Source organism: Vicia villosa, unplaced genomic scaffold (genome assembly GCF_029867415.1).
Source record: "Vicia villosa cultivar HV-30 ecotype Madison, WI unplaced genomic scaffold, Vvil1.0 ctg.000823F_1_1, whole genome shotgun sequence".
In the NCBI taxonomy this organism is placed as follows: domain Eukaryota; kingdom Viridiplantae; phylum Streptophyta; class Magnoliopsida; order Fabales; family Fabaceae; genus Vicia; species Vicia villosa.
This window is the reverse complement of record NW_026705362.1, coordinates 596,529-668,617: the sequence shown is the minus strand read 5'-3', so window position 1 is coordinate 668,617 and position 72,089 is coordinate 596,529. Positions and strand designations below refer to the sequence as shown.

Below are 72,089 nucleotides of genomic sequence, written 5' to 3'. Positions count from 1 at the left end.
CAATAGGAATAATCTTTTCCTTAGGTACCCACATCCTCTTGGGTCCTTTCTTGTTAGTTCTCCTCAAGTTTTGATTGAACTTGGGTTTAGCAAAATATTTAGCAGGAGGAACAGTATGATACTTCTTATTCTGAGTTCCATGATATTTCTTAGTTTGTGTCACATGCTTCTTGGTGTGTGTTATGTGAAAACTTTGTGTATGTGATGTGTGCTTAATATCATGGGAGTGGCCAAATTTAAATTGGTTATACAGAGGCTTGTATGATATTTTCATATCATCCACAGATTCAAGCTTGTATGGGATTTCACCCTCATAACCAATGCCAACTCTCTTGTTCCCAGACACAGCATATATCATAGAAGCTAGCTGACTTCTGCCAATACTTCTAGATAAGAACTTCCGGAAACTTAAATCATATTCTTTCAGAATATGATTCAGACTGGGAGTGGATTTTTCTGAATCAGAAGGAGATCCAGCATTATTGGATAATTTTAAAACTTTTTCTTTTAATTCAGAATTTTCCAACTCAAGCTTCTTAGTTTCAAATTCAAATTGCTTTTTCAGCTTTTTGTATTTGATACTAAGATGAGCTTTTAATTCAAGAAGCTTTGTTAGACTGGAAACTAACTCTTCTCTAGATAGTTCAGAAAATACCTCTTCAGAATCTGATTCTGATGTAGATTCTGATCCATCATCTTCTGTCACCATCAGCGCAAAGTTTGCCTGCTCTCCTTCAGAGTCTGATCCTGATTCTGATTCAGAATCATCCCATGTTGCCATAAGACCTTTCTTCTTATGAAACTTCTTCTTGGGATTCTCCTTCTGATGTTTCGGACACTCATTCTTGTAATGTCCAGGCTCATTGCACTCATAGCAGACAGCCTTCTTCTTGTCAGATCTTCTGTCACCAGAAGATTCTCCTCGTTCAAATTTCTTTGAACTTCTGAAGCCTCTGAACTTCCTTTGCTTGCTTTTCCAGAGTTGGTTTACCCTTCTGGAGATCATGGACAGTTCATCTTCTTCTTCAGATTCTGATTCTTCAGGATCTTCTTCTCTAGCCTGAAAAGCGTTAGTGCATTTTTTAACATTATATTTTAAAGCAATAGACTTACCTTTCTTCTGAGGTTCATTAGCGTCAAGTTCAATCTCATGACTCCTCAGGGCACTGATCAGTTCTTCCAAAGAAACTTCATTCAGATTCTTCGCAATCTTGAATGCAGTCACCATTGGGCCCCATCTTCTGGGCAAACTTCTGATGATCTTCTTTACATGATCAGCCTTGGTGTAGCCTTTGTCGAGAACTCTCAATCCAGCAGTCAGAGTTTGAAATCTTGAAAACATCTTTTCAATGTCTTCATCATCCTCCATCTTGAAGGCTTCATACTTTTGGATTAGTGCAAGAGCTTTGGTCTCCTTGACTTGAGCATTTCCTTCATGAGTCATTTTCAAGGACTCATATATGTCATGGGCCGTTTCCCTGTTAGATATCTTCTCATACTCAGCATGAGAGATAGCATTCAGCAAAACAGTCCTGCATTTGTGATGATTCTTGAAATCTTTCTTTTGATCATCATTCATTTCGCTTCTCGTGAGCCTTACACCAGTAGCTTTAACAGGATGTTTGTAACCATCCAACAGAAGATCCCATAGATCAGCATCCAGACCAAGAAAGTAACTTTCTAATTTATCTTTCCAATACTCAAAGTTTTCACCATCGAATATTGGTGGTCTGGTGTAACCATTGTTACCATTACCATTGTAGTATTGCTCAGCTGAGCCAGATGTAGATGCAGCTGGATTTGTTGGAACTTCACCAGCCATCTTTTACTGAAGCGTTTTTCTCTTCCTGAATCTTTTCTAAACACGGTTAAGTGCTTGCACCTTAGAACCGGCGCTCTGATACCAATTGAAGGATAGAAAAATACTTAGAAAGGGGGGGTTTGAATAAGTGTATTCTTAAAAACTTGAACGATAAAAATAAATTGCACAGTTATTTTTATCCTGGTTCGTTGTTAACTAAACTACTCCAGTCCACCCCCGCGGAGTGATTTACCTCACCTGAGGATTTAATCCACTAATCGCAACAGATTACAATGGTTTTCCACTTAGCCCACGACTAAGTCTTCTAGAGTATCCTGATCACAACCTGATCACTCTAGGAACAAATGCTTAGACACAAGCTAAGACTTTCTTAGAGTATCCTGACCACCACGTGATCACTCTAATTACAACTGCTTAGACACAAGCTAAGACTTCCTAGAGTATCCTGATCAACACTTGATCACTCTAGTTACTTACAAATTAATGTAATCAAATAAGAGTTTTACAATGCTTCTAAAAAGCTATAATCACAACAGTGATATTTCTCTTAACGTTTAAGCTTAATCTCACTAATATATTACAACAGCAATGTAGTGAGCTTTGATGAAGATGAAGTTTCTGAGCTTTGAATTTGAACAGCGTTTCAGCAAGTTTATTGTTTTGCAAATCGTCTTTTTGCTTCTCATCAGAACTTCATATTTATAGGCGTTTGAGAAGATGACCGTTGGGCGCATTTAATGCTTTGCGTATTCCGTACAGCATTGCATTTAATGTTTCACGCTTTTGTCAACTACCTCGAGCCTTGTTCACGCTGTGTCTACTGACGTTGCCTTTAATAGCTTCCAACGTTCCTTTTGTCAGTCAGCGTAGCCTGCCACCTGTACTTTCTTCTGATCTGATGTTTGTGAATATAATATTTGAATATCATCAGAGTCAAACAGCTTGGTGCATAGCATCTTCTTGTCTTCTGACCTTGAAGTGCTTCTGAGCGTGATACCATGAGAACTTCAGTGCTTCTGATCTCAAGTTCTTCTGATGCTTCCATAGACCCATGTTCTGATTCTGCCTTGACCATCTTCTGATGTCTTGCCAGACCATGTTCTGATATTGCATGCTGAACCTTCTGAGACAAAGCTTCTGAGCGCTGATTTGCGCATACTCTTTATATATTTCCTGAAAGGGAAATTGCAATGTATTAGAGTACCACATTATCTCACACAAAATTCATATCCTTGTTATCATCAAAACTAAGAATATTGATCAGAACAAATCTTGTTCTAACACCAGGATATATCATTGTGTCATTTATTTTACTGCACTTTACATCTTTTAGTAACATCACCATAAACCAGAAAAATAATCACCTTTACACCATAAAACCGGAAAAATTATAAAGTACCTAATTCACCCCCCCCCCCCCCTCTTAGGCGCACTTCGTACTTACACCATTGCCTTGTGTTAGCTTTATTTATAGCTAGCGGGGTATAGCAATAGAACAACCTCTAATCTAACGTGCATGGTTCCTCAAATCTACCATTGCCTTTATTACAGGTTGGGATCACGTTGCACATTTGCACATTTTGCACATTTTGCACATGTATCTAGTACTTTACTTCAACTCTCCAATTTTAACATTTTTTTTGTGTCTTTGTGTAAAAAATATTTTACATTAGTTAGGGCATAAATCTTACAACAATCTAAATTTTACAACACCAAATACCGACACAAGTAGAGTTACTTGACAAGGGAGTACCATTATAGAAGAACAACAATCTAAAATGTGTATTTTGCTGTTGCCCGAATCAGTTGAAGAAACTAAAGATTCCAAATCAGTTGTAGAAAGTAAAGGCCTCATTGAAGAACCAAATGCTGCTTTGGAAAATTCTACAACGCCAAATACCGACACAGAAGATTCATCACCTGGCCACTTATCAATACCCAAACTTCCATCAATTGAAGGAGATTTATCTCAAACAAATCAAGTTATGAGATAAATCTCAGATTATATGATATGATATTATTTGATAAATCTCAGATCATTCTCTATCATATGCTTCAAATGTTCAAGCTGGCAATTCATGATTGGAGCCAGAAGCAGCGTATGTATCATGTAACATAACTGACATTATGAACATAATTGAAAATACTCCTCGAACAACAACGAAATCAAATGCGAAATCGAAAAATATTCTCTTCCCTAATCAAATTTCAACTCCAACTTCACAGATACATCATCAATCTCAATTAAATCTGACCAAAGATTCTAAAGCCCTAGAGCTACCAAATGGAATTAAGCAGCATACAATAGCATTTTCAAACAGTTGATAGAGGAATTTGAATCAATAACGTACAAAGAATATGATAGTGTCAAGAAATCAAAGAGATGGTAAGAAAAAAACTCACGCAATCGAAGTGATTCCGGCCCGGTTCAATTTCAGAAAAAGGCACACACGTTTTGGTACAATCTTCTTATCTTTCCGCCCGCTCTTCACCTTAACTTCTTCTTCTTCTGAATGTGTATTTGTTCGAGAGAGGAGGTTTGGTGAAGTTCCGGTTGGAAGGGGTTTCACGTGGTGATAGGGTTTCACCGATGAAAGCATGAAGCTCCGGGTTAACGAAGATGGAGGTTTTGAAGAAAGAGATGACAGTGATGAATATATGATTGACGAGGGAGAATAGATGAAATGAAGGAAGGGGTTACAACGTAAGAGAATCGGTTGGGAGAATCAATGAAACATGGGTTTTAGTTTTTGGCGATGACTAGCGAAAATATGAGCGCGAATGTGAAATTTATATGCCAAAAAGTGTTTTGGTTTTATTTTATTTTATTAATTATATATTATATAAAACAATAGCCCTTTAGGGTCTGTTTGGTTGGGGGGTTTCCTAGGGGAGGGAAGGGGAGGGAATATTTTAAGTTAAGTATGTTTGGTTCAATTTTTTATGAAGGGAGGGGATTGGAGGTAATCAGATTCCCTCCTGAAGCAACTTTTCGTTCCCCCCAAATCGGAGGAATTTGGAGGGGAGGGGAGGGAGATCGAGTTATGATAAAATCTATTTTTTTCTATATTGACAAAATTCCCTTCACTTTTTAATTAAAATCTTAAATTGTTTTTAATACATATTATACGTTAATTTTTATCGTCTTATTAGAATTCCTCTATTTTTTATGGTAACTCCATTATTTTATATTAATATAGTGACTCAACTTTCTTCATTTTTTTCATGTATTTTATTATATTTATTTTTATTTATTATTTTGTAAGAACTTAATTGTTTTATAAGTTATTGTGTTGTATTATATATTTATATATAATATAATTGTAGTATATGAGCTATATATATATATATATATATATATATATATATATATATATATATATATATATATATATATATATTTATTATCTAAAATTTAATTTAAAAATATTTTATGGAATTAGATGGATCATCAAGATGATAAAATAATTCATCTGATCATGGATCATATGATTATTGCATGGAATTTATCAATATTTTATTTACGCTTTAATATATTTTAAAGTATTTGAAATAGTAAATATTTTGTGTTTGGTTATCTATATTGTTTATGAATTGACAAAAAAAATTAAGAATATCACATTGTTTTTATTTGATTTAGCATGGGTGTTATACTATTTCAAGGGTTAAAAGATAAATTAGTTTTAAAATTCCTCCCCTCCAGAACCAAACATATTTTTAATTAAAAATTCTTCCTCCCCTTCCCTCCCCCTCGTTTGAACCAAACATACTTTTAATTAAAATATCTCTCCTCCCCTCCCTTCCCCTCCCCTTTATTAAATTACATCCCCTCGCCTCCCTTCCCCTCCGTTGAACCAAACAGACCCTTAGGTAAATGATAACATAATAACTTTTAAAAAAATAATAGCCTTTTATTTTATTAATTATATGTGGTAGTAAAATAATAGCGTTTTATTATAAAACGCTACGTTAAAGAAGAATATTAATAGCATTTCAAAGAAAGTGCTATTTTAGTGAAGCTTAGTAACAGCGTTTTGTCACAAAGTGTTATCAAAATCAAATTGTCTGTATCCTATAATAGCGCCCGATTATAAAGTGGTATTATAGATATGTTTTTTCCTTTTTAATATCATTTTTTTTAAAAGTGCTATTAAATTAGGCGATAAAAAAATCAATTTTAGCGTAGTGCATATGTAAATTGAGTTTATGAGTTCTTAAATGTTGAATTATGATGAAAATATGCAGGGCCGACCATCTTCAGGCGCAACATGCCCTATAGCGCCGGGCCCCAATATTCCAAAGGCCCCCTTTTTTTAACTACATTATAAAAGTATTAAAAATTGAAACGGTGCTTAAGTTTCCAGTATACAAACATTTAATGGGAAATTCAAACCAAAACATGTTGCTAGTTTCCAATATCCAAACAATTAATGGAAAATATTTATATAGTAGTATTACTTCATATTTAATAATCATTCAATTAGAAGGCAATTTGATTAGAATGGAAGAGAAAATTATAAAGCATTATAATATTATATAAAAAGAATCGAGCAAACTATTAAAAACAAAAACATAATTATTACAATACATATATTTTCATTGGATGTGGAAACGACGGCAACTAATAGATGCAAGTGAAAAAAAAATTGCATTTCGTTGTTGAACAAAATAATATTGTTTGGAGGAAGACTTTTTTTAAGCAGTAAAATAAAAAATTGTATGAAATATTTTTTATATTTTTGGTATGTCACTTTTAATTATTGAATGTATTTTTTTAGGTCTATTTTTTAAATTAGAACAGGGTCTCTGGTTTGATTGGGTCGGCCCTGTCCTTTCGTTTGGATCGATTAAGATGCAATTTGACAAAGAAAGTATCAGAGATAAGAGAATTCAATGTCTTACTCACACATCTCAATCGAAGGACTGATTTGACGGGAAGGAAGGAAAGCACGTCGGCGATGAGTTCGTCGGGGATATATACCGACACGTTATGAGGATCCTCCGACTGGGGACTCATGTAGTTTATGTGAGAGATTTTGCAGTTGAAGAATTGGAGTAGAAAAGTTAAACCCACTTATTATTCTCTTTTACGAGGAGAAACTATCTTATCTTATCTTAATCTACTTAATATAAATGTAAAGTTGTCATGATGACAACTTTTGACAAAAACCCTAATATTTGCTTATGTGTCATGTTATCATAGTCTCGTGCTTATGTGTCATCATCACAAAATTCTACCATAAAAAATATATCAATTAAATATAATAATAATGAGAATTATATTTAAAATCATAAAATTTAAATTTAATATATAAGCTTGGGATATATTTATTTCTTATTTATAAATTTATAGTAGACTAATTTTAAGATTTTCACAATAAAATTAATGAACTTTTAAATTACATTATATAGTTACATAATTCATTTAGCAACATTAATAAATTATTATTCTTTAAACGTTACTTTTTTAAAATATTTTTTCTTAATTATCTATTAAATGGTCCGTTTTATAAAATCAATCATTATATAACTTTAATCCCCACCGTTTTTATTCTCCTTTCTTTAATTTTTACCGTTTTTTATTCTATAGTTACATAATTCATTTATCATTATTATAAAATTATTATTCTTTAAACGTTACTCTTTTTAAAGTTTTTTCTTAACAATCTATTAAATGGTCCGATTTATTAGATAACCCCTCATTTATAACTTTAATTCCCAACATTTTTTATTCTATTTTCATTAATTCTCACCATTTTTTATTTTACTGTCTATAATTCTCATTTTAATGGTTATTGAAATTGTAATTAATATATAGTAATAATGGACAGAAATTAAAAAATTAGTATTAAATATGTTAATAATTATTATATAAAAAAATTAAAAACAAATAGAATGAAGTAAAAGTGAAATGATTTTCTATTTTGTAGAATTTCTTAATTAATAAAATATATTTTTAGTAGAGTTTTATTTTGAGAATATATAATACTCAATTTTATTTATTCATATTTTTTATAATTATAAATTGTTCAATTTTTTAAATTTTCATTAAAAAATGATTTTTTTAATATTATTTTATAAATGGAAAATGTTAGATTATATAGCATTACATTACAATTAATTTTAAATAAAAAATAACATTTATTTAATATATATTTTATTTATATAAACAACTTTTTAAATTTCTCTCCAATTTTATATACTTTTTTTTAAATAATCTATTTTTCAATTGAATTAAAACTTTATAATACATAATAATACTCAATTTAATTTATCATATTTTATATAGAAAATGATAGGTCATAACTATAATAACGTTACACCTAAAATACCAATAAATTTTATGTTCCTTTGCATTCTCCCACACCTATAAAATTCTACATAAACTCACATTATTATTTACTCAATATCTTTGATATACATTTCACAAATTCATAATTTTCTATGATTTTCACCATGATAACTTCAATATGTTTTTAGTTTCTTTTTCTTTCTATGGTTTTTTAGATAAGTTTATTTTATTATTAAATCTCATATTCAATTATTCGATTTTCATGTATAATATATTGTATATTTTTTGTTGATCAGATATGATTGAGTTCATAGTTGAAGTAAATCTAATTGAGAATGTTACAATCAAGTATGTAAATATTGATATGATGTTTCGTTTAAGGAACGAAAGATGAATATTAAAGATCATCATTAGTCTATTTTTTTTCCAGATAACACTCTTCATCCAACAAAGTCATATTGGAGACCAAAACATGGTTAAAGGAGCTTGAGATGACCTTGAATAAAGAAATTTCTATTATAATTTTATTTATTTTTAATGTTCTACATGTTTATGCTCATTGTGAGTTTTAAATATGTGACTTTAGTTTTATATTTTCACTTTTTTAGTACTCTTCGAGATTGTAGAATAGTTTTTCTTCTATTTCTTATCTATGTCGATATAGGAAGCTCAAGTCACTATTACATCGATCAATCAAATATTTAACCTCTATTTTTTTTAATGATATTAATATGTATATTACAATTTTTAAATTGAGAAATAAGATAGAATATTTTTATTTTATTTAGTTTATTTTAATGGAAGGATTTTAAGGGATCAATGCCATGGTGTAAAAAGTGGATATTTTATGTGCAAAATATTAAAGATACATACAATATTCTTTAAAAAATATGTTATAGGTAAAGAAATCATTGATTAATGTTTTAAAATATGTTTATTGTATATATTTATCTTATTTTATTTTTCTTTTTTCTTGATTTATTTTGGGTATGGTAGTTTTTCAGTAATTAAAAAAACTTAGTTTTAAAAATACTAAATTCTAAAATTTTACACAAAAGAGGATAATTTTAATGTAAAAAATAAAAAATTATTTAAGAAGTTAAAAGATTTAAATGTTTAAGAAACACTTAAATTAATATGGTAAGATATAATATGATTTTAAAATAAAATATCTAGAAAATGTATGATTTTTTTTTTTTTAGATTTGACATTGAATAAAAAATTTATTAGATTTTGTAAATTATAGAGTAAACACTAAATGAATAATTAAAATTTAGATTGATATACTCTTATATTATGAATTTAATTTAATGATTAATCATAAATAATTTAATATAATATTTTTTTTATAATATTGCATTATTCACGTAAATATGATATATCTTTTAAATTTAAAAACATAACTGAAATTTTTTTATACATAAATTATTAAAGATTCTCATACCATTAAATAATATTTTTTATATTTAATATGAATAAAACATGTTTAATTATATGATTATAATTTTTATACATAAATTATTTAATTAAAAATTATAATCAAACCCGTGCAACGTACGGGCCATATATCTAGTATATATAAATGCAAGGTTGTCATGATGGCAACCCTAGCCACATGTCTCCTTGATAACAACTCTAAACACAAATTTTAGCCACATGTCACCTTTGTAGCAATTCTAAACACAAACCCTAATTGTATTTTTACTAATTTGTCCCTACATGGAAAATAAATAATAATAATAATAATAAATATAATAATAATAATAAATATAATAATAATTATACTTATAACTAAAATAATAATAATATAATATTCAACCACCACTATTAATAATAATAATATATATAATAAATTATAATAAAAAATAATAATAATTATACTTATAACTAAAATAATAATAATAATAATAATAATAATAATAATAATAATAATATTCAACCACCACTAATAATAATAATAATAATATAAATAATAAATTATAATATAATATTCATCTAATAAAATAATAATAATAATAATAATAATAATAATAATAATAATAATATAATATAATATAATATAATATTTAACTACCACAATTAAAAATACTATTATTTATAAAAATAATAACTATTTATCTAATATGCACCCAACTATAATATTTTACACTATATTAATAATTATTAGAAATATATGAGGAATAAATTAAACAATTATCTAACAATATAAAAAAAATATATACGTTAAATAATTGAAGCATACAAAAAAAAATGATTTTTGTATCTTTATCTAATATTCTAATCCAAAATCTCTTGGATGGTTTCATCTTTTTTACATCTATTCAAATCTATTTCATGTCCATGTTTTTCCGAATAAATTTTATTTTATCATTTTGATCATATTTAAATTTATTTCATATATATTATTTTGATCATATTCAAATTAATTTATACTCATATTCATATTTTTGTAATATAATTTCTAACTATAATTTTGTAGGTTTTGCAATTTGAATGGGAGACTAATCGGCACAAGCTCCTACAAATAACAATCTTAGAATCAAATATTAAAATATACGTCTCTTGCAATCATCTAGAGAATCTAAATTCCAGAAACAATAATATATATGCATATGTTAAGATGTTTTTATTTTTTGTATTGATTTTTAATTTTTTAATTTAATTTCCTTCCTCCTTCTTCACAATTCTAGAATAGTATTACTTATGTTTTCTTTAGAATATAAATATATGTTATTTAGTATTCTTATAATAAAGATGCACATAAACTTATGAGCCTTCCAATTTAAAAGTTTGTAGGCGTCTATGAATAACAATCTTTTAATGAATATTAAAATATACGATTTTTGCAATCATTCATTCGGATAACCAAATTTCTATAACAATATCACATATGATTTCGTCCACATATAACCATACCAATTAGATTATTATTTTTGTTTAATTTTCACCTTTCACTTATTATTTCTTTCGAATATAACCATACCAAATATAGATTATGACTTCTTCCACTTATCATTTTTCTTTGGATTAATTTCCTTAATCTTAATTTCAAAATGTTTTTGTGGTATAGCAACATCGAATGGTTGATGTTGTCATTCTTTATAAACAAATTCTATTCGTTTATGATAAACTATTTCTAACAATCAAGATTTTTACACTATAATTAGTACATATTGATAATATTTAATTATCATTTTAATTTTTATGAAGTTTTGTTTTTTATTTCTTTTTAATGGTAATACTAACATACATTCCTATTAAACCACTAATGACTTATTAAAATTATTAAAATATTTTTCTCACTATTTATGATTATTTATCAATTTAATTTGTAACTCTATAAAAAAAACTCCATTTTATTATACTAATGACATTATCAATCAATAAAAATTCTCTATAATAATATTCACATGTTATAATAAACTCATATATAAAATAATATTTGAATAAACTCATTAGAAAAAAATCCTATAAACGTATAATAAAGTGATCCTCTATATTATTTTTAAAATTTAACTTTTTCTCAAATATCTGTTTATAAAACTACATATAATAATTATTTAAATAAAATCATTTAAAAAAATTCAAAAAAAATCAATAATCTAAAATTTTGAAGTTTAAAATATTATATAATAATAATAATAATAATAATAATAATAATAATAATAATATATGGGTCAACCGCGCAACGCGCGGGTTATATACCAGTGAACCCTAATTGAAAAGTAAAACAAACCTAATACTCCTACACAATTATTTCATACTTTTCTTTTATATATTAGGCAAACTTATAATATTTCCATAAGAAAATATATAAGAACTATGTCATACACCTAATTAAGAAATTGCAAGTAATATATGATAGTGATTTATTAACTGTGTAAGTGTATATTTTTTTCTCTTTTTTTTTTATTTAAATTTGATGTGAGTAAAAAATATATAAATTTGTAGTGGCAGAATAATTTTGAAAAGATTAAAATTAGGATTTAGATATTAAATAACTAAATCTGTAAATTAGTAAAACCAGAGGCTAAAACTTTATTTGTGCTTTTTTAATTTGCTATTTGCTAATTTAACTACGGTGTTTGTGGGTAATTAGAACAAATTCGATTTCAAATACAATTAATTGTTTTTGGTTTAGGTTGATTGTCTAACTCACGTTTTATAATTAATATCAAAATTATTTCCCTCAACTTTTTTTAATAAAATGTTAGAAATTTTTTGAAAGCCAATCAAAAAATTGGTAGCCATTCAAAACATCAATTGGGTCGACTAAAGAATTCGATATGTATTATTATAGGGATTTTCAAAAAATCTTATGTATGACAAATTTAATCGATCTTTTTTTAAAACTCCAGAGAATACTGGATTTCATCGAGCAATTAGAAAAATGCAAAAAACCTATATTAATTTCTAGATTTTTAAAAAAAATCGTTAGTTCATAGTTTGTAGGTGTTTATGGTGATTTCCGGTAAATAACCGCTAGTCCTCCAAACTATAAAATATACTTTGGTTACTCGCAGGATCGACTAGATTGATCCTAGGACATAGTCAAACAATTGTCTTTCGATATGATTTGATTCATGTTTGTTTGTTCTGACTTCAAGAAAACTTGTTTGTGATGTGATCGTATGAATATTCACTTAAAAACAACACTTGTTATACATGTTAATATGACTTTCGACAAAGAAAACGTAAATAAAAGCGTGTAAACTGCAGGAATGTAAAGTGCAGGAATATAACGTATAATAATGTAAAATGCAGAAATGTAAAGTGCTTCGAAGTAAAAGTTAAACGAAAAGGATAAAGGAATTGAAAAGATACTTGAATAAAGAAAGATACAAATGTATTTAAAATGGTGTTGGTGTCATACGTACATTTCTCAGCGAACTCGTTCTCTAAACACTTGATACTTGAGTGATTTGTGAGTGATTTGTACAAAATGAACACACGGAATCCTAACATTAAGACCCTTATTTATACTAATCAGTGTTTTAAAAACCGGATCGGTCATCGAACCGGTGAGGGTACTGGGTCACTGGTTTATCGGTCGAACCACTGGGTCATTGGTCGAACCGCACGACCAAACCGGATTAAACCGGATAACTCGGTTGAATAGACCTGTCATTATATAGGTATAAAACCGGTCGAACCGGATGATTCATTCTCTAAAAAAATATAACTAGCTTTTAAATTTTTTAAAAATATCATATCATAAATTCACAATTTCATAACTTAAATTCAAGTTTTAAACAAAGGTATCACACATAACAAAATAGTAAAAAATTACAAAGTCTAATTGCAAATAAAGTCTAATTACAACATAATCTAAACAAAGTCTAATTACAACATAGTCTAATTGAATAGTTTATAACAAAATAACTCCAATGTGTACCAAATTTAATTCAAAATAGAATCTTCCTAAAAAGAAAATCAAATAAAATTTAATATGTTTATGCTATTTAAGAAAATTTATTAGCAAAGATAACAAATAGACAATAAAGTTTTTAATTTGTCACTAACGAGAAAAAAACTATGTGAAAATGCTATTTAAGTAATACACTACTAAATATATTAAAAAATAAGTTTAAAAGAAATGTTAAAAAAAAAAGTTTAAAAAAATTAAAAAAAAAAAGTTTAAAAAAAAAAAAAAAAAGCAATTAATCCGTCGGTTTTCCCGATTTTCCCGGTTTTCCCAATTTTCACCGGTTTGATGGCATACCCGATCCGACTATTGAACCAGACCGGTTACCTGTTCGACCGGTCCGACCGGCCGGTCCGGTCTGGTTTTTAAAACAGTGATACTAATTTTGACCCTAACGGTCCTACGCTAATCTGATGCCACGTTGCCCATAAGAATCCCTGGGATGCCATCTGTCCTTGTGCGGTTACACAGACTACTTTGAAATTCAAATCCTCCCGCCTGAATCCTCTTTCGACGCGTAGCAACGTGATCAGAACCGAGAATGTCCCGAAAACACGTTAAGCTTCAGTACCCTTCGTATTTCGCAAAACGTTTAAGTCTTAAAGATAATTCACTTCGAATTAGCTCCGATTCTAACTATCTTCACTTCCAACTTTAAACAACATCCTTGAAACATGGCCATCAGTAGCCATTTTTAATCTCAGAAATGGTCATCAGTAACCATCTTTCTTCGAATTCTAACTCTTCAAAGAATATTCTTTCTAAACGAAATCTTCAGCCAACAAATTGCCCTCAATAAATGCCTGTTTCGAAAACAAGAAAAATAGACGTTTCTTGTTATGACGAGATTTCGTTTTACTCACTTCTTAGAGTTCCAAGACAACTGACTAACGTCATAATCATTTATGAATCCACTTTCAAAACGTCTTGTCATTTTCAAAGCTGTCTTCTCAGAACTTACATTCCCACGTTCTGTCATTACTTCATGATCATTACTCCTATATACTAGGAGTAAGGCTAACAACTATTCGACCGCCATTGGATTAAATCAACGCCTTCCGCGTGTCTTTTGACTTTTACCCAAAAGATTTGAAAGGGTTTCCGTTAAACCTTTAAATACTTGAACTTCTACCCTCGCAAAACTTCCACTTCTATTTTCCTACGTTTATCACGGAAAAGAAAATCCTCTTTGGCTTCGTTTAACCCATTATTCAAATCAAATTTACTCATGGCGTCTTCTTCAAATGCTCTTCAACCCATTCAAAAACTTCAAAATCCTACACAGATAGGAAATCAAGAACACATTCCAGACCCAAATGCTGCAGAGGCGCGCGCCATTGTTATACCCCAAAATTTGCCCACATCTTTTTTCAAGAAAACTTCAATCTAAAAATTAAGAGTTTCATATAATCTTGGATTTTCACATCCTGATTTATGAATACTTGGTTTTTAGAATTTTTCTTATACGGTATTTTGGCTCGCTGTTGAATTTATTCTTACGCAAACGCCAATTACTGTTTATTACTTCACACACGCTATTTATTTGATATTTATTTACAGATAAAACAAAAAAAAAAACAAAAACAAAACAAAAACAAAAAAAATATTAACTTTGACTGTTGAATTTTCACTCTAAACAGTCAGTTGACAGTCAAACCGCTGACAGTGCAATTCTCCGTGTTTTGTACCATCAATCAAATCAATCTTTTGCAATTCAAAACTCCAAGATTTTTGTTCTAGAAGTCTTCTGAATATCACATGATTAGCAGAGACTCAGCACTGCACAAAAATCAGGTACGCTTAACTATCTCCTACACAAACAGTCCCTAATTAGGGTTTATTGTTTTTTCAGGAGAAACAAGTTTTTGAGACTTCAAATGGATTTCATGGACCTCCATATATCTCAAAGTACCATCATACAAATTTTCAAACTTCAATTCGCTCAGACGCACCGTCAGTAGCTCAAACAGTCAACAGACGACCCGTTTGACCCAAAAAGTCAACAGACAGTCAAAAATGAAATTTTTTGTCAAAATCCATATTTTGTCAAAGGATTCATCATTTGATCATTGGATGATCATAATTCATCAAGGAAAGATCAAAAATCAACAAAACCCTAAGTTTCAAAATTAGGGTTTTCTCCTAAAAAGTCAACTGAACTTTGACTGGTCATAACTCTCTCATCCTTCATCCAAAAAATTCAAACCAAATCTAATTGTGAAGGAAATTCAATCATCTTTCAAATGCAATTGGTCCCATGATCATTTGATTCACCATTTGAATAATATGAATCAAGACATTACAGGTCATTTTCAAAGTCAACAAAAAGTCACTTTTTTCAAAAGGACACACAAGGAGCATGGAAAATCATTTTGACATGAGACCAAAGACATTGGTTAGAGGACTCTTTGAGGTTTCAAAAAAGTGCAAGATCTCCTTCATATGATAAAAATTGAGGGATTTACACCTTGTTGAAGTTGGCTAAATTTTGGGAAAATGCATAAAACCAACATTGATCAAAAATGTATTTTTTCCAAATGGGGCCAAGTTTTCATAGTTCAAACATGTCTACCATGATATAATGGGCCTCCCACGACCAATACAAAGCCCACATCATTTTTATTCCATTTTTGGTTTAATTTTATCCCATTTAAGATTAAATTGAAAATGGAAAATGGAAGGATAATGCTTGGCTTAGTTTCTAAGCATGACTCATCAAGGAATCAATCAAAACTCTGCCCCAAGCCAAGTACAGCAGAAGGAGAGTGGAAAGTCAAGCCATGGTAGCTTAAATGCAAAGCCACATGTGTTGAAAAAGTCAAGAATTCAACAAAAGCACTTAATGCTTTTTAGCTTAGTTCTTAAGCACTTCAATGCTTATAAAAGAGCTAACATACTTCAGTAATGAAGGAGAGACAAATTCAGAACCTATACTATGCATATGCCACTTTTGTAATCACTTGAAATTTTGAAGAAAATTTAGAATTCGAATTTTAAATTATAGCTCGTTTCAATACAAACTAAATACTCAAACACATTCCCTAACCCTCACTAAACATAATCAGATCAATTGCAAGTCTTGAAACTCACTGAATCGAGCTACACAGGTCACGATTTGTTCAAATATAAATCAACTCGTATTCGATCATACACGCATACTTAGCAAGATGTAGACATATATTTGAGTTTAGCTTGATGTGTTGACCATTTCTGGAAGTTTAATTGAGTTTTGAATGCTTGTATACGAGGTTACCATTTTTAGGGTTCTTAGATCCTATTTAGGGATTTTCGTTACAAGCAAAATTAGAAGAAACTAAGGCCATATTCGAATTCAGGGGAGAAAACCCAGTCAAAAGAGCATATCGCGAAAAATTTATGTTTTGATTTACCCCTGTTCGCTATTTTTGCAGATTTAGGGTTCATCAATTACAGCGCTTTTGCATAAAAGCGCTGTTAAAGGTGGTGTCTGGAGGTTGAAGACGAAGACGTGTCCTCACCCCATTGGCTTGCGCGCGCGCGTTTTTTAAATTCAATTTTTCTAATCCGGTGTGTTGCAGGTGTCTTACGTGTCATACGCCTTCAGGCTTCCCACCATCAGATCCATCCATCTGTCAATCCAACGCATCAAAACACGCATCCTTATCATGGACTTTATTTAAATACCACACATGATCATATCTTTTTATATTTTCTATTTTATTTTAATTTCTTTGCAAAATTAATTAAAAATAGTTCTAAAAATAAAAAAATACACAAAAATATTTTTAGGCTTCTGATATAAAAATATTTTATTTTTCTTTATAATTTAAATATTTTGCATAATTAATTAGTTTATATTTATATATTTACTTTTTAATTATTTCAACCAATCAAAAAATCATAAAAAATTTGTTCTTTATATAAAATATAGTTTATATATTTTAGGCTAATTTTGCACATATTTAGAATAATTTTCTCTTTAAGTTTTACTTATTTGTGTAATTATTTGACTTAATCATTTCAAAACAATTTCAAAATTCCAAAAAAAATTAGTTTTGTTTTAAAATTAATTGACAAGTATTTTGAACATATTTTAAACTCTTTTTTTAGGTTTAAATTTTATTTCCATCTTTTTCTCATTTTAATTAAATTAATCATGCATTAATTATAATTAAAATCAATCATCAAAAATCCAAAAATACTTCTTTTATTTTCTTGCAATTTAAATTCCTAGATAAATGTATAGGTTGTCAAACTCATGTAAATAGCGTAGTTTACATTTCCTGCATAATCGATGTAATAGCGTAGATTTACTTTCCGCATTTAAATTCCAGCACATATAAAACTGCGTGTATGTCAAAGATAAAATTGAATCGTTAGATCACTAACTTCAAAGATAAAATATCTGAATCAAAACACAATCACACTTGCACCTCTTAAGGTAATCCCTCTTTTACTCTCTTCAAAAATCAAGATCAAAATTAAATGCACAATCGAACTTTTGTTTACATCCGGTAAAAGGATAGTTTTTTAAAGGAAATAGGATAAGACCTTATAACTTAGGGTAGACCTCCTAATTTGCTTGCTCAGATCAAAACAAACAAATGTCTCATATATCATTGTTTTTCAAAATGAAACTTTCAAAAAGACCATACTTTGTATATATCCAAACAAGGATCATTACGAGGTTAACGTTCTTTTTTCAAAAACATCTTTTGAAAGATAAAAACACTTTGTATACATCCGCACAAGGATCATTACAAAGTCAATTTACAAAGGTATTTAAAACCACATACAAGCATTTCAAAGCAATAGAAAAGTAATTGAAAACAAGTGAGCTAAGCAAATTAAAGAGCCCATGGATAACCATGGATACAAAGGGTGCTACACCTTCCCTTTGTATAACCTACCCCCTTACCCAGAATTTCTTAAAGGTCTTTTTCTGTTTCTTTTATAAACCTTTCCTTAATTGGATAAAATAAAAGTCGGTGGCGACTCTCTGATTTTCAAAAACACAAAAGCAGAAATAAAAAAGAGTCAGTTCGCGTATCTCTCCTCGAGAGGTATGGCAAAAAACCGAGGGCGACAGCCATCTATGCTTCTCAGGTAATCATTCCTTTTGAACTTTCTGGAAAAACTCATGCTTTCATGGGTCCTTTACCAGGAGGAAATAACCCCTCTTTGAGTAAATTTTTCCCTGCTTATTATAAAACTAGACCTTTAGTTAGCAAGAATAAGATAGATGAAGATGGTCATCCAATCTTAGCTGATCAATACAACACAGAAGAAGCCTCGACTGAAACTACTTCGGTCTTAGAGAAAATTAGGTTAAACTATGTAACCAATTTTGTGAAAGTCTTTAGGTCAATCCCTTTAGCAAAAGATCCTGAATTGTATTACGCTTGGCTAGCGAAGGTGGAAAAACAAAAGGCTTCTTTCTGGAAACAACTAGGGATTTATGACCTAATCCAGTTATCCAAAACAGGCTTAGAATATAACCAAACTATGTTAGTAGCGTCAGTTTATTTCTGAGATGCTTCTCACAATACTTTCCACCTTCCATGTGGAATGGTTACCCCTACCCTTTTTGACGTAGCTGCTATCACAGGGCTTCGACCAACTGGAGAAACCTTCGATCTCAATTTTATGGATACTGACACCATCCACTTTAATGAAGCAACAGTCACTTATACTGCTTTCATTCAACAATACCATAACGAAATGAACACAGAAGTCTCAGATGAAGAACATATTGCATTTCTAGAACTCTAGCTTTCGAGATGCGTCTTTTGTTCTAGGTCCATACAAGTAGCAAAGAGATATCTTTGCATGGCTAACCAGCTGAATGCTGGGAAAAAGTTAAACTTAAGCCAGTTAATTCTAGGATTTCTCTACGAGAATCTCGGTGAAGCAACAGACCTTGTTGTCGCACGCTCGCAAAAAATGAACAGAGTCGCCACTATCATACCCCAAAATTTGCCCATACAATTTATTTTATACAAATTCAAATCAATACACAAAACTCCAAGACACACTCTCCTATACAAAGCTCAGAAACTAGGGTTTGGTTTACCAAAAAGAAAATCAGTGAATCAATGGCTCCAAGGCATCTCATATGGCTCAATATATCTCACATCATCTCCATGTTAAATATCAAGTCTCATCTCAAAAGATTGGTCACTCAATTGTTCAAAAAGTCAACAGTCGACTAAGTTAACCTAAAAGTCAACTGTGGTCAAAGTAAAGTCAAAACCCTTGATTTTTTGTCAAGATCCTCATATTGAAGTATCATTCACCATTTTATCAAGAATTGATCATGGTTCATCAAGGAAAGATCAAAAAACAACAATTCAAAAAGTTTCTAAATTAGGGTTTTGTATAGGAAAAGTCAACTGAACTTTGACTAGTCATAACTCTCACATGGAACATCATAAATTTTCCATCCAAAGCTCATTTTGAAGGAAATTTGATTCTTTACAAAATTGTCTCTCACATGCCAAGTCCAAAAATGCTTCATTTGAGAGATATGGATCAAAACATTATAGGTCCTTTTCAAAAGTCAACAAAAAGACACTTTTTTCAAAAGGACATAAAATGAGCATGGAAAAGAATTTTGATATGAGACCAAAGACACTGGTTAGGGGACTCTCTAAGGTTTCCAAAAAATCCTAGAACACCTTCATACCTCAAAAATTGAGGGAGATATGCCTTGTCAAAGTTGGACCATTTTTGAAGAAAAATGTGAAGAGAAAAAGCCTAAAACTCAAAATATTTCCAAATGGGCTTGCATCCTTTTTGTTCTATCCTCACTATAGGCCCATCCACGTGCTAAAAAACAAAGGCTTTCTATTTTTACAATTTTATTAATTATTTTATGATTTTAATTCATTTAAATCATGATTTAATTATATAAAATGTGAAAAAAAATAAAAGATATGATTCTACTTCAAGTTTAGGCCAAGGAATCAATCAATATTCCCCTAAAATAAGTCAAATTTCGTGCACAAAGGGATTGGTGAAAGAAGATTGAAATTGAGCCATAAATAGAAAGATTCCCTAATATATTTCAATCAAATTTCAAAGAAATTTCAATCAAAGATTGATAAAGATTTGATTCAATTTCTGTTGCCCTAAACATTCTCTTATAAGTATCCAGGACATTTAGAATACCAGGGTTACGAATTTGCAGCCATAGAGTCCCTCATCCGAGTTCAAAAATTCACCGAAAATTCAAGATCGAATTCTGAGTTTAAGGTCACTTCAAGAGTTTCTTGTGATTCAAACATATTCCCAACTCATCTCTGGAGCTCTCTCAAGCATCATTGAGACTTTAAACATCAAGAACAAGGCACTGTAAGTAGTTTTTTGTCCATCTAAAAACTTACTCGATTGCCCCATAACATGCATCATAAACGAATTTTAATTGCATATCTGTGATTATTGTGATGTATTCATTGTTTCTGGAACGTTAATTTGAATTCTGGGCACGATAACCATGTTTAGCCATGAACAAGTTCCTAGGTTTTTTTAGGGCTTTTTAGTGCAGGTAATTGTTGACCTAATTGAGGCCATAGGTGAATTCGTGAGGTCCAGACGATTCGAATGGTACCCTCGCGAAATATTTTCTCTCTCGATTGCTTGTATTCGTATGAGGCAGGTTTATAGCTATGGGAGCGTCCGTTGCTAAAAGCCAGTTGCAGGGCTAAGACGACAGAGGGGAGGTTGAAGATGACTGCGTGTCGCTCCCCCGTTGGCTGGCCTTGGCGCGCGTTTGGTTTTCAAACTCAGATGGATCCAGCGCATTAAGAAACACGCCGCTACCGTGTACCTTCGCATCTCAGACATCTCATCTCTCCAATCTCACATCCAACGCGCCAAGGACTGCAGGTGTACCAAGAACCACCATACATGCACGACACCTGATCAAAAGTTAAGATTTTCATAACTTTTTTTATTTTTTATTACATAGCCTTATTTTATTTATATATTAATATATAACTTGTTTAATTATTTTCCTTTTTCTTTTCTTAATAATAAAAGCTATTACATTTATTTTCTAACACTTTTTTTTATATATATAATTAAAAGTTTATTTATTTTATTTAAGTTCATATATAATTATTTTCTTTTATTTATTTAATCAATATTTATTTTCTTTTATTTATTTATATATAATATTTACTTCATTTAAATTATTATATTTATATATTCATGTTATTTTCTTATACAATTCATATTTAATTATTTATATTATTTCAAAAATTCATATTTATTTTGTTTTTATTCCAAAAAATTCCTAAAAAATATATTTCATACTCAATTTTATTTTCTTGATTCGATTTAATTAATTAGGTCATCCGACCAATAATTAATTAAATTATTTTCCTTTTTTAATTCGTACCCGAATCAGGGTTTACGAGAATCTGTCCTACACTGAATATTTTTTCTATGCCTTTTCAGGGTTGACTTTCCAAATACGTTCCGACTACGCGCCACGTCCTTCCTAAAGCTAAGTACCCTACTTATTTTAAAAGTCTATTTTGTTTCCTTTTAAAATTAGGGTTTGTCTTGCCTTCATCTTTTTTTGTCTTTGCCCTTTTCTAGGGTTACCTCCGAGGCTCTCCTCCGACTGCCAACCATATCAGATCAAATGCAAAGCTAAGTGCCTTTCTTTGTTTATTTAATTATTTTTAAATTCTTTATCCTTATATTTTTAGGGTTAACCTCGTTTGCCTCCGAACCGATAATGCCTTCACCCTTCTTTGTTTATTCTTTCTTTTCCAATTTTCAGGGTTTGATAATTGCCAAAGCTACGCGTATTGGTAACCCTAAACCCTAACTCTAATATTTTTTGTTTTAATTTTTAATTATATCCCGCTGGTTTCAATTCCCCTCTCCTCCGCTGGTTACAATTTCCCTTCCCCGTTATTACTGTTTATATTAAACTATATTAAACTGCGTGGTTAGTAATTCTAGGGAGTGCAACTTATTAATTGAATTAGCATCACGTAATTTTACAAGATAACATAATTGAACATAATCACGTGATTGGCGCACACATGCACACTTTTGGGTATCCTCTCTGTTGGCTGTTGCCTGTTGCCTGTTGCCTTGTTGCCTCGTGTTTCTTTGCAGAATAGCCAGTCCCTCGAATACGAGGATGCCTCAGCCATGTTGCCTCGATTAAAGATCATGGTCCCTAATGATGCTGCCTTCGATATACATGATCTCGACCCTCGGAAGTTGCCTACGAAAAGGCTGAGGTATCCTCTGGCTGCCTACGAAAGGCTATTCTGATCCTTCCCTTAGACTACCTGCCTCTCTATGGCATGGGTCAGTCTTATGGCGAACGATAAAGCGATGACCCTTCAACCTCCAAACGAAAGGCTTCCTGCCCTCTTATGGCAAGGATAGACCCTTTCATCCTGAAAGGCTAAAAGAAACCTATCATCTAAGTTTAAGGTAATTGCCCCTAGTTGCTTTGCCTTGCTCTAAACCTTTGTTATATTCTTTCTCATAATTCTTCAAAAAGGGCTACGCTCATTTACGAGCTAAAGTCCCTACTCTTTTCTTTTACTTTTTTCTGAAAAAACAAAGAGCAAAGCAATTAAGAGCCCATGGAAAACCATGGATGCAAAGGGTGCCTTACACCTTCCCTTTGCATAATTACCCCCCGAACCCTATTTTATTTAAAAGGTTTTTCCTGTTTCTTTTAGCCTTTCCAATTGGATAAAATAAAAGTCGGTGGCGACTCTTGCTTAACCGCGACATTTCGATTAAAAAAGTCAGTTCACCGTATCACAACCACCAATATATTTATCCCATAAGGGAAAGGAATACCAGGAAACCTAACAAAGCAAGGAACAGGGTCTTGCGACCAGAGAACCTAGGTACGGGAGTCGGTTACGCAAGGGGAAGGTGCTAGCACCCCTCGCGCCCATCGTACTCGATGGTATCCACCTATGTTTGTTTCTATCTAAAAGGTGTGTACTATGTCTATGTCTATATGCGAAGGAATGCAAAATGTAGGGAAAATAAAGAATTGTACTCGCACGGGCCCTACCCCGCTGCCTACGTATCCTTTTCAGGAATCAGAGTTACCGTAGCACGGCTCAAGATTTTTTTTGTTTGTTTTTGTGTTTTTTAGTTGGGCGGAGTTAACGTTCGCGCTCTTGCATAAGGGACGACCTACGATGCAATCGAGCGGAAATAATGATGCCCTTAGAAAGACGAAAAAGAGAGATTGGTTTGTGTCTTTTAGGGTAATTCCATGATGACAAAACCCACTACAAGGCCCCGCATCACTTCCTTACTTTGTTTTAAATCTGACCATTTATTAGTGTTTTAAGTGTTTTTGGTTGGTGTTTTTTAAGGGAATTTATTTGTGACTTAGATCATACCAAAAAGAGTTTTTGTTTTTTGAGTATTTAGAGAATGCACATCAAGGCCTACACCTTAATCGTTTCTCTAAATAGCGACTAAGAAATACACCGAGGCCTCACACCTCAATCATTTCTTTTCCGCTAAGTAGAAAAGAAATACAAAAAGAAGTTTTTTTTTGTGAATATTTAGAGAATGCACATCGAGGCCTACGCCACAATCGTTTCTCTAAATAGTGGTTAAGAAATACACCGAGGCCTCACACCTCAATCATTTCTTTTCTGCTAAGTAGAAAAGAACATACATCGGGGCCTACGCCCCAATCATTTCTTTCCTATTATGAAAAATAATAGCGGTATGATCCTTGTCGGTATTTATCAAATATTTTAAAAGTTGAAAAGAAAAAAGAATGAAAGAAGGGAACTATTTCTAAATTCTAATCCAAGTTGTCTATACAAGGGAATAAAAAATAATAAAGAATTGTACACTTCATTAAAGGAAAACCATACATGGGATAGGTAAAAGAAAATCAATATACGACAAATAGAATCGAGAACTATAACAAATAAATGGTATTCACAAACACACATACATCAATTAAGTCTATAAAAAAAATCGAGACTATTAAAGAATTATTTACAAGGGAGTATTAAAAACAAAGAAATTCAAACATATCGTAAAGAAAAGGTTTATTAAAAAGGGTTAAAACAATTAAGAAAAATCAACAAAAATTATGACAATTATTTGCACATTCTAAAATACCTAAGAGCAAATTTTTTATGTATTTTTTATTTGAGAGAAAAAAGATTTATGAATAAAAAGCTAAAAAACAAAATTAAGATAAAAACTAAAACCTAACTGCTGGGGTGCAATAGCAAATGGGAAATGAACTAAATATGTGTTATGAGCAAACTGGGCCCAAATCAGGGGGAGGTGGTAAGAGCAATAACGCTCAGAGGCCCAATCCAGAATGCGGTGGTGCGTTAGCAGTATGAGGGTGCAATTTGAGAAACGTTCCAGGCCTATGTAATTCGTGGCCCAACTACTATCTATTCCACTCACTTCTATTTTTTATTTCATTTTTTTTTATCATGCAGCATGTGAAATTAAAGTGTAACGTGACATGTAAATGGAACCTGTATCAATTGGTCATATAGAGCTTAAGTCAAATAAGACAAAGAAAAGGTCTGGACCAATTACAACTTGCCAACCACTCATTTTAGTCATTGCACATAAGACAAAAAGGAAAAAAGATGGGAATGGGATCCAATGGAGGTGCGCCACGCAAGCTGAGTAAGAGAAAACACAGAAAGGAACACAGCCGCCGGAGAGACTTCCGATCGTCTTCTCCGGCGCTACTACTCACCGGCGCCACCTTCAAACGCCCTGAAAATTATCACTCCACCACTGTTCCACTCAGAAATAGCCACTGAGTCCAAATATGGGCTCGGTTTCTCCATTAAAGTCTCCTACAATCCTAACCGAACACATCTTCTAAACCCTAACTTGAACAAACATCACCAAAGCCTACTTCTAAACTCGACATCGATTCTAATCATCTACAGGACCTGATTAAGCGCTTTAAACGTTCACATAACGATCATTTCGAGCAACAAAAATTAAATCATCATTAAGTACCAAGAAATGCACAAGAACGCAATACACACACTTTATGACTTATCCTATGTAACTAATATGCTGAGGAAATTTGAGAATTTAACCTGAAAGAATTCTTGATTCAAAGTTGTACACAGAATTCCACCAGCTACGATCCAATGCCTCGAGTCTTGATGATGATGTCGATTTTATCGAAGCTTTGAATCTGTTGGTAGTTGATTAGTTGATAGTTGATAAAAGATAGCTTTAGAGAGTTGTTTAGAAAGAAGGCTATTTCATTGATTTCTTGGATGATGAATTACAAGATAGCAATTGCCTATTTATAGGCTCAAGTCACCAACCTCTTAATGGTGGTGAATATTTCTACATCTCTTTAGTTCTTTCTAGAATTCCCATGATAGATTAGTATCATGATGATTCTAGGTTATTCTATATTTTACATACACTTATAATTCTAGATTGATCTACCATATCCATTCACATTATAGTTCTAGATTATTCTACCATATTCTTATACACTATAATTCTAGGATATTCTACCATTTTCATACATATTATATTTAGAATATTCTAGAAATTTGTAGCAATTTCAACACTCCTCCTTGATACAAATTTCTTTGACTCCAAGCATAGCTCGTAGATCTTCAAATCTTGGTCTCGGCAACGCTTTCGTGAATATGCCTGCAATTTGATCTTTTGTCCTACAGTAGTCGAGTCTGATCTCTTTAGTTGCTTCAGCTTCTCTGATAAAGTGATACTTGATTGCTATGTGTTTTGTTCTGCTGTGATGCACTGGATTTTTCGCCATTGCAATTGCTTATTTGTTGTCATAATTGATCTTAGTAGGCTCATCTTGTTTTTCTCCCATGTCTTCGAGTATCATGCGAAGCCATATAGCTTGACTAGTTGCTTCAGCAGCTGCCACGTACTCTGCTTCTGCTGTTGATTGTGAAACCGTAGCTTGCTTCTTTGAGGCCCAAGAAAATATTCCTGATCCTAGAGAGAAAGCATAGTCAGAGGTGTTCTTCATGTCATCTAGCGAACCTGCCCAATCACTGTTGGTGTAGCCAAGTAATCCTGAGTTGGATTCGTTAGTGTACCATATACCGAACTCTTTTGTTCCTTGAAGATACCTCAAAATTCTTTTTCCTGCTCCAAAGTGTATTTGACTTGGGCTTTGCATGAATCTTGATAAAAGACTTGTAGCATACATTATATCTGGCCGTGTAGCTGTTAAATATAGGAGACTTCCAATTAGACTTTTGTATTTAGATGCATCAGCTTCTAGTGCTCCATCATTCTTTTGTAGTTTCTCATTTTTTATGAGTGGAGTAGCCACAGGTTTGCAACCGTACATCTTGAATTTCTTAAGTAAGCCTTCTGTGTATTTCTTTTGCGAGATGAATATCCCTTCATTTCTCTTACTTACCTCTATACCGAGGAAGTAACTCATCAAACCAAGGTCGGTCATCTCAAAGGTCTTCATCATGTCTTCTTTGAACTCCATCATCATCTTAGTATTGTTTCCCGTGTAGATAAGGTTATCTACATATAGAGAGAGTAAGAGAGTGTACTGACCTTGGGACTTGATGTAAAGTGTAGGCTCACTCTTGCTCCTCCCGAATCCTCGATCCATGAAATATTGATCGATTTTGCTATACCATGCTCGAGGTGCTTGCTTCAAACCGTAGAGTGCTTTTCTTAGTCTTAACACTTTGCTTTCTTCACCTTCAGATATGAATCCTCGTGGCTGCTCCACATAGATCTCTTCTTTAAGTACACCATTAAGGAAGGCAGATTTGACATCTAGTTGATGGATACGCCATCCTTTTTGTGCCGCAAGAGCTATTAGAGCTCTTATGGTATCAAGACGAGCTACTGGCGCAAATGTCTCATTCTAGTCAATCCCAGGTTGTTGTGAGTAACCCTTAGCTACTAGCCTCGCCTTATGTTTCTGTATGGTGCCATCAGGGTTGAGCTTTGTCTTATAGACCCACTTAACCCCAATGATATCTTTTTCATGGGGACGATTTACTAACTCCCATGTGTTGTTTTTCTCGATCATCTTTATCTCTTCTTCCATTGCCTTGACCCATACTTCTTGCTTTGACGCTTCTTCAAAACTTCCAGGTTCAAGTATGGCCATGTTACAGGTTTCATATATATCCACCAAGGATCTTACTCGTCTTGGAGTAGACTCTAGTGATGATAGTTCTTGTTCTTTCTCTTGTTGTTGTGGTGGAGGCGAAAGAGGTTCACCTGATTCTTCTTCCTCAGGTTCTTCATCCTCGGGTTCTTCTTGAGGTAGTTGAGCTGGTATGAGGATGTTCTTCTCCACTTTTTCTTCATCCCAATTCCAAGAAGCATTCTCATTAACTTCAACATCTCGACTGATGATGAGTTTTTTAGTTTGCAAGTTGTAGACACGGTATCCCTTAGAGATTGTGCTATACCCCAGGAAGATACCTCGTATAGTCTTGTCTTCAAGCTTATGCCTCTTCACGTCTGGAATATGAATGTAGCATATAGATCCAAAGACCCTTAGATGCTTTGCTGATGGCTTTTTCCCGCTCCAAGTTTCAATTGGAGTCTTATCTTGTACTGCCTTAGTTGGACATCGATTGAGTATGTAAACAGTAGTGTAGACCGCTTCAGCCCAGAATGTGTTAGGCATTCCCTTCTCCTTGAGCATCGATCTAGCCATCTCCATAACTGTGCGATTCTTTCTCTCGGACACACCATTTTGTTGAGGTGAATATGCGACTGTAAGTTGTCGCTCTATGCCTTCATCCGTGCAAAATCTGTCAAACTCGCGAGAGGTGTACTCTTTGCCGCGATCACTTCTTAGTACTTTTATCCGTTTTCCACTTTGATTTTCCGCAAGGGCCTTGAACTTTTTGAATACTCCAAAGACTTCTGATTTTTCTTTTAGGAAATAGACCCATGTCATTCTAGAGAAGTCGTCAATGAAGAGTATAAAGTACCTGTTGTTCTCATGTGATGGCGTTCTCATCGGTCCACATACGTCGGTATGTATCAGCTCCAACAGGTCTTTCGCTCTCCATGCTCCACTTGTTGAAAATGGAAATCGGTGTTGCTTACCAAGGAGACACCCTTCGCACACTTCATAGTTGTCCTTTATGCTTGGAAGATATCTCATCATGTTCTTCTCATGTAACTGCTTCAAGGCATGTGTGTTGAAGTGGCCAAATCTTCGATGCCAGAGCCATGAATCATCAACTTGTACTTTCATGGCAATGTTAGTTGCATAATTTAAATTTAGCGGGAAGCATCTACTGCTCTTATTCATCTTCACTTGGGAAATCTCGGCCCTTTTATTTTTGTTGTCTAATATTTTGCATACACCTCCTTCAAAGTGAAGTGTATAGCCTCTCTCCATCATTTGACCAATGCTTAGAAGATTTTCTTTTAGGCTGGGAACTAGTAAGACATCATGGATGAGTCGCGTACCTTTATCTATCTCCACCATGACAGTGCCTTTTCCTTTTGATTCAACCACACTACCATTTCCCAGTCGGACTTTCACTTTGACAGACTCGTCAATGCTTTTGAAAATTGTCTCATCCTTGGCTATGTGATTACTACATCCACTATCCAAGTACCAACTTCCTCCTTTTTCTTTCATTGAGTCTTGAGTGGCATAGAACATACATTGTTCTTGATCATGCTCCTCTGCAATATTAGCTTTATGCCTATCTTTGTTGCGACAATTTTTCTCTATATGTCCGAACTTCTTGCAATGGTTGCATTGTGGCATATTACGGTACCAACAATTTTTCTCTGTGTGGCCTGGTCTTTTGCATATATTGCATGGAGTATTTTTATCTAGCTTGTTCTTAAAGAAATTTCTAGAAGCTTCTCTTCTTCTAGAAGTTTCTCCATAACTCTTCTTTCCTTCATCTTCTTTACTTTGGGACCGAAATTTGATCTTTGATTGGAAGGCATTTTCAAGAGTATCTTCTTTATGCCTATTCAATGTGTTCCACGCATCTTTGGCAGTCTTAGCTCCCATAATTCTTGGAAAAATTGCATCAGTCGCGGCTTGTTGCAAGGTGAATAACGCCTTTGAATTTCTCTGTTTATTTTTCTTCAACTCTTTTTCTTGAGTTGCATTAAGAGTTGAAGTATCCGCGGGAACAGTGAAGCCTTCTTCTATTATGTCCCATAAATCTTGAGATGAAAAAAATGTTTCCATTTTAACACGCCAGAAATCATAATTTTCACCATTGAAAATAGGGACAGAAATAGATGATGATTGGGTGGTGTTATCCCTAGCTTAGAAATTGTTTTTGGAGTGGGTTAATATTACAAAAGAAATTTTTGAAGTAGTTAGAAGGATTTTGGAATGTTAGGTAGGTAATGTAACTACGCCCAATGGATGACCGAACGTAGCTCTGATGCCACTGTTGGTAGTTGATTAGTTGATAGTTGATAAAAGATAGCTTTAGAGAGTTCTTTAGAAAGAAGGCTATTTCATTGATTTCTTGGATGATGAATTACAAGATAGCAATTGCCTATTTATAGGCTCAAGTCACCAACCTCTTAATGGTGGTGAATATTTCTACATCTCTTTAGTTCTTTCTAGAATTCTCATGATAGATTAGTATCATGATGATTCTAGGTTATTCTATATTTTACATACACTTATAATTCTAGATTGATCTACCATATCCATTCACATTATAGTTCTAGATTATTCTACCATATTCTTATACACTATAATTCTAGGATATTCTACCATTTTCATACATATAATATTTAGAATATTCTAGAAATTTGTAGCAATTTCAACAGAATCCAACCTCTGAGAAATGAACTCAGAAATTTGTGCTTGTTGGAGTAGAACTCAGATCTGCTTCTTTGCTTCGCTCTTGTTACTAATGATTAGGAGTGAAGATTGAAGGACTATGTTTCCATGGTGTTGCTGCAAATGGAGATGATCAATGGGGGGGGGGGGGGGAGGGGAGGATCCATGAAGAGTGTTGAAGGTTATGGAGCTTTCAGAGTTTGTTACAGTTTGTAACAACTTTCTGTTTTCTTTTTGTGGAAGGAGTGAAGAGAACACGAGGGAGAGAAGAGAGAATAGAGAGAGGGTTGTATGAAATTGGAAAAGTGAGAGTGTGAAGGAATCCAAAAAGTGAATTGTGGAGCTTTTGGATTATATAGTGGGAGAATGAGAGTGCATAGAAGCTATGGTGTGTTGATGTAGTGAATAGTTTCTTTCTACTTGTAGTAACTCCTTTCCTTTCCTTTGCTTTGCCCGTGGAGAGAGAAAGATGAGTATGGACCTGTTGTTATATACATTAGAATGTGAAGTTGTTGTCAACATTATTTTGTTCAAGAAGTTCTTTTGAAAAGATTCTCTTTTTTGCATGGCAGTTTGTAGTAATGTGATGCATTGTTCCATACGCTTCTCGCTGCAGAGTTCCAACTGATGCCTTGCGCCAATTTAAACCAAAGCCTTAGCCAATTAGAGGTTCAAGCATCCTTCTTCATGCAGTGACAATATGAGCCGTAGTGCACCACTTAAACTAACCTTGATATCCTCTTAGAGAGTGCATGATGTTAGGATGTTTCTGAAATGATGATCATATATACCTGAAAATTGAGTTTACATTTGTATGATGGTAACTAGTGTTGTACCGCAGCTCTATCGCACCAAGCTTTGTCGTCTCTAAAACTCTGGATGGTTCACTTCCAATCCTTTAAACTCAGTGCCCATCTACCCAAAGACTCAGCTCTTGGGTTCTTAACAAGGAGGGCATTTGATAGAGCGTTTCTCATGTTGGAATGATCAAGAGCTGCTACCCATAACTAACTCAAATTTCCCTTGGAATATGACCCTGCGTCGACCGCCACTCGCGCGTGCCGGTTATTACTTGATGCCATTGCCAGCTAATAAAACAACTTCAAGCGCACAACTTTGAACACATGTATCTTGCAACTCATTCAACCAAATTCCATGATCTTGATATCACTACAAAGAGAGCATGTGATAAGGTAATTTTGGTATTGAACTTCTTTCAATTCGAACCATGAACCATCGAGTAAATTGTCCTTAAACCCTTGCGTCCACCATGACTCAAATTTTCTGGATGTTTTCTAAGTCATAGAAATTCATCAGCATTGTGTCACCAACTTTCTCTCCATATAACTTTCGATCTAAACACTTTTTGAAAATAGTTCAAACTACAAAAAGGTAGTATATCAGGAGGTGAGCAACTTTGGTTTTGGACTCATCCCAAGAAAGTGCTTTAATCCAAGAGTAAAATATGTATAAAGTCAGCCATTCAACCATTCTCAACTTCCTTCACAAACCTCAAAGTATATAAATTTCCTTTTATGGAAACTCTCCATTTCAACTAACTTCCAATTTGGGTAAGTTTTGATAGAATCTTGATTTTATTTATTCCCATGACTTTTCTTGAACAATTTCCACCCCAAAAGTCAATATTTGAGTGGTTGACCCGATTTTGACCAAAAAGTCGATTGTTCTGATTTTTTTTCAATCTTGATGAAATTTCTGATTAATCAGTTTCTAACCAATGGCAATCAACTGAACACTTCCACACAGTCATCATATCATCTCCCTTCATGAAATCAGCTCTTGATCAATGTATTGACCAAAAAGTCAACCACGTTGACTTTGGTCAAGAAACCCTAATTCAGGACAATTAGATGAACAACAAGCTTGTATTTTACAACCAACGTTCTGACTTGGAGGTGAGAAAACCCTGATTCAAGAGTGCCCTCAGAAGAATAATGCCACAAGACCAGACCTCGGATCTTTATATTTAATCAGAAGTTCTTTGTGCCAGGAGCTCCTTTTTGGAACAGTAACCATGATATGAATGCATGAATTGGGCCATGACCTAAATGATGTATGTATATGAATCATAAGCCAGATAAATAAGGGTAGGACAAATTTGGGGTATGACAACTGCCCCTATTTAATCGTCTTAAACCTGAAGGTGAGATTGGCGTTAGCCTTTCGAACATTCGAGGTGGAAGAAGATTAAATATCCAAGACCTGAAATTTGTCCTGAGATGATGGTGTAAGTGTTATCTTTATTATTATTTTTTTAATATCTGCTGGGGAAAGAGAATTTTCTTTGGTTTTTCTGGTGGAGAAATATACAGTGAATAATTGGATTTGAATGGTGATAGCTTGTAACGTAGCCTAGGTGCCAATACAAGGTTTTCTAAGAGAGCGTATGAAACAATGACTAAAAGGATAAGATCTCGTAGCGATCAATGACTCAACACCGACTCGAAACCAGGAGAAGATCCATGGGCGATCTTCAGGACTGAAGGGATGAGATCTCGTGCGATCTATGACTCAAATCCGACTCGAAACCAGGAGAAGACCTATGGGCGATATACGACCCACAAGAATTGAAGGAAAGGATAAACATCAACACTGAGGTTGGAGAAGGAGAATATTATCAATAACACTGAGGCTGGGGATTGGGAATTGGGAATTGGTTTGATAGACATCAACATTAAGGTTGGAGGACATCAACACTGAGGTTGGAGAAGGAAAGGATTAACATCAACACTGAAGTCGGAATGATGATTGGCATCGACACTGAGGTCACGGAAGAAAAGGATTAACATCAACACTAAGGCTAGGAAAGAAATAATAGACATCAACACCGAGGTTGGGAAAGGAAAGGCATCGATACTGAGGTCGGGGGACACCAACACTGAGGTTGGAAAGAGAAACGATACACATCAACACTGAGGCTGGAAAGAGAAACAGTACACATCAACACTGAGGTTGGAGAACATCAACACTGAGGTTGGAGCGAGAAATGATAAACATCAAGACTGAGGTTGGGAAACATCAACACTGAGGTTGGAGCGAGAGATGATAAACATCAACACTGAGGTTGGGAAACATCAACACTGAGGTTGGAGCGAGAGATGATAAACATCAACACGGAGGTTGGGAAAGGAAAGGCATCGACACTGCGGTCGGGGAAGAAAAGGATTAACATCATCACTGAGTTTGGGAATGACAATTAGCATCGACACTGAGGTCGGTGAAGGAAAGGGTAGACATCAACACTGAGGTTGAAAAAGAAATGATAGGCGTCAACACTGAGGTTGGGAATGATAGAAAGACAAACATCAATGGGGATTGAGAATACCAGGTATTGGCACCATGGCTTGAGAAGGTTTGTAATGTGATAACAGATATCAATTGGAGTTTGTAAGGACAACTTTTTATGTGGGGAAGTATCGTTGTCTCGATTGAGTGTTGATTTGTATTATCTGGCTTATGCTTCGTATGCATGTTTGAATTTTTTGGCGTAATGTTCCACATTCATGGAAATGCTACGCATTCTTGGTAGATGCAATGTTATATGCAATGAATACTATATGCAAAGTGCCAAATAAAGGCCTTGGTGAGATAGAGAAGCAGGATCATTGGGGCCCGTTGCTTGTTGTCTTAAGATACCTATATGGATCGGTGTTGGAACCCTGCAGTACCAAAGATCATTGGCAACTCCGCTGAGGGTTGAATGTAGCTTTGTTGGGGAGGAAGTAACTTCGTTTGACTTTCCCTACATCTTGAATTGTTTGGGGATTGTGAGTTTGAGGAGATTCCCTCAATTCACCATGTTGAGGATGAGAAATTCAGATAAGGAGACCAGGTTGGGGAAGTGGAACAACTCTCATGAGAAATAAACTCATGTGCTTGGGGAGAGGCCAAAGTTCCAGGAGAAATAAACTCCTGTGATCAGGGAGAGACAATAAAACTCAGAAGATTGTGCCCCAAGCTTCATGACCAATGAAGGAATTTGCCCCAAAGGACTCTTGGAGAGATTTGTCGAATCTCGACGTAATTGCCCCAGATTGAACTCAAGAGAGAATCCTCGACTTGATTACCCCAGATTGACCAACGGTGAATGGATGCCTCAGTTGACATAGTCTTCGCACAACTTGCCCCTCGGAGTGATCAGCCTTTTGAAGTGAATGGCTCACGGGATTGATCAATTTTTTTTGCAGTTGTTCATTGTTTGATCTTCCTCGATGTCAAGTCTTTATTCACAAGTAAAAGATGATTGTTTTGAATATGATAGTCCTAATGCAATGTTTATGCTAGCTTCGAAATCAAAGTTTTTGAAATGATGTTGTGACATTCAGTGTTTGGATTATTTGTCATATCGATATCAACATAAATGGTAAGCAAACATCTAGGAGTCAGTTTTACGCAACTTGGTATAGTATGTTTTTGAAATAAACCCTGCTTCAATTAGGTCTTTTAAGGGTTGTAACGCGGCTTGGTTCATGGTTTTAGAAAAAAGGATTTAAGGCTCAAAGCCTAACCTAACCCACCCATTCTTCGTGTTGTTCTCCAGTCCTAAGTTCAACTTAACCTGATACGAGCGTTCATCCTTCAAGAGGAGTTTGAGATGATTGAGGAACCAATGAGGCCTTCTGGACATGGCGGTCACTTTACCTTTCGATTTTGGTGTCTGATCACACGACTTTGTTCTTTTGATGAGGATCTTTGTTTTGTAATCCTCGTTTTTCGCTTTTGCCTTTTTTGTTTCCCTAACTTTTGCCTGGACAAATTCTTTTGAATTTTATTTTGGAGTCCAGCGGGATGCCCTAATTTTTGCCTAAGTCACTTGCTTTCAAGTTGTTGACTTAGCGGGCTCTTTTTTTTTTATTCAATCTTTTTTTGACAAGTCGTGTGATCTTGAATCTTCGATTTGTGGGAGGTGATTGTGACTGCCTCATGAGGGATTACCATTGTGGTATTGACTTTCCTCAACCTTTTGAAAGATAACCATTGCCGTATCCTTAGATGCATACTCCTGATGAATTTTGAATGCTCGATCAAATTAATTGAATGCTACCCTGCCCCTGGGTTAAATGTGAGGGGTTTTTTTTATAGAAAAGAAACTCCTACTTCAAGGCTCAAAGGGGTTAACGAAGGTCTATCTCCCTTATATCTCTGGTGTTTGAGGATTTGAAACAATGCCTGTACATCCTCAGCGGGGTTTTATTCAAAAGCACACAATTAGAGATTTTGCGTTTTTTTTCATTCTCCTTTTGATGTTTTTTGCTTTAGTCAAGAGTTTGATATCGATAGACAGAAAGATATGAGTGAACACAAATGGATTGATTCGAAACTAGCATATGCAGTGCATTTTTATTTTTATTCAAAACAAACAAGTTTTACATGGAAGAAACATTTAACAAAACAAGGAAAATTACAAATGAAAATGCAGAAATGAATTGATGATTGCCATAATAGAGGAGGCTTGACTTTGCCTGAACTTGTTTATCTCCAATACTTTCTGCAGTTCCTTTCAAACTCTTCAGATTACTTCAAAAGAAAACTCCAACAAAGTCACCCAAGAGTTGTAAATTTTTGCCTCACTTTAGGGATTCGAGCAATGCGAGTGATGCAATGCCCAAGATAAGGGTACGTCTTGCTTATCCCTCAATCGGGAGCCCCAAGCATAGATGTTGGAGAAGTATTCACCATCATACACGGAGGAACCTTGCATGGTCATCAAACTTAGAAAAGCTATCTGTTGTGGGGAAAGCCTAAAACACCAACCGAAACACCAACCTTCAAGGATACAACTGAGCACAAGAACCTTGAGAATGAGAGATGCTTCTACAGAACATTCTTGATTACCACCTGGAAAAAGATTCCGACGAAGTTGCACAAGGATTTGTGGTGCTTTTATTATTATCATACCAACGAGTTTAATCATGGAAGTAACTTCCAACAAAACAAGGAATATTGCAAATGAGACTACAGAAATGAAATGATGATTGCCATTGTTGAGGAGGCTTGACTCCATATTGGCTTATTGTTCTTTGGTGATGCTTTATGGAATACGAACATTCCTTTGGGCAGGACCACCTCAATTTATGTGTAGACCATTTGGAGTGAATGATATCGCTTTGGAGTCAATGAGATCTTGGACTTTGCGTTTCAGAATATTACAATCCTCAGTTGAATGTCCAGATGCCCCAGAATCATACTCACATTTGGCATTTAAGTCATATCCTTGAGGAATCGGTGTTGGAGGAGGTTTAGATTCCCTTAGTTGGACCAAGGAATCCTTGAGTAAATGAGAGAGCAGTTGACTGTAGGTCATAGGAATCGGGTCAATCTTTCTTGGTGGTCTTCTCGGCCTTTGTGGACCCTGTTGTTGGTAATTTTGGTGATAGTTAAGAACATGAACCTGAGGATAAGCAGATACTTCCTCTTCTCCATTCTCTGAAACTGTATCTATCTCACTTTTCTCTTCTTCTGTGAATTCAGAAACATTGGCAATATCCTGGATTTTACCCATCTTTAAGGCGTTTTCAATTCGTTCTCCTACGACAACCAAATTTGAAAATTCGGAGGGAGCACACCCAATCATCATGTTCAGATAAGGATCTTTCAAAGTATTCATGAACATGTCTACAAGCTCTCGTTCCAAAAGGGGAGGTTGGACCCTAGCATCTAATTCTCTCCATCTTTGTGCATACTCTTTAAAAGACTCATCAACCTTCTGAGTTAAACTTTGGAGTTGTAGTCTAGTAGGAGCCATGTCACTGTTGTACTTGCAATGCTTGAGAAAATCCTCCGCTAGTTCATCCCATGTGCGGACATGGGTTCGTTCAAGTCGTGTATACCACTCTAGGGATGCCCCACTTAGGCTATCCTGAAAGAAGTGCATTAGAAGCTTATCATTTTCTGCATACGGAGCCATCTTGTTGCAAAATGCCTTGATGTGACTCATCGGACAAGTGGTACCCCTGTATTTCTCAAACTTGGGGACTTTGAATTTAGCGGGAATCTTGATATCAGGCACTAAGCACAAATCTATAGCACTTAAACCAGAGGAGCTACGACCTTCTAAAGCATTCAACCTTTCTTCCAGGAGATGGAATTTTCTCTCATTTTCTTCAATCGGGAACTTGAAAGCTTCCAATTCAGAATCGTTCTCATGGTGTGAAGTCTCTTTGTTAGGAATTTCCACATGCACGGGTTTTGATCCCCCATTAGCAACAATGGTCGGAGTATCATTGATCAACTTAGCAACACTTTGTCTGAGCTCTTCTTGCCCCTGAACAACAGCGTGGAGAGTCTCCAAGAGTTGGTTCATCCTCTCCCTCATAGTATCCATGTCCTTATGAAGTTCAGCCTGATTCTGTTCAAGATGGTCCATGATTCTCCTCTGATTAATCCTTGTACGATACGGATGTAGGGAAGTCAGTTTTGTTGATGAAGCAAAAATCTGAATTGGAGGGGACCCCAATTAGCTTCTGATATGGAACCATGACATGCAATATGATATGAATGCAATGTTTCATTTCCGAGGAATCCTAAAGTCTTTTCACACACTTTTGTTTCTTTTTTATCTCCTTTTTTGATATCAAGGCTTTATTTTATATGAAGTATCTTTTCTTTTTCTTTATTTTTTGAAATAGACTTTAGGATCCCCCATAAATGAAGTGGATAAAGCAATGATGTTATGCAATGCAACGGCATGGGATCAAGATCCATATAATCTTAGTGACCATTGTACAATCCTCTGAATAACTGATGCAGGTCAAATGTCATGAGATCAAAGGTCCGACATAGGTACCACACAACCATAGAAACAATAGTCACCAACACAAATGAATAGTCACCAACGGTACCTGTCATGTATATCCCTCCCCACTCACAGGTGAATCTAGACACGGACAAGTGGTCCCTAATGGTCGCCACGAATTTCGAACAAACAATGAGAGCGCCTGCCTACGGCAATAAGCATGCCGGACAGAGATCGCCTCACCGAGTCCTCTCCTGGTTGTGGTATGTTATGCCAACTCTACGTGCCAGGCGCCACGAGAGCCAACATAACTATCCACGCTAAACTAAGTGTATACTCGGTCTGGGTAATGGACCTTTTACCTCACAGAATCATCCCACCCAACCTGAAAACAGAGAAAATATGTGGTCCCCACGGGGACCCATAATATAGTCCAGATGCGTGCGGAAAGTAAACATGATATGCAAACAGTAAATAGACATGATATGCAAACATATATATACAGGATGCAAACATATACATAAACAAAGAAACACCCAATAAAACGAAACAAACAAAGGCTAGGATCGACTCGCTAAGAATGGACCGGCACAGGTCTATCAACATCCCCAGCAGAGTCGCCAGCTGTCGCATGCTCGCGAAAAATGAACAGAGTTGCCACCAATATATTTATCCCATAAGGGAAAGGAATACCAGGAAACCTAACAAAGCAAGGAACAGGGTCTTGTGACCAGAGAATCTTGGTACGGGAGTCGGTTACGCAAGGGGAAGGTGCTAGCACCCCTCGCGCCCATCGTACTCGATGGTATCCACCTATGTTTGTTTCTATCTAAAAGGTGTGTACTATGTCTATGTCTATATGCGAATGAATGCAAAATATAGGGAAAATAAAGAATTGTACTCGCACGGGCCCTACCCTGCCGCCTACGTATCCTTTTCAGGAATCAGAGTTACCGTAGCTCGGCTCAATATTTTTTTTGTTTGTTTTTTAGTTGGGCGGAGTTAACGTTCGCGCTCTTGCATAAGGGACGACCTCTTGCATAAGGCCCCGCATCACTTCCTTACTTTGTTTTAAATCTGACCATTTATTAGTGTTTTAAGTGTTTTTGGTTGGTGTTTTTTAAGGGAATTTATTTGTGACTTAGATCATACCAAAAAGAGTTTTTGTTTTTTGAGTATTTAGAGAATGCACATCAAGGCCTACACCTTAATCGTTTCTCTAAATAGCGACTAAGAAATACACCGAGGCCTCACACCTCAATCATTTCTTTTCCGCTAAGTAGAAAAGAAATACAAAAAGAAGTTTTTTTTTGTGAATATTTAGAGAATGCACATCGAGGCCTACGCCACAATCGTTTCTCTAAATAGCGGTTAAGAAATACACCGAGGCCTCACACCTCAATCATTTATTTTCCGCTAAGTAGAAAAGAACATACATCGGGGCCTACGCCCTAATCATTTCTTTCCTATTTATGAAAAATAATAGCGGTATGATCCTTGTCGGTATTTATCAAGTATTTCAAAAGTTGAAAAGAAAAAAGAATGAAAGAAGGGAACTATTTCTAAATTCTAATCTAAGTTGTATATACAAGGGAATCAAAAATAATAAAAGAACTATACACTTCATTAAAGGAAAACCATACATGGGATAGGTAAAAGAAAATCAATATACGACAAATAGAATCGAGAACTATAACAAATAAATGATATTCACAAACACACATACATCAATTAAGTCTATAGAAAAAAATCGAGACTATTAAAGAATTATTTACAAGGGAGTATTAAAAACAAAGAAATTCAAACATATCGTAAAGAAAAGGTTTATTAAAAAGGGTTAAAACAATTAAGAAAAATCAACAAAAATTATGACAATTATTTACACATTCTAAAATACCTAAGAGCAAATTTTTTATGTATTTTTTATTTGAGAGAAAAAAGATTTATGAATAAAAAGCTAAAAAACAAAATTAAGATAAAAACTAAAACCTAACTGCTGGGGGTGCAATAGCAAATGGGAAATGAACTAAAATTGTGTTATGAGCAAACTGGGCCCAAATCAGGGGGAGGTGGTAAGAGCAATAACGCTCAGAGGCCCAGTCCAGAATGCGGTGGTGCTTTAGCAGTATGAAGGTGCAATTTGAGAAACGTTCCAGGCCTATGTAATTCGTGGCCCAAGTACTATCTATTCCACTCACTTCTATTTTTTATTTCATTTTTTTTATCATGCAGCATGTGAAATTAAAGTGTAACGTGACATGTAAATGGAACCTGTATCAATTGGTCATATAGAGCTTAAGTCAAATAAGACAAAGAAAAGGTCTGGACAAATTACAACGCGCCAACCACTCATTTTAGTCATTGCACATAAGACAAAAAGGAAAAAAGATGGGAATGGGATCCAATGGCGGTGCGCCTGTAGCAACCTGCCCTAAAAAAAAGGTTTAGAGTCGCCACCTATTCTGAAGGGCGAATAGGAAACCCTATGCAGTTAAGAGATTCGGGGTAAGTTATTATAATCAGGTCGAGGGAAGGTGTTAGGCACCCTCAACCCTTTCCTAAGGTTTGTTCTAAGGTAAAGGTTTTATGGCTAAAATTTAGAGGTTTAATAGCTAAGGGAATGAATAGGGCGAAAATTGAGATTTGAAAGTGAATTGAAATTGTGAGGGGGGAGACTCGCCTTGTTACCAAGTGCCTACGTATCTCCTTACGGAGAATCAGAGTCAACGTAGTTCGGGCACAGGGTTGTACGCCTTAGAATTGAATTTGATTATGGAGGTGTTTGAAGTTGTTTTGAAGTTGTTTTAAAATGCGAAGTTCGAAGGTATTTTGAATTACCTTATCGTAGTTGTGAACATCGTAATGTTTGAAAGGATGTAAATCCGTAGTATCGTGGTTTAGTGTTTTAGATGTGGTTTTGGGCGTACAACCCTGCTTTAATATGGCACTGTTAGATGCGGTGATCAATAGATTTGATCAGTATAGCTAATAGATTAATGGGCATTGCTGGTTACTCCGGTCGATAGATTGATCGTCGCGGACAGCAAATTGAATGTGTTTTAGATTTTGTATATTTTTTATCTCTTGCCTAATGCGACTAATAGATTTAGTCGGGTCGAGAAGAGAATTGAAAAAGGTTAATGTTTGCCAAATGGGCAATGGGATCGGGCAAATCCTAATGCTTACACCTTTATAGGGTTTTTGTGATTTAATATTAATTAAAATTAATTAAATCAATTAAGTCGAATATTCGACATAATCAAATAATCGGAGAAAATATTGCAATCCTAAAGCCTAATCCATACTTTTATTATACTAACCTTAATTAAAATAAATTGATTAAATCAAATACAATTTATTAAGATTTAATTAAAAGAATAATAATAAAATGTGTAAAAAAAACCTGGTACTAATCCAGTGTGGCACATTTGAGGGGTCCATGGTGTACCAGCGGCCTCTTGTCCCTTCAGATCTTGTTGGTTGCATGATCAGTGGCCAGGATTGAAGGGTGTATGGTGGCCTTTAGTAGCACGCGCTCATGGGATTGGTCAGTATGCAACAAGTTGAGAAAATAAGAAAAAAACACCTGACCTGGGGATCGAATCCAGGTACCTTTGCTCGTTACATGGCGCTTCAACCATCCAACCAGTTTTTCCACGCTGACATATATGCACATGTTAAAGCTAATATATTAATCAAAACGAATTCAAAAATTTAAGCACAAATTTGCGCGCCCTATGCCTTCGTCTTCCCCACAGAACCATAATTTTCGGCCACGATTTTCACAAGCTTTGGCCACGGTTTTACAGTGTGGCCGTAACCTGCTAACACCACCTTCATCACACAGCGCAAATAAACCCCAATTGATCATTAAGATTCACTGAATCCTACCCCCCGAACACGAAAACGCGGCCAATTTGGAACAATTTGGTCTCTAATCAACAACCCCCAAATCTGAGCTCAAGAACCCTAAACACGGCGGATCCCTCAAACTTCAACAAAAATCCAATTAATTATCCAGAAAGCTTGACAACATCAATATAAACGCAAATATATATTCACAATTTGTTTAAGACGCGTATATTCACGAAATAAAGAAATAAAAAAAAAGTGACGAACTGGGGGTTCTGTAGAACCGATTCACGCAGCCTTGGCCAATGATAATGATTCGGTTATCTTCAGGATGTGTCCATGAACGTGTTAGAACCTTTCAAACTTCTTGAATCGACCCATGGTCTTGAATTCGAATTTTCATTTTTTTTCTTGATATTTTCGGTTCTTGGAGGCCGAATTCCTCCACCTTTGGTCTGCCGTTCTTCAGTATATATGTGGGGTTCAATTAGGTTAAGAATTTTGCATCAAACATTCTCCAATCCCTCTCCCCAATATTGCCCATTGATGTGAAGATTTTTTAATTGAATTTTTTATCAAATCTTTCCAAAATTGCCTTTTTTTTACTCTTCAAGCTTGTGTACGAATTTGGAATTAATTATAGTGATATCCTCTTGATATTTTGATCACAAAATAGACTTAAAATCAAATCTTTGATTTTCTATTATTTATCTTAATTAAATTCGATTTGAAATGAATAAAAATCAAATTTAATTAAATAAATAATAACATGGTATGGGATTGGGCCAAGGGCTTGTAACAATATTAGAATCAAGTTTGGATTAAAGAAATAAGGGCCCATTTGGAGATTTATCAATTTTAGCCAATATCTTCTTCGCGCATTTCTCCGAAATTTGTCCAACTTCTAAGCTTCGTATCTTCTCCAATTTTAATCATATGAATGCATTCTAGGACTTTTTAGAAAGCTCAAAGAGTCCTCTAAACGACCTTTTTGGTTTCATATCGATTGAAGCTTCCATGCTCAAGTTATGAGCTTTGACCCAAAAGGTGTTTTTGTTGACTTTTTTAGTTAAAAAACCTAATTTGAATCTTTGATTGGGAGAGAGTGACTTGAACCCTTGAAGATGAAATAAGATGGGCAAATTTTGGGGTATGACAGCTGCCCCTGAGTCGGATAGGAACGTCTGCCTATCGTGATCTAAAGGTAGAAGATGATTGAACACTGAGAATGCCCTGAAATTTGCATTTGTAGGGAAGAAGTTCTGTGGGAGATGGGCTTACTGATGCCACCCACGGTAAATACCCCTCTTTTAGTATGTGAAGCAAATGCTCTTTTTTTTGAAGGAGCTACGCATTTAGATCGTAGCGTGGCCTAAAAAGGCAACCTTGACTTTATGCAATGTTTATGATGCATGCGATGTATGATGCAGTTGTTAGAACAAGATTTGTTCTTATCAATTATCTTAGTTTTGATGATAACAATAATATGAATTTTGCTTAAGATAATATGGTACTCTAATCCAATGCAATTTCCCTTTCAGGAAATATATAAAGAGTACGCATAATTCAGCGCTCAGAAGATGTGTCTCAAATGGTTCAGCATGCAACATCAGAACATGGTCTGGCAAGACATCAGAAGATGGTCGAAGCAGAATCAGAACATGGGTCTATGGAAGCATCAGAAGAACATGAGATCAGAAGCACTGAAGATCAGAAGATGGTATCACGCTCAGAAGCACTTCAAGGTCAGAAGATCAGAAGATGCTGTGCACCAAGCTGTTTGACTCTGATGATATTCAAACGTCGTATTCACAAACATCAGATCAGAAGGAAGTACACGTGGCAGACTACGCTGACTGACAAAAGGAACGTTAAAGCTACTAAAGGCTACGTCAGTAGACACATCGTGAACAAGGCTCGAGGTAGTTGACAAAAGCGTATAACATTAAATGCAAAGCTGTACGGAACACGCAAAGCATTAAATGCATTCAACGGTCATCTTCTCAACGCCTATAAATATGAAGTTCTGATGAGAAGCAAGGTTAACGATCCTGAACAAAGACAATTCAAATTAACTTGCTGAAACGCTGTTCAATCAAAAGCTCAGAATCTTCATCTTCATCAAAGCTCACTACATTGCTGTTGTAATATCTTAGTGAGATTAAGCTTAAATTGTAAGAGAAATATCACAGTTGTGATTATCGCTTTTAAGAAGCATTTGTAAACTCTTGAATAGATTACATTAAGTTGTAAGGAACTAGAGTGATCAGTTGATCAGTATACTCTAGGAAGTCTTAGCAGTTGGCTGAGCAGGAAGTCTTGGCAGTTGGCTGAGCAGGAAGTCTTGGCAGTTGGCTGAGCAGAAAAGTCTTAGGAGTGAACTAAGCCTAGAGTGATCGTGTTGATCAGTAGACTCTAGAAAAAGTCTTAGGAGTGAACTAAGCAGTTGTTCCTGGAGTGATCAGGTTGTGATCAGAAGACTCTGGAAGACTTAGTTGCGGCTAAGTGGAAAACCATTGTAATCCGTGCGATTAGTGGATTAAATCCTCAGTTGAGGTAAATCATCTCTGCGGGGGTGGACTGGAGTAGCTTCGTTAACAGCGAACCAGGATAAAAATAATTGTGCATTTTATTTTTATCGCTCAAGTTTTAAAGTCACACTTATTCAATCCCCCCCTTTCTAAGTGTTTTTCTATCCTTCAATTGGCATCAGAGCGCCGGTTCTAAGGTGCAAGCACTTAACCGTGTTTAGAAAAGATTCAGGAAGAGAAAAACGCTTCATTTAAAAGATGGTTGATGAAAGTGAAAGGACTACACCTACACCTGCATCTACATCTGGCTCTGCTGAGCAATACAACGGTAACAATGGTTATACTAGACCGCCGGTATTTGATGGTGAAAACTTTGAATACTGGAAAGATAAACTGGAAAGTTACTTTCTGGGTCTAGATGGTGATCTATGGGATCTTCTGATGGATGGTTACAAACATCCTGTAAATGCCAGAGGCGTAAAGCTGTCAAGGCAAGAAATGAATGATGATCAAAAGAAGCTTTTCAGGAATCATCATAAATGTAGAACTGTTTTGCTGAATGCTATCTCTCATGCTGAGTATGAGAAGATATCTAACAGGGAAACGGCCTATGATATATATGAGTCCTTGAAAATGACTCATGAAGGAAACGCTCAAGTCAAGGAGACCAAAGCTCTAGCCTTAATCCAGAAGTATGAAGCCTTCAAGATGGAGGATGATGAAGACATTGAAAAGATGTTTTCGAGATTTCAAACTCTTACTGCTGGATTGAGAGTTCTTGACAAAGGATACACCAAGGCTGATCATGTGAAGAAGATCATCAGAAGCTTACCCAGAAGATGGGGTCCGATGGTGACTGCATTCAAGATTGCGAAGAATCTGAATGAAGTTTCTCTGGAAGAGCTTATCAGTGCCTTGAGAAGCCATGAGATTGAGTTGGACGCAAATGAGCCTCAAAAGAAAGGTAAGTCTATTGCATTAAAATCTAATATCAAGAAATGCACTAACGCTTTTCAGGCTAGAGAAGAAGATCCTGAAGAATCAGAATCTGAAGAAGAAGATGAACTGTCTATGATTTCCAGAAGGCTAAATCAACTCTGGAAGACCAAGCAAAGGAAGTTCAGAGGCTTCAGAAGTTCAAGGAAATTTGAACGTGGAGAATCTTCTGATGAAAGAAGATTTGACAAGAAGAAGGTCATGTGCTATGAATGCAATGAGCCTGGACACTACAAGAATGAATGTCCAAATCTTCAAAAGGAAAGTCCCAAGAAAAAGTTTCATAAGAAGAAAGGTCTTATGGCAACCTGGGATGAGTCAGAAGATGATTCAGAAGATGAGCAGGCCAACTGTGCGCTGATGGCGACAGAAGATGACGGATCAGAATCTACATCAGAATCAGACTCTGAAGAGGTATTTTCTGAACTTACTAGAGATGAGTTAGTTTCCGGTCTAACTGAACTTCTGGAACTCAAGTCTCAGATTAGTCTCAAATACAAAAAGCTGAAAAAGCAATTTGAATTTGAAACAAAGAAGCTTGAGTTGGAGAATTCTGAATTAAAAGAAAAACTTTTAAAATTATCCAATAATGTTGGATCTCCTTCTGATTCAGAAAAATCCACTCCTAGTCTGAACCATATTCTGAAAGAATATGATTTAAGTTTCAGAAAGTTCTTATCTAGAAGTATTGGCAGAAGTCAGCTAGCTTCTATGATATATGCTGTGTCTGGAAACAAAAGAGTTGGCATTGGTTATGAGGGTGAAACCCCATACAAACTTGAACCTGTTGATGAAATGAAAATTACATACAAGCCATTGTATGATCAGTTCAAGTATGGCCACTCTCATGATATTAGGCACACTTCACATGCACAAAGTTTTCACATTACACACACTAAGAAGCATGTGACACAATCTAGGAAATATCATGAAACTCACATTAAGAATTATCATGCTGTTCCTCCTATTGCTTACAATGTTAAATCCAAGTTCAAACAGAACTTGAGAAAATCTAACAAGAAAGGACCCAAGAAAATGTGGGTACCTAAGGATAAGATTATTCCTATTGCAGATATCCTTGGCTGCAAGAAGGACAAAGCACAACATGTCATGGTACCTGGACTCTGGATGCTCGCGACACATGACAGGAAGAAGGTCTATGTTCCAAGACCTGGTGCTTAAGTCTGGAGGAGAAGTCAAGTTCGGAGGAGATCAGAAGGGCAAGATAATTGGCTCTGGAACTATAAAATCTGGTAACTCTCCTTCCATTTCTAATGTACTTCTTGTAGAAGGATTAACACATAACCTTTTATCTATCAGTCAATTAAGTGACAATGGTTATGATATAATCTTTAATCAAGAGTCTTGCAAGGCTGTAAATCAGAAGGATGGCTCAATCCTATTTACAGGCAAGAGGAAGAACAACATTTATAAGACAGATCTGCAAGATCTTATGAGTCAGAAGGTGACTTGTCTTATGTCTGTTTCTGAAGAGCAGTGGGTCTGGCACAGAAGATTAGGTCATGCTAGTTTGAGAAAGATCTCTCAGATTAACAAACTGAATCTTGTCAGAGGACTCCCTAATCTGAAATTCCAATCAGATGCTCTTTGTGAAGCATGTCAGAAGGGCAAGTTCTCCAAACCTGCATTCAAGTCTAAGAATGTTGTTTCTACCTCAAGGCCATTAGAACTCTTGCACATTGATCTGTTTGGCCCAGTCAAAACAGCATCTGTCAGAGGAAAGAAATATGGATTAGTCATCGTAGATGATTATAGCCGCTGGACATGGGTAAAATTCTTGAAACACAAGGATGAGACTCATTCAGTGTTCTTTGATTTCTGCATTCAGATTCAATCTGAAAAAGAGTGTAAAATCATAAAGGTCAGAAGTGATCATGGTGGTGAATTTGAGAACAAATCCTTTGAAGAATTCTTCAAAGAAAATGGTATTGCCCATGATTTCTCTTGTCCTAGAACTCCACAGCAAAATGGGGTTGTAGAACGAAAGAATAGGACTCTTCAAGAAATGGCCAGAACCATGATCAATGAAACCAATATGGCTAAGCATTTCTGGGCAGAAGCAATAAACACTGCATGTTATATTCAGAATAGAATCTCTATCAGACCTATTCTTAATAAGACTCCCTATGAATTGTGGAAGAATAAAAAGCCCAACATTTCATATTTCCATCCTTTTGGATGTGTGTGCTTTATTCTGAACACTAAAGATCATCTTGGTAAGTTTGATTCCAAAGCTCAAAAGTGTTTCCTTCTTGGATATTCTGAACGCTCAAAAGGCTACAGAGTATACAATACTGAAACATTGGTTGTAGAAGAATCAATCAATATCAGGTTTGATGATAAGCTTGGTTCTGAAAAACCAAAGCAAGTTGATAATTTTGCAGGTTGTGATATTGACATATCAGAAGTTGTTGAGCCAAGAAGCAACGCATCAGAAGCAGAGTTTCTCAGAAGCAAAGAATCTGAAGATCAAGTATCAGCTTCTCTGGAGGATCTAAGCATATCTGAAGAACCATCTGTCAGAAGATCATCCAGACTCATCTCTGGTCATTCAGAAGATGTCATTCTTGGAAAGAAGGATGATCCAATCAGAACAAGAGTATTCCTTAGAAACAATGCAGACTGTCAATTAGGTCTTGTATCTTTGATCGAGCCAACTTCTGTTGATCATGCTCTAGAAGATCCAGACTGGATAATTGCTATGCAAGAAGAACTAAATCAGTTTACAAGGAATGATGTTTGGGATCTTGTTCCTAGACCAGATGGATTCAATTTAATCGGTACAAAATGGGTCTTCAGAAACAAGCTCAGTGAGAAAGGCGAAGTGGTAAGGAACAAAGCCAGACTGGTGGCTCAGGGTTATAGTCAGCAAGAAGGGATTGACTACACAGAAACCTTTGCACCAGTGGCCAGGTTAGAATCTATTCGTCTATTGATTTCTTTTGCCACTCAACATAACATCACTCTCTATCAGATGGATGTTAAGAGTGCCTTCTTAAATGGTTATTTAGATGAAGAAGTTTATGTCCATCAACCCCCTGGTTTTGAAGACTCTATGTCTCCTAATCATGTTTTTAAACTTAAGAAATCATTATATGGATTGAAACAGGCTCCCAGAGCTTGGTATGAACGCTTAAGTTCTTTCCTTCTAGATAATGGTTTCACTAGAGGAAAAGTGGACACTACTCTCTTTTGTAAAACCTTTGAAAAGGATATTTTAATTTGTCAAATATATGTAGATGATATTATTTTTGGAACATCTAATGCTACACTTGGAAAGGAGTTTGCTAAGTCTATGCAGGCTGAGTTTGAAATGAGTATGATGGGAGAACTCAAGTATTTCCTTGGAATACAAATAAATCAAACATCAGAAGGAACGTATGTTCACCAGACCAAGTATGTGAAGGAACTTCTGAAGAAGTTTAATCTTCTGGACTGCAAAGAAGCCAAAACTCCTATGCATCCAACATGCATCCTAGGTAAGGATGAGGTAAGTAAGAAGGTAGATCAGAAGCTATACAGAGGTATGATTGGATCTCTTCTATATCTGACTGCTTCTAGACCTGACATTCTGTTCAGTGTTTGTTTGTGTGCTAGATTCCAATCAGATCCTAGAGAATCTCATTTAACTGCTGTTAAGAGGATTCTAAGGTATCTGAAAGGTACTACTAATGTTGGTTTAGTTTACAGAAAATCTAAAGAATACAACTTAGTAGGATTCTGCGATGCTGATTATGCTGGAGACAGAATTGAAAGAAAAAGTACTTTAGGAAGTTGCCAATTTCTTGGAAGTCATTTGATCTCCTGGTACAGCAAGAAGCAAGCAACTATTGCTCTATCAACAACAGAAGCAGAATATGTCGCTGCTGCTGGTTGTAGTACACAGATGCTCTGGATGAAGAGTCAGTTAGAAGATTATCAGATATTTGAGAGTAACATTCCTATATTCTGTGATAATACTTCTGCTATATGTTTATCTAAGAATCCTATTTTTCATTCAAAAGCTAAACATATTGAGATAAAACATCATTTCATAAGGGACTATGTTCAGAAGGGTGTTATTTCTTTAAACTTTGTTGATACAGACCATCAATGGGCTGATATCTTTACAAAACCCCTGGCTGAAGATAGGTTTAAGTTCATCCTGAAGAACATCAGTATGGATTTATGCCCAGAATGAGAAGATGAGAAGTTCTCATGTATGAGTATCTTCTGAAATGAATGTGGAACATTTTTTTAATCAGAAGTTCTAATTGAATTCTTTTAGAAATTATGATTCGGTTATTACTAACGTTTCATTGTCTAAGTTGATTCAGAACCTCTTTTAAAGCAAAACAGCTGTTACGTTTTATCTCGGGATGGTAAACCTGTCGTTACTATTCATAGATAAGCGCGCGTGCAGTTGAAGGGACGCCGACCATAGGTAACTGTGCCAGTCACTTCATTTGTCTTTATTATCTCTCCTCACGTCACGTAACATTAAATGCTAGTCATCATTCGTTTCACTTTATTTTCTTTTAAATACTCTTCAAAATTTTTTTTGGTTTCCTATCTTTTTGTTTTCCTCTTAAAAGTTTTCTCTCTCTCTCTCTCTCGGTTTTCATTTCTTCTCTCAAAACCTAGCATTCACCCTAAGCCTGTTGAAGCTCCATGACTCAAAGGCGACATATCTCTGTGCATCTCGGGATGGCTCTTCTAATACCGCTCAAGTCAGACTCTTCTTTGATGTTGTTATCAACTTTCATCCAAAGACAGAAGACTTTCTTGAGTTGTGGGAAGATATACTCAACTTCTATGTTGAGTTTCTTGACCGAATGTTGTATTTTTTATTTTTTGTAGTCATTTCCTCTTTGGAAATTCTACTTTGTATTTTTCTTTTCCTTGCTGCTTCTGCTTGTTTTGTATTTGCTAGGAATGTTTTTCATCTTGTTAAACATAGGAACCTTTTGTAATATCTTTTGATGATCAATGAAAAAGTTTCTTTGTGTTTTACATTCCAGTAAATGTTTTCTTTTGTCGTTTTATACATCTGAATCTTTTTATATATTCTTTTTGATGTTATGACAAAAAGGGGGAGAAAGATAAATGATAAATGATTTGATTAAATCTATCAGTTGCTGGGTAAAGGCTCCCACACATTCACTAACAAGAACTGCAAGTTCTATATGGTTTAAGTGTTTTGCAGGTACAGAGAAGTGAAGTGAATCTTCAGAAGCAAACACTAGAAGCAAAACCATAAGAAGTGTTATTCTGTAAAAGGAATAAGCTCTTGAAAACTGAAGCAAGCTGAGTGCTGTCAAGCTTCAGAGATCAGAAGCAAGAAAGAAGAATGAATCAGAAGCACTGATAATAGAATTTGAATATCATTGTCTATCCTGTTATGACAAAATTCTATTTGCCCTGATACATATAATGTTATGGCTCTGATACATTATTTGCTCTGATACATGTTTTTAGCCTAAATGCTCTGATACATTTGGCTCTGATACATATCATGTATTTGAATATACATTTTATGTTCTAACTCGTTCATGCTGACTTTTGTCGTTTAGTTTTTGTTCTGTAACATTTCAGGATGTAGAGATGCTCAGATGATGCTCTGGTACATTCAACAATGTTCTGATACAAATCTAGCATGAAGTGATGTTGGTAGACATTCAAAGTTCTGAAGCTATCCGAGGGAAGCAGAAATCAGAAGATGTGAATGCTCCAAAAGATCCAGAAATTCAAGTTCTGAAGCTGTCCTGAATGGAAGCAGAAGTCAGAAGCTGTGAATGTTCTGAAGATCAAAGAAATTCAAGTTCTGAAGCTGTCCAATGGAAGCAGAAGTCAGAAGCTATGAATTCTCTGAAGGCAGAAGCTTATATGATCGTCTCTACCGAAATAATCAGGGAAGTCTTTTATCAAAGTTCTTCGAGTATTTATTTCAGGGGGAGATTATTTATCTCAGGGGGAGATTGTTAATCTCAGGGGGAGACATATTCATATGCTTATGCTATAGCTGTGTAATTTGTCTTTTGCCGTCTACTCTTTCTGATCGCAAATTCATATCATTTATATATGTTTTTGTCATCATCAAAAAGGGGGAGATTGTTAGAACAAGATTTGTTCTTATCAATTATCTTAGTTTTGATGATAACAATAATATGAATTTTGCTTAAGATAATATGGTACTCTAATCCAATGCAATTTCCCTTTCAGGAAATATATAAAGAGTACGCATAATTCAGCGCTCAGAAGATGTGTCTCAAATGGTTCAGCATGCAACATCAGAACATGGTCTGGCAAGACATCAGAAGATGGTCGAAGCAGAATCAGAACATGGGTCTATGGAAGCATCAGAAGAACATGAGATCAGAAGCACTGAAGATCAGAAGATGGTATCACGCTCAGAAGCACTTCAAGGTCAGAAGATCAGAAGATGCTGTGCACCAAGCTGTTTGACTCTGATGATATTCAAACGTCGTATTCACAAACATCAGATCAGAAGGAAGTACACGTGGCAGACTACGCTGACTGACAAAAGGAACGTTAAAGCTACTAAAGGCTACGTCAGTAGACACAGCGTGAACAAGGCTCGAGGTAGTTGACAAAAGCGTATAACATTAAATGCAAAGCTGTACGGAACACGCAAAGCATTAAATGCATTCAACGGTCATCTTCTCAACGCCTATAAATATGAAGTTCTGATGAGAAGCAAGGTTAACGATCCTGAACAAAGACAATTCAAATTAACTTGCTGAAACGCTGTTCAATCAAAAGCTCAGAATCTTCATCTTCATCAAAGCTCACTACATTGCTGTTGTAATATCTTAGTGAGATTAAGCTTAAATTGTAAGAGAAATATCACAGTTGTGATTATCGCTTTTAAGAAGCATTTGTAAACTCTTGAATAGATTACATTAAGTTGTAAGGAACTAGAGTGATCAGTTGATCAGTATACTCTAGGAAGTCTTAGCAGTTGGCTGAGCAGGAAGTCTTGGCAGTTGGCTGAGCAGGAAGTCTTGGCAGTTGGCTGAGCAGAAAAGTCTTAGGAGTGAACTAAGCCTAGAGTGATCGTGTTGATCAGTAGACTCTAGAAAAAGTCTTAGGAGTGAACTAAGCAGTTGTTCCTGGAGTGATCAGGTTGTGATCAGAAGACTCTGGAAGACTTAGTTGCGGCTAAGTGGAAAACCATTGTAATCCGTGCGATTAGTGGATTAAATCCTCAGTTGAGGTAAATCATCTCTGCGGGGGTGGACTGGAGTAGCTTCGTTAACAGCGAACCAGGATAAAAATAATTGTGCATTTTATTTTTATCGCTCAAGTTTTAAAGTCACACTTATTCAATCCCCCCCTTTCTAAGTGTTTTTCTATCCTTCAGCAGTGAGCTTCTCAAAATAAATGAGAGCCATGTATGTATATGCAGTATGTATGAATGAAGTAAGTTAGTTGAATGATGCATGATTGTTAGTAATTCTGAAAAGAAAGATAAAACCTTTGCGTGTTATTGATGATGTTTTGAAAGATATCATTGCCGAGGGACTAACGTGATAAGAAACCCAATTGAGAAACCCTTTTGTAGATCCTTGTTGTAAAATCCTTTGTAAAACCATGTTTGCCTGGAAAAGCTCCTAGAAAGGATGGAATACGTCTTAAAGAAGACTGCCTGGAAAGGTTCCTGAAAAGGACTGATAATATTCATTTGATTGTAGAATGACCACTATGTGGTTGAAATGTATTGATAACTCCGTGTAGAAAATCCTGATATGGGAAAATAAATCCCTGCACCAATAGGATCATTTGCGAGGGTTATCGCAAACTCACCTGCACCATTAGGATCATTTGCGAGGGTTATCGCAAACTCACCTGCACCATTTGGATCATTTGCCCTGGCCCGGACAAATTTCACCTGCACCATTTGGATCATTTGCCCTGGTTCGGACAAATTTCACTAGGAAACATCAATCAGGTGATTGGAAAGAATATCTCAGTAAGGTTACTGGCATCGGTAAGGTTGTCGGAAAACATCAATCAGGTGATTGGAAAGAACATCTCAGTAAGGTTACTGGCATCGGTAAGGATACCGGAAAACATTAATCAGGTGATTGGAAAGAACATCTCAGTAAGGTTACTGGCATCGGTAAGGTTACCGGAAAACTCCAAGTTGTACGGTTTAGGGAATGAACAATCAGTGAGATTACTGACAACGGTAAGGTTACCGGGAAGTAGGTGGATGGTATGGTTTAGTACCAGAGTGATGACTTGGATGTTTTGATGTACGGGATAATGCTTATGCTCATGTATGTGTTGATTGGTGTAATGAATGGAATGAAGTAATATCTTCTATAAGACTACCTGAAAAGGTTTCTGGGTATGAAAATTTGTCTTAAGAAAGACTACCTGAAGAGGTTCTTAGAGAAGAACGCAATTTGTCTTAAAGAAGACTACCTGAAAAGGTTATGAGAAAAGGATAAGGAATGTCTTAAAGAGACTACCTAAAAAAAGAATGTCTTGAAGAAGACTACCTTAAAAAAAGAATGTCTTGAAGAAGACTACCTAAAAAGGTTGAACAATGTCTTAAAAGACTACCAAAAAAAAGTTCTTAGAAAGTATAGAAATTTGTCTTAAAGAAGAACACCTGGAAAGGCTGAAAGATGTCTTAAAAAAGACTACCTAAAAAGGATTGTCTTGAAGAAGACTACCTAAAAAGGTTCCTGGAAAGGAAAATGAATGTCTTAGAAAAGACCACCTAGAAGGGTTCGTAGAATGTCTTAAAGAAGACTACCGGAAGAGGTTCCTGAAAAGGATGACAATTTGTCTTAAAGAAGACTACCTAAAAAGGTTCTTGGAAATGATCATGAGATTTGTCTTAAAGAAGACTACCTAAAAGGTATGGTGCAATGTATTAACCAATGTATGTGATGCATGACTTATGTATATTTGCATGATGCTCCAATGATAGGTTGTTGACATCCAAAGCGTATATAGCTCGCTGGAGTTGTAGGTTTGTTTGATAAGGTGGGGTGTGATGCTAGCGCGACTTCCCAATCCCTATTTTTTTTGCATTTTGAAGATCGTAGTTAGGAGAAAGATTTGTCCGATGTTGTAAAATGCGAGAACGCCTTTCCCTTATGTTGTGCGTCTTGCCCCAGTTTAGCCTTTTGAATTGCTCCACGCCTTATGGTTTTCATATCCAATGCCCCAGTGTTTAGTGGAAAAAGATGCCTATGATCTCCAAGCTATGAAGGAAGTGCTCCAAGAAATAACCTTGTCATATGCTCCGACGTTTAGATTGAAGGGTATGCCCATGATCTCCAAGATATGGAGGGCTATCCATAGTGTTCTATCCTTTGAATTTGAATTCTTCCCATGTTTGACATGCCCCTGATTGTGATTGCTTCGAGGTGTGTCCCAAGTCGATTGAACCTTAGGATGAATGACCCTAGTGAATAGTATGTTTGATTGCATGCCCCTGTGATCCTTGAAACTTTGCCCCTGTTTAGGAGAACCCCCTAGATGTGGTTCCCCCCATTCCAGAGTCTTTATTCAAAATGATCGCCTTTGATTAAACCAGTTTCGAGATCTCCTTGATGCTAAGTGTATATTCGTAGGTGACGTTGTACCCTTCGAGAAGTAACTCCAATGCGATGTGTATGCAAGTTTTGAAATCGAAGTCCGTTATGAATTAGGACTGGATGATTAGGAATGAATGCTTGAAGAAGTGCAGTGGTTAGGAATAATTTTAACAAACATAGGAGTCAGTATAACAAATCCTGCTTAATATGCTTTCATGGTTAACCTTGCCTCAATTAGGACTTTTGCATGTTGTAACTTGGCCTGGTTCATGTTTTAAGAAACAATGGATATGAGGTTCGAAAATATATTTGTCCCACCCCTTTCTCCTTGATGTCCTCCATATCCTAAGATTCGCCTAATCCAATGATTGTTCTTTGTTTGTAAGAGAATCAGTTTTGATGTTAAGCATAAACCTTAGTAGAGATCCAAGCATTGATGAAAATGTTGTGAAGATCCAAGCATTGATGTGAAGCTTTGATGATTTAGCAGTCACATGATTATCCTTTGTATTTCGCCTTTGTTTTGATCCCTTATTTTGCCTGAACCAACTCCTTTAAGTTTGATCCATCGGGATGCCCTAATTTTTGCCTAAGTCATTTTGTTTTTTTTTCATGGAATTTTCCATTTTGACTTAGCGGGCGTTTTTCTTTTGAAAGCTCCTTTTGAGATTTGATCCTTGGATATTGAATGTCGTGACTGCCATGTTGATTTTGATTTGCAAGCTTCGACTTTGACACTCCCTCGATCTTGAATGATGTGTTGAGGAAGAAGATTGTTGTGAATGTTATCTCCATTACTTCCTCATTCTTGGATGAATACGAGGAAGAAGATGTGCTTGAACCTTTGCTTTGCTCGATCCTTATGCTTGAACCTTTGCTTGTACTGACTCATTCTCTTGACAACCAAAGTACGCCATTGAATTAATTGAAATCTACCCTGCCCCTGGTTGAAATCAAGGTTTATTTGAAAAGTAGAAACAAAACTCCAACTCCTGGCTCGAGGGGGTAACGAGGGATTAACATCTTTATATCTCCACTGTTTGGGAATTGAAACAATGCATGTACATCGTCGGCTCGGTTTCACCTTGAAAGCATATGTTTAGCTGGACTTAGTTATTTGTATTCGTCATTCTCCCTTAAGTTTGTTAATAATCCTAAATTTGAAATTGAAAATGGAATAGAAGTGCGTGAGCGAATGAATTGACTCCAAAATCTGCATGGTCATCCCATTAGAATTGCTAATCCGAAGGTACAACTTTATCCTGAGTAACACTTAGCGATCGTAAGGGTTGAAATTCTGAGCGTGATAAACACCTATTAATCCTAGGGACAATCTCCTTTGTAGATCCATCGACCTTGTTTTAATCCTTAGACTTGTAGAAGTGAGGGCAACCTCGAATTTTCCTTGGGCACATCAGACTGATCGGGAATAAATTGTTAGCGGTGGGTTTTCGTCATGTCGGAACTTCATGAGTTTCCTTTGACTGAACCTCTTTTGCTTTTCCTAAGGATAGTATCACACCATTGGCAACCTCCATAGTTTTTTTAGATTGATAAAGAAAACATATCAGCCTTATTGCCCCTTGGTGTGGAGTTAACATACGTCGCATTTCCTCCATCGTAGTTATGCGCCTTTGTTCAGGGTATTGCCCTAGTTGGACTGATCCTTGCCCCTAGGTTATCATAGAGCGTCCTTGTAAGTTTGATATGTTCTAAGATGAACCCCTTTATGACTAGATATATCTTGAGTGTATCTATGAGGGAACTTCTTTGTTGAACTAATCCTTGTTTGATGACAACCTTTATTGTATTTACAAACCCGTTACGGAAAGGCATGGACATGCGGCTGGCGTGGTGAAAGACATCCCTTTTTTTTAAGCTCATTCCCGATGATTTATCCTCCTTTCTCCATAGTCTACGATCCTTTGGTTTTTTCTTTGCGAGTCTCGGGAAATCGGCTAGCACGAAACGGGTGGATGCGGGCGAAGATGCGAATGTAAATGTATGAATGCATGAAAAATGCAAATGCATGGGTACGCGGGAGACTCCTTGTATTATAACTCCGTGTATGCAATGCAGACGTGTAACATAGGATCCTAGGGATAGCCTTAGAGGCGAGATTAGACCCTATTGAAATTCTTGCGAGATAGATGCTTACGACACGCCAATGGAAATCCCTCAGACTAGGGAATATGCAGAAGGTAGCGGCTGGTGACCGTTCAAGATAGTCACCAAGTCTCATGGCCATCGAGAGGCCAATCAACGTGTACCAATGAAGTTGTCCTTGGTGGGAAGGTTCTCTGTGTGTAACACAACTTATCTAAGGACGATATCCGATGAAGTGAAAGCCCTATGGGCTAGGGATAAAAGATGTAGAGATGGGAATCCAAAACCCTACAAGTTAGAGGGTGCACGGAGACAAACATGGAGTGACCGTTCAAGACAGTCACTAGATCTCATAGCCATCGAGAGGCCAATCGAACGCATGCTAATGAAGTTGTCCTTCGAGGAAGGACGCGTCGTTGTGAAAACACATAGATGTAAAAGAAAATCCCTATAGGCTAGGGAGTACGTAGGAGTAAGCACGGGGTGACTGTTCAAGACAGTCACTGAATCGCATGGCCATCGAGAGGCCAATTGATGTATGCTAACAAATATGTCCTTCGTACGAAGGATGCGATTTTAGAAATATGATCCCTACAAGCTAGGGAACTCGTAGATGTAAGCACATGGTGACTGTTCAAAGTAGTCACTGGATCGCATGGCCATCGAGAGGCCAATCGACGTGCGTAAACGAGGATGTCCTTCGTGGGAAGGGCACGTAGTTGAAAAATATAAAGATATAAAAGGAAACTCCCCACAGGTTAGGGAGTGCGTAGATGCGGGCGCGGAGTGATCGTTCATGACAGTCACTAGGTCTCATGGCCATCGAGAGGCCAATCAACGTGCATAAATGGAGGTGTCCTTCGTGGGAAGGACATGGTCTTAGAAACAAAGTCCCTGCGGGCCAGGAAACGCGTAGGAACACCTGCAAAATTAAAACGCAATACATTCGCAGTATATAAATTGCACACATAATAAGCACGTAAGCACGTAAGCCCTAGGTTCATAGGTTCGACGTAACGGCTTAGGGTGCCTACCCTTCCCATTGGTATGTTCTAGAAGGTCTCATGGGGTCGTTCGTAGCCGCCGATACTTTTTGTCTCTTTGGATTTTAGAACAACTCATTTTATCCATGAGGTTCGAGTTTTAGGGGTAGGTTCCCAGAGAGATCAGCCAAATACCAAGTCCAGCCCTCAACAAGGTCGAGCCTCGTATCAGACCTTTCCGGATATTCAACCCACTCTGAGTGGAATTATAATAAGACTCGTAGGCGATGTAATTCCCCTCTGGTCATTATTATAATTCCCACGCTTAGGTTTAACAGCAATTTATTTATCCCGAAATGCGATAAAATAATAAATATACACATAAACAAATATTTAACTAAATTACTTTAAATAAATGAACTTATAAGTAAGTAAATAAATAAATAAAATTAAATTTAAATATTTAAAAAACTAACCTCAAAATCCGGCTGGTATAATTCGAGAATGCGGCAAAGACAGCAAATATTTAGATAAATAGATGTTTATTTGAAACTGATGTAAATAGATAAAAATAAATAATAAATAAAAATTTAAATATTTATAAAAATAAGTAAACCCTAAAAATGGCGAATTAGCCAAACCCTGAAAATTTCGCCAAAAACCTAAACCGTTTGCCACAAACCTAAACCTAAACCCTCTCAAGCCTTAGAAGCATAATAATTCACCTATAGTGTATTTCCCCAGCAGAGTCGCCAGCTGTAGAAACTTGCCCTAAAAATAAAGGTTTAGAGTCGCCACCTATTCAGAAGGGCGAATAGGAAACCCTACGCAGTTAAGAGATTCGGGGTAAGTTATTATAATCAGGTCGAGGGAAGGTGTTAGGCACCCTCAACCCTTTCCTAAGGTTTGTTTTAAGGTAAAGGTTTTATGGCTAAAATTTAGAGGTTCAATAGCTAAGGAAATGAATAGGGCGAAAATTGAGATTTGAAAGTGAATTGAGATTGTGAGGGGGGAGACTCGCCTTGTTACCAAGTGCCTACGTATCTCCTTACGGAGAATCAGAGTCAACGTAGTTCGGGCACAGGGTTGTACCCCTTAGAATTGAATTTGATTATGGAGGTGTTTGAAGTTGTTTTGAAGTTGTTTTAAAATGCGAAGTTCGAAGGTATTTTGAATTACCTTATCGTAGTTGTGAACATCGTAGTGTTTGAAAGGATGTAAATCCGTAGTATCGTGGTTTAGTGTTTTAGATGTGGTTTTGGGCGTACAACCCTGCTTTAATATGGCACTGTTAGATGCGGTGATCAATAGATTTGATCAGTATAGCTAACAGATTAATGGGCATTGCTGGTTACTCAGATCGATAGATTGATCGTCGCGGACAGCAAATTGAATGTGTTTTAGATTTTGTATATTTTTTATCTCTTGCCTAATGCGACTAATAAATTTAGTCGGGTCGAGAAGAGAATTGAAAAAGGTTAATGTTTGCCAAATGGGCAATGGGATCGGGCAAATCCTAATGCTTACTCCTTTATAGGGTTTTTGTGATTTAATATTAATTAAAATTAATTAAATTAATTAAGTCGAATAATCGACATAATCAAATAATCGAAGAAAATATTGAAATCCTAAAGCCTAATCCATACTTTTATTATACTAACCTTAATTAAAATAAATTGATTAAATCAAATACAATTTATTAAGATTTAATTAAAAGAATAATAATAAAATGTGTAAAAAAAACTGGTAGTAATCCAGTGTGGCACATTTGAGGGGTCAATGGTGTACCAGCGGCCTCTTGTCCCTTCAGATCTTGTTGGTTGCATGATCAGTGGCCAGGATTGAAGGGTGTATGGTGGCCTTTAGTAGTACGCGCTCATGGGATTGGTCAGTGTGCAACAAGTTGAGAAAATAAGAAAAAAACACCTGACCTGGGGATCGAACCCAGGTAGTAATCCAGTGTGGCACATTTGAGGGGTCAATGGTGTACCAGCGGCCTCTTGTCCCTTCAGATCTTGTTGGTTGCATGATCAGTGGCCAGGATTGAAGGGTGTATGGTGGCCTTTAGTAGTACGCGCTCATGGGATTGGTCAGTGTGCAACAAGTTGAGAAAATAAGAAAAAAACACCTGACCTGGGGATCGAACCCAGGTACCTTTGCTCGTTACATGGCGCTTCAACCATCCAACCAGTTTTTCCACGCTGACATGTATGCACATGTTAAAGTTAATATATTAATCAAAATGAATTCAAAAATTTAAACACAAATTTGCGCGCCCTATGCCTTCGTCTTCCCCACAGAACCATAATTTTCGGCCACGATTTTCACAAGCTTTGGCCACGGTTTTACAGTGTGGCCGTAACCTGCTAACACCACCTTCATCACACAGCGCAAATAAACCCCAATTGATCATTAAGATTCACTTAATCCTACCCCCCGAACACGAAAACGCGGCCAATTTGGAACAATTTGGTCTCTAATCAACAACCCCCAAATCTGAGCTCAAGAACCCTAAACATGGCGGATCCCTCAAACTTCAACAAAAATCCAATTAATTATCCAGAAAGCTTGACAACATCAATATAAACGCAAATATATATTCACAATTCGTTTAAGACGCGTATATTCACGAAATCAAGAAATAAAAAAAAAGTGACGAACTGGGGGTTCTGTAGAACCGATTCACGCAGCCTTGGCCAATGATAATGATTCGGTTATCTTCAGGATGTGTCCATGAACGTGTTAGAACCTTTCAAACTCCTTGAATCGACCCATGGTCTTGAATTCGAATTTTCATTTTTTTCTTGATATTTTCGGTTCTTGGAGGCCGAATTCCTCCCCCTTTGGTCTGCCGTTCTTCAGTATATATGTGGGGTTTAATTAGGTTAAGAATTTTGCATCAAACATTCTCCAATCCCTCTCCCCAATATTGCCCATTGATGTGAAGAGTTTTTAATTGAATTTTTTATCAAATCTTTCCAAAATTGCCTTTTTTTTTACTCTTCAAGCTTGTGTACGAATTTGGAATTAATTATAGTGATATCCTCTTGATATTTTGATCACAAAATAGACTTAAAATCAAATCTTTGATTTTCTATTATTTATCTTAATTAAATTCGATTTGAAATGAATAAAAATCAAATTTAATTAAATAAATAATAACATGGTATGGAATTGGGCCAAGGGCTTGTAACAATATTAGAATCAAGTTTGGATTAAAGAAATAAGGGCCCATTTGGAGATTTATCAATTTTAGCCAATATCTTCTTCGCGTATTTCTCTAAAATTTGTCCAACTTCTAAGCTTCGTATCTTCTCCAATTTTAATCATATGAATGCATTCTAGGACTTTTTAGAAAGCTCAAAGAGTCCTCTAAACGACCTTTTTGGTTTCATATCGATTGAAGCTTCCATGCTCAAGTTATGAGCTTTGAACCAAAAGGTGTTTTTGTTGACTTTTTTAGTTAAAAAACCCTAATTTGAATCTTTGATTGGGAGAGAGTGACTTGAACCCTTGAAGATAAAATAAGATGGGCAAATTTTGGTGTATGACAGCGCCACGCAAGCTGAGTAAGAGAAAACACAAAAAGGAACACAGCCGCCGGAGAGACTTCCGATCGTCTTCTCCGGCGCTACTACTCACCGGCGCCACCTTCAAACGCCCAGAAAATTATCACTCCACCACTGTTCCACTCAGAAAACGCCACTGAGTCCAAATATGGGCTCGGTTTCTCCATTAAAGTCTCCTACAATCCTAACCGAACACATCTTCTAAACCCTAACTTGAACAAACATCACCAAAGCCTACTTCTAAACTCAACATCGATTCTAATCATCTACAGGACCTGATTAAGCGCTTTAAACGTTCACACAACGATCATTTTGAGCAACACGAATTAAATCATCATTAAGTACCAAGAAATGCACAAGAACGCAATACACACACTTTATGACTTATAATATGTAAGTAATATGCTGAGGAAATTTGAGAATTTAACTTGAAAGAATTCTTGATTCAAAGTTGTACACAGAATTCCACCAGCTACGATCCAATGCCTCGAGTCTTGATGATGATGTCGATTTTATCGAAGCTTTGAATCCAATCTCTGAGAAATGAACTCAGAGATTTGTGCTTGTTGGAGTAGAACTCAGATCTGCTTCTTTGCTTCGCTCTTGTTACTGATGATTAGGAGTGAAGATTGAAGGACTATGTTGCCATGGTGTTACTGCAAATGGAGATGATCAATGGAGGGGGGAGGATCCATGAAGAGTGTTGAAGGTTATGGAGCTTTCAGAGTTTGTTACAGTTTGTAACAACTTTCTGTTTTCTTTTTGTGGAAGGAGTGAAGAGAACACGAGGGAGAGAAGAGAGAATAGAGAGGGGGTTGTATGAAATTAGAAAAGTGAGAGTGTGAAGGAATCCAAAAAGTGAATCGTGGAGCTTTTGGATTATATAGTGGGAGAATGAGAGTGCATAGAAGCTATGGTGTGTTGATGTAGTGAATAGTTTCTTTCTACTTGTAGTAACTCCTTTCCTTTCCTTTGCTTTGCCCGTGGAGAGAGAAGATGAGTATGGACCTGTTGTTATATACATTAGAATGTGAAGTTGTTGTCAACATTATTTTGTTCAAGAAGTTCTTTTGAAAAGATTCTCTTTTTTGCATGGCAGTTTGTAGTAATGTGATGCATTGTTCCATACGCTTCTCGCTGCAGAGTTCCAACTGATGCCTTGCGCCAATTTAAACCAAACCCTTCTTCATGCAGTGACAATATGAGCCGTAGTGCACCACTTAAACTAACCTTGATATCCTCTTAGAGAGTGCATGATGTTAGGATGTTTCTGAAATGATGATCATATATACCTGAAAAATGAGTTTACATTTGTATGATGGTAACTAGTGTTGTACCGCAGCTCTATCGCACCAAGCTTTGTCGTCTCTAAAACTCTGGATGGTTCACTTCCAGTCCTTTAAACTCAGTGCCCATCTACCCAAAGACTCAGCTCTTGGGTTCTTAGCAAGGAGGGCATTTGATAGAGTGTTTCTCATGTTGGAATGATCAAGAGCTGCTACCCATAAATAACTCAAATTTCCCTTGGAATATGACCCTGCGTCGACTGCCACTCGCGCGTGCCGGTTATTACTTGATGCCATTGCCAGCTAATAAAACAACTTCAAGCGCAAAACTTTGAACACATGTATCTTGCAACTCATTCAACCAAATTCCATGATCTTGATATCACTACAAAGAGAGCATGTGATAGGGTAATTTTGGTATTGAACTTCTTTCAATTCGAACCATGAATCATCGAGTAAATTGTCCTTAAACCCTTGCGTCCACCATGACTCAAATTTTTCTGGATGTTTTCTAAGTCATAGAAATTCATCAGCATTGTGTCACCAACTTGCTCTCCATATAACTTTCGATCCAAACACTTTTTGAAAATAGTTCCAACTACAAAAAGGTAGTATATCAGGAGGTGAGCAACTTTGGTTTTGGACTCATCCCAAGAAAGTGCTTTAATCCAAGAGTAAAATATGTATAAAGTCAGCCATTCAACCATTCTCAACTTCCTTCACAAACCTCTAAGTATATAAATTTCCTTTTATGGAAACACTCCATTTCAACTAACTTCCAATTTGGGTAAGTTTTGATAGAATCTTGATTTTATTTATTCCCATGACTTTTCTTGAACAATTTCCACCCCAAAAGTCAATATTTGAGTGGTTGACCCGATTTTGACCAAAAAGTCGATTGTTCTGATTTTTTTTCAATCTTGATGAAATTTATGATTAATCAGTTTCTAACCAATGGCAATCAACTGAACACCTCCACACAGTCATCATATCATCTCGCTTCATGAAATCAGCTCTTGATCAATGTATTGACCAAAAAGTCAACCACGTTGACTTTGGTCAAGAAACCCTAATTCAGGACAATTAGATGAACAACAAGCTTGTATTTTCCAACCAATGTTCTGACTTGGAGGTGAGAAAACCCTGATTCAAGAGTGCCCTCAGAAGAATAATGCCACAAGACCAGACCTCAGATCTTTATATTTAATCAGAAGTACTTTGTGCCAGGAGCTCCTTTTTGGAACAGTAACCATGATATGAATGCATGAATTGGGCCATGACCTAAATGATGTATGTATATGAATCATAAGCCAGATAAATAAGGGTAGGACAAATTTGGGGTATGACACTTGTTAAGAGCTATAAAACAGGATCTCTTCTTTTTGTTGGTCCCTTCTGGTTGTTGCAATTATGGATCAACGCTACTTTCGAAGCTCATCTCCCATACCAAGGTGTTGTAAATGAAGAGGATCCAACCATCAAAAATCGAACGGTAGAAGGAACTAGATTGGCTCTCCTGACTCCAAAAGAAGAAACTGGCAAGCTTCGTGAAAACTTATTAGCATACATCATGATGTTTGCTAAACGCTATCAATTTAGCCCCTCGATGGCTCCATTCGTACAAAGGAAAGTGGGTCCTGAATGGTTTACTCGAGGGTTTCCGGCAATGTCTCCGGATCATCAAACCGAATCCATGGCTATCTGGGAAGCTTTCCTCACCCCAAAGTTGTTATATCACCGACTTCAACCTTCCAAGAGCCACTGTTGTCTTCTTTGTTACCAACCAAATCTGGTATCAAGACAATTCAGATTGGTTCAACTGAAACCAAAATGTATGTATGACAAAAGGAATCACATGTGTCTACACACTCTGCATCTAGCGGAAGATGAATACGAATAAAAAATCTCCAGATACATTGGCATCACCACTCTCTCTCCTGTCTCTTTCGAACCTGCTTTTTATTCTACCATAGATTTTCATCAATGGTGGACAGACTACTACACTACGCAAATCTTCGATGCTGAGAGCCTTACTCAAGAACTAACTGAAGCTTTTGGTGATGTGCAAGCGAACTTCCACAAAGGTACTTCGACTCATATTAAAGAAATCCAAGCCTTTCAAAAATTCTTTGAAACTATTTACAGGCCTGATGATCTTAGTCGGACCGTTCGTGAGGCTGCGGTCATTTTACGTGAAAAGTTTTCTGCTAAACTAGATAAGTTGAAATTGCCCACGTCTGTTCGACCTGAACTACGTTATGAAGTGGCTTTTGAACTTAATCCTCCAAATTTTCCTCCACTACCTAGTGCTGATTTTGGTGTGGCTTTAAGCCCCCCTTTTCCAGACTGGTTTGTGTGTGGGAATGCCCTTAAAATTCTTCAGGAACAAACTAAAAAACGCGTTGAACGAGTGGTCCCGACTAAGCATACCCTGGATACTTTCAAAGGACATCTTCATATAGGTCTTGAGCACGTTCGTGTCTTGACTTCAATACCTGAAGGTTGGGGTTTAGACAATCCTTCGACCAACTTTTCTTTCTTCACTGAAATACTGATTCCTATTTTGTTCACAGCCGTTACTCGAAAGAAAAATATCAAGGAAGCCCCTGCACAGAAGGGTTCTGGAGCTTCGAGGTGCACCAAGACAAGTGGGAGTGATTCTGTCACCACTGGTAAGAAACCCACGGTACATACATACTTTATATTCTGACTTGTGTAATTTTATGAATATTACTCACTTGGTTTTAATATGTATTTTCAGAGCTCGAAACCTCCAGCGCCTTCGAAGCGAAAAATTCCTCAGACAGCTGCTTCAGATGACGAAGATAAATCTCCTCCTCGTACTAGACAAGCAATAAAAAAAAGACAGAAAACTGCCACCCCTTTAACCAAAGAAAAGGGATCTGGGACTTCGAAGCTTACTTCGTCAAGTGATAACGTATCTTCTGATGAATCACCCTTAAAGGTTGCTAGTACTGTCCCCATTGTAGAGAGCCACAACTCAAGCCCAGATAATGTTCCAACCAAGGTATTTGGATTTCATAACATAATCATCTTTTCAAATTTTAATTTTAATGATTAAGTTCAACATCTTACCTTATAAATTTAGGATGATGTGGGCACAACTACTTCTGATCTCAAAACCTTAAGTCTCAACCTTGATCTTGACAATCTTCAAGGTAAGCGTCTGCTTTTTCGAATGACAGATGAATTTCTTGCAACTTTTCCATTTTGATCAATTCTAACTGTCCGACACAGGTGCTTCTCGACACAAATCTCATGTGCTTTCTCCGGTTATCAAAGACGCTCAGCCCCTTGCAACCATCATTCCAACTGTGCCTGCTGAAGAAAGTCATTCAAATGATGATTCTCCACCTACTCATCAAGATGAAAATATGGGGGAAAATCCTCAATGTTCAGATAGTGATAATGCAGCCGGACAACCAACTGGCAGCGAAGATACTATATCTGAGCAAGATGCTGCAGAGGAAACTTCCAATTTGCCCACACCCGGTCCTCACGAAACTTCGACCTTCGGGACTATAGTTACTCCTGTAACTACTTCGAAGTAGGCCCCCGCAATGCTTACTCCTTCAGAACTGGAGCAACTCAAGAAAACTGATCCCATAAGCTTCCTCAAGACCATGATGAGTGTTGATAACGTTTCGCCCATTGGGCTTGAAACTTCTTCTAATGTCCTGGCAGAGACTGGCGACAAGGATGATATTCCTAATCTCCTTCGTCAAATAAGGGAAAAGTTCTTTGAAACCAACATCGTTGAAGCTCTAAGCAAGGATTCCACAAGATGTTATAGCTTAAACAATCTTTTGAAGAAAGTGGATTTACTTCTGGTCTCAGAGGAAGTCTCGAAAGTGATTTTTTTACTGGGTTCTCTGATTGATCAACTTCAATATAATCTTCTTCGAAAACGAAATGTTGACGAACAACTCACAACAAAGGTGACTTCTCATAGTTCTTCATGGAAAGCTGCTAATGATGCAACAAAAAAGGCTGACGCCCTTAAGCTTGAACGTTCGAAAAACCAGAAGGAATATGAAGATTGTGAAGCGAATATCAAATCCTGGAAACAAGAAATTGAACTCCTCGAAGAGAAGATAAAGAATGCCCAGTCTCGTCAGGAAGCAATCCAACAAACCAATCAGGAAGAATTGACTGAAGTGGCGCAGTTAGGGATTCGACACTTCGAGACGGCACAGAAGCTAGTGCCAGAGATCGAAGAATTGAAAAAACAACAGGCATTAATCGAACGTCGTATGTTTTTATGGGAGTCTCAGTATTCGAAGATGAAAGATAACCTTCCTAAGGACTTTAATTAATCACTTTGGACCTTGTACTATCCTTTTGTGTTTCGTACTTAGTTTTTTTTATTTTGTAATCAAACTTCCTCGGGAATGTATATGCAATTTTATCTTTCAATCTTCCATACATCAAATTCTGTAGTTGTCACGAGTAGCGTTTAACAATTCCTAAAAATTGCCAAAATTATTTTTATTATCATAATGACTTTAATAATGCACCCACGTGACATGATTACTCTTCGCAGCCTCTCACACCTAGACTTGATGTTTCTACTCCCCTAGCCGTAACCATCATTAAATGATGACATCACTTTTTCAAAACGTCTATTTGAGACGTGCGTGTATCAGTTTGCAAAATGATTACACTCCAACTTCCAAGGTGGGAAACGGCGGAGGCCATAACTTCTCTTGGGGATACCAAACACAGTCCAATCAACACTTAAAAATGAACAGTTCTTTTATGGCCAACGTATTCTATATAAGGCTTAGCATTCTGCTCATTCTTTCATTATCTCACCAAGCTATTATAAAAATTTTCCTTTCTTCCCCTTGTACTCTTTCAACTGCAAAACTTGCTAAAACCTCTTATACTTTCTTCCTTAAAATGGCGCAACCTTTGACTTACGTTACCATCAGGTCCTGCATCAAAAAGGAATTCAAACTCTCTGAGGAGGAGTTTGATGAGAACCACATCAATATTGGCGCACTCTTTGCCAACCAACTCCAGTTTTACCAGGAAATCCTAGAGGGGTCCGTTTATCCTAACATGCTGGCAGATTTCTGGATGTTTGTGTCTCTCCGCATAGATCCAGAAGGGAGAACCACCATTGTGTCTCAGGTTCGAAGGGCTCACATTACCATTACTCCCTCAACCATCTCTTACATGTTGAGGTGTGATAATTTTGGAGAAGCGTTTGATGATAACACCATTAACATGACTACCTCCGACGTTTTGAGGTCCCTCATGGCAAATGATCCTTTTAGCGCTAGGATCATTAGGGTTTGGCACCAACTTTTAGTGGGCAACTTTCGTCCATGAAACCATGATCAAGACAACATCATGATGGAAGATCTGGAGTTCATACTCTGTGCTCTCCGAGGAAGGAAAATCAACTTTCCGCTGCTGATCTTCAAGCAACTTTTCGAAGCTGTTGCTATGGCTACCTCTCGTCAAGGTGTAGTGACGTGTCTTCCTTATGGAAGGTTGTTGTCCTACATTTTTCTCAGAAAGGGTATAGTGAGAAGAATGCGTAAGTCAGGATCTCTAGATCTTTTCGAAGCAGAAAGCTTGCCCCTGCTATCCTTGGAAGGTTTAGAACAAAGGATCAACTAGAGGGAGCATTACAATTCTCCAAAATGAATGTACTCTTCTAATCTTAATGAAATATATTTTGACATTGCTTTGTCTTCTTACTTTATTTACCACATATCTTGTTTAAACACGAAGCCATTTTGGTGCTTGTTCAACCATTTTGGCCTACGTAGCATACTTTGAATATCTACGTTTTTGCAATTTTTACTTCGTGAATGCTTGGTTTGTATCTTTTCAGATACTTCCCGTTCACTCTTAAGATCCTACGATCTTCTGCCAACTCTTCTATCTCATAAGCGTTATTTGAGAATACTTTTAAGATTCGAAAGGGTCCTTCCCAGTGTGGGGACCATTTACCTAGTGCCTGATTCTTTCGATCTATAGGTAAAATAACTTTCCAAACTAAGTCATTATTAATAAATGTTTTACCTTTCACCTTTTTATTGTATGCTCTGGACACCCTTTCTTTTTGTCTTTTTATCACCTCCAACGCTCGAAGTCTGTCTTCGTCCAAATCCACTAATTCGTTCATCATCAATTCCCAATACGTGTTTGGAGGAATTTCTGCCTGTCTTTGGATCCGGACTGATTGTAAGTATATCTCAACCGGGAGCACTGCATCGTGTCCGAACGTCAATTGGAAAGGTGTAGTGTTTGTAGCTTCTTTAGGCGACGTTCGACAGGCCCAGAGTGCTTGGTCCAAAGTTTTATGCCAACTCTTGGGTTTTTTCCCTACGTGTTTCTTTATAAGACCAATTATTATCTTATTTACTGCTTCAACTTGTCCATTTGCCTGAGCGTAGTAAGGTGTAGAAGTAAACAACTTGAACCCCATTTCTTTGGCGAAATCTTGCATCTTTCGTCCAGTAAACAGTGATCCTTGATCTATGGTTATACTCTCCGGGATTCCGAATCTGTATATAATGTGTCTTTGAATAAACTCAATCATAGCCTCTTGATCCACATTTGAAAGTGGTATCGCTTCGACCCATTTTGTGAAGTAGTCTATTCCTACTAGGATATATCTTTGACCTTTAGAAGACTTGGGGTGAATTTCCCCCATTAAATCTAGTGCCCAACCTCTGAAAGGCCATGGCTTTATTATTGAACTTATAAATTCATTTGCAGGAGCATGTTGAATACCTGCATGTTCTTGACATTCTAGACATCCCTTTGCGAATTCTATGCAATCTTTTAACATAGAGGGCCAATACATTCCATATCGAAACAGGAGCCATTTCATTTTGTGCCCTGCTTGGTGTGCACCACACGCTCCGCTATGTACATTTGAGAGAGCCAAATATGCTTCCGCTTCACCCAGACACTTTAGCAAAATTCCTTCAGAAGTTTTCTTAAACAATTCATTTCCCATCAGGAAGTATGATAAGGCTCGGTACTTTACCTTTCTATCCGTGTCTGTCGAAGGATCTTTTAAATAGTTCACAATTGGACTCCTCCAATCCGTATCTGCTAAAGAGTCTATATTTAAAAATTCAAACTCCTCTTTGTTAGCAAAACCTAATTGTGAGTTCTCTAGATCACTTGGGGAAAGTTTGGTAGCCATTGCTTTGCCTCTTACTTCGACCAGTTCTTCTAGTTTTTCTTTTGATACCCTGTATCATGAGGCTAACTGTGCCAAATCATTCGCTTCTTGATTATTCAACCTTGAAACGTGATTTAAATCCACGTACTCGATATTTTAAGCAGCCTATTTGCTATGACAAAATACATGATCAAATTTTCTTTGATACATTTGTATTCTTTCTTCAGTTGCTTAATCACTAGTTCAGAGTCTCCTTTAATTTCGACTCTAGTTTCCCCCAATTCTAAAAAAGCTTCAAGTCCAGCGATCAGTGCTTCGTATTCAGCTACGTTGTTGGAGCATAAGGGGCCTTCAATCTTGTACTTGAGCTTTGTTGGAATTCCATCAGGAGAAATTATCAATATTCCAACGCCGGTTCCTTCTTTATGAGTTGAACCATCAAAGTATAGCTTCCAAGGCTTCAATTCTACATATTGTTGAGGGTTCTTAACCACTGCATGGTCAACAATGAAATATGATACGATCTGACCTTTCATTTCTTTAAGGGGTTGAAATATCAAAGAGTACTCAGTAAGGGCCAAAGCCCACTTGCCAATTCGACTATGCAATATTGGTTTTGATAGCATATGTTTAATAACATCACAATGAGACGAAACATAAACATCAACTGACTTTATATAATACTTGAGTTTGATACAAGAAAAATATAAACAAAGGCAGAGTTTTTCTATTGTGCTATACCTAGTCTCTGCATCATTGAGTACTCTACTTAAGTAATAAATGGATCTTTCGATGCCATTGTCGTCTTCCTGAGCTAACATGCTACCTATTGTATTATCTGAAGCTGAAATATATAGGCGCATGTGCTTCTTCCCATTTGGGGGAGTTAATATTGGTGGATGCATCAAGTATTGCTTGATTTTTTCAAAAGCTTCTTGATGTTCAGCATGCCATTCAAACCTTCCTTGCTTGAGTCGAAGTAAGGGAGAAAAGCTTGCGTGCGTCCACTCAAGTTCGAGATAAATCTTCTCAAGAAGTTTATCTTTCCCAGTAAAGACTGTAGTTCTTTCTTCGTGGATGGAGGCTTTGTTTCCATAATAGCCTTTGTTTTATTTTGATTAATTTCTATTCCCTTTTTGTGGACTACGAAGCCCAGGAAATCTCCAGCCTGCACAAAGAAAGCACATTTAAGGGGATTCATCTTTAAGCCATGTTTTCTCATTCTTTCGAATGATTGGCTCAGATGGTCAAGATGACTGTAATCTGAAACAGATTTTACAACAATGTCATCTATGTATACTTGCATGAAAGTTTCTATAAAATCATGGAATATAGAATTCATTGCTCTTTGATAAGTTGCCCCAGCATTTTTCAGACCAAAAGGCATTACAACCCATTCGTAGGTGCCTATTGCCCCTGGGCAACGAAAAGCTGTTTTGGACACATCTTCTTCTGCAATGAAGATCGTGTTATACTCAGAATATCCATCCAACATACTTAGATATTCGAAGCCTGCGGCTGAATCTACTAGCATTTCTGCCACAAGCATGGGATATTCATCTTTAGGCGTCGCTGCATTCAGATCACGAAAATCTATGCATACTCTTAATGAACCGTTCTTTTTAATAACCGGCACAATATTAGCAATCCGTTCAACATACCTTGTAGTTCTGATGAACTTGCATCGTAGAAGTCTTTCAATCTCTGCTTTGATCTTCGAATGAATCTCCGGTGCGAACCTCCTAGGAGTTTGCTTGATGGGCTTTTTTCCTTCCTTTATGGGCATCTTTAATTCGACGAAATCTCTCCCTAAACCAGGCATCTCATCGTAATCCCATGCAAAGCAATCTTTGTTTTCTTTTAATAACGCGATGACTCTTGATTTCAACGTTGGCTCTAATTTTGCACTAACGTA

At 36.1% G+C, this 72,089-nt stretch overlaps 1 protein-coding gene across 1 annotated transcript; it reads left to right on the top strand.

Annotated features, from left to right (window-relative positions):
• The first annotated feature begins 38,319 nt into the window (after positions 1–38,319).
• Positions 38,320–66,572, top strand: LOC131631435 (uncharacterized). The gene is made up of 5 exons (XM_058902230.1): positions 38,320–38,362; positions 65,574–65,662; positions 65,762–66,016; positions 66,110–66,179; positions 66,259–66,572. Exons 1-5 carry the CDS (start codon positions 38,320–38,322, stop codon positions 66,570–66,572), a joined length of 771 nt encoding a protein of 256 aa, XP_058758213.1.
• Positions 66,573–72,089: the final 5,517 nt, after the last annotated feature.

Bases quoted from the DNA above. Each gene is read 5' to 3' on its own strand.
- LOC131631435 (XM_058902230.1), top strand. From the start codon at position 38,320: ATGCCGGACAGAGATCGCCTCACCGAGTCCTCTCCTGGTTGTG. The intron at 38,363-65,573 runs GTATGTTATGCC...TTTTGTTCACAG, and splicing joins CGAGTCCTCTCCTGGTTGTG to CCGTTACTCGAAAGAAAAAT. The intron at 65,663-65,761 runs GTCACCACTGGT...ATGTATTTTCAG, and splicing joins AGACAAGTGGGAGTGATTCT to AGCTCGAAACCTCCAGCGCC.